The sequence below is a fragment of the Aegilops tauschii genome, chromosome 4 (assembly GCF_002575655.3).
Source record: "Aegilops tauschii subsp. strangulata cultivar AL8/78 chromosome 4, Aet v6.0, whole genome shotgun sequence".
Lineage (NCBI taxonomy): Eukaryota > Viridiplantae > Streptophyta > Magnoliopsida > Poales > Poaceae > Aegilops > Aegilops tauschii.
In genome coordinates this window covers 379398640-379470728 of record NC_053038.3, presented here as the reverse complement: position 1 = coordinate 379470728, position 72089 = coordinate 379398640, and the positions used below count along the sequence as shown (strand labels likewise).

At 47.2% G+C, this 72089-nt stretch overlaps 1 protein-coding gene across 50 annotated transcripts; it reads left to right on the top strand.

Annotated features, from left to right (window-relative positions):
• The first annotated feature begins 54326 nt into the window (after positions 1-54326).
• On the top strand, positions 54327-63638 carry LOC109779630 (probable phospholipase A2 homolog 2). Of its 50 annotated transcripts, none has more exons than XM_073496775.1 (12): positions 54352-55100; positions 56115-56223; positions 56358-56544; positions 56642-56733; positions 57190-57316; positions 57919-58006; positions 58477-58801; positions 59463-59513; positions 59978-61981; positions 62082-62127; positions 62435-62560; positions 63162-63638. In XM_073496775.1, exons 9-12 carry the CDS (start codon positions 61865-61867, stop codon positions 63344-63346), a joined length of 474 nt encoding a protein of 157 aa, XP_073352876.1. In that variant the 5' UTR covers positions 54352-55100; positions 56115-56223; positions 56358-56544; positions 56642-56733; positions 57190-57316; positions 57919-58006; positions 58477-58801; positions 59463-59513; positions 59978-61864; the 3' UTR covers positions 63347-63638. The 50 variants fall into 50 exon arrangements, 4 of the variants coding, with proteins under 4 accessions (XP_073352876.1, XP_073352878.1, XP_073352875.1 ...); XM_073496776.1 differs by having other exon boundaries at positions 54372-55100; positions 57190-57284; positions 58482-58801; XM_073496777.1 differs by having other exon boundaries at positions 54355-55100; positions 56115-56544; positions 58487-58793.
• Positions 63639-72089: the final 8451 nt, after the last annotated feature.

Here is a 72089-nt window from a genome sequence, read left to right as displayed (position 1 = left end):
TGGCCCCAGGCAGCATATTCAGTTGGGAGGAGCTTGCCCAAGTGTTTGTCAGAACTTTTGAGGGTACTTGCAAACGGCCAGCAGGATTGACAGAATTGCAACATTGTGTACAAAAACCGAATGAGACTCTGAGGGATTACATTCAGAGGTGGACCACTTTGCATCACACAGTGGAAAATGTATCCCAACATCAAGTAGTGTGTGCCTTCAAAGAAGGCATTCGGTATCGAGAGCTTAACCTGAAATTCGGTCGGACGGGAGATATGTCTCTGACTCGGATGATGGAAATAGCCACTTAGTATGCCAATGGAGAAGAAGAGGATCGACTCCGCGGTGGGAAGAGCAAACCAGTCGGTCAGGACACTGGTGGAGGCAATTCCAATCAGAAACAGAAACGTAAAGCTGAGCCTGCAGGACCTGGTGAAACTGCAGCAGTGATCCAAGGGAAATCTAAAGGAAAACCTAAGGGGCCCTGGACTCCCAAGAAAGTGAAAGATCAAGCAGGGAATGATGTGTTAGATTTGCCTTGTCACATTCACACCAAGAAAGACGAAGAGGGAAATCTAATTTATCCCAAGCATACTACTCGAGAGTGTCGAGTCCTTATCCAGTAATTCCGAGAGAAACAACCCAGTGAGAAGGAGAAGGAGTCTGATAAGGATGAGGACAAAGAGGAGGATGACGGTTTCCCCAATGTCAATTTCACACTGATGATTTTTGCTGATATTGAGAGTAAAAGTCGACTGAAAGTGATAAACAGAGAAGTTAACATGGTTGCCCCGGCAACGACGACATATTTGAAATGGTCGCAAACTGCGATCACATTCGACCAGCCTGATCACCCAGCACGCGTTGCCACTCCAGGGCCGCAAGCGCTGGTAGTTGACCCAGCGGTTGGAGGCACTCGATGACCAAAGTGTTGATGGATGGCGGCAGTGGTCTGAATATTCTTTACGCTGAAACATTGAAGGGGATGGGCATTCCGATGTCCAAGCTTAGTGAGAGCAACATGAGCTTTCACGGTGTTATCCCTGTAAAGAAGGCCGAATCACTCGGCCAGATAACTCTTGATGTGGTTTTCAGTGATTCAAAGAATTACCGTAAGGAAAAGTTGACATTTGAGGTGGTAGATTTTCAAAGTGCTTATCATGCAATTCTGGGCAGGCCTGCATATGCCCGTTTTATCGCTCGACCGTGTTACGTCTATCTTAAGTTGAAAATGCCTGGGCCCAGAGGCGTGATCACAGTTACTGGTAATCGGCAGAAAGCAGAAGAGTGCCTTCAGAAGGGCTCAAAATTGCTCATGAACAGATGGCAGCAGTTGAAATGCAAGAATACCAGAAGAATGCTGATCCGGGTGACTTGCTGCGGGCTAAGAAGCCTGCCTCAGAGTCTGCATTTTAGTCGTCTGGTGAAACAAAGTCGATTCATATTCACCCGACCGATCCTAATGCTGCTCCGACTCATATCTCAACGACGCTCGACAGCAAATAGGAAGAAGCGCTCATCCAGTTCCTCTGTGAGAACTGGGACATCTTCGCATGGAAACCTTCTGACATGCCAGGTGTGCCCAGGGGACTGGCTGAGCACCGTTTGCGAGTCGACCCAAAAGTAAAACCAGTCAAAGAACATCTTCGACGGTCTGCCGTACAGAAGAGAAAGGCAATTGGCGAGGAAGTGGCTCGGCTTCTGGCAGCTGAGTTCATCCGAGAGATTTACCACTCCGAATGGCTCGCCAATGTCGTCATGGTTCCTAAGCAAGACGATTCACTCTACATGTGTATCGACTTCAAGCATATCAATCGGGCCTGCCTGAAGGATCACTTCCCTCTTCCTCGCATCGATCAAATAGTCGACTCGACTACGGGATGTGAACGGTTATCTTTTTTGGACTCATATTCCGGGTACCACCAGATCCGACTGTATGGACCTGGTGAGATAAAGACAGCTTTCATCACCCCATTCGGGTGCTTTCGTTATGTCACTATGCCTTTTGGTCTCAAGAATGCTGGTGCCACATTCATGCGCATGATACAGAAGTGCCTGCTCACTCAAATCAATCGGAATGTGGAGGCATATATGGATGACATCGTGGTTAAGTCATGCAAAGGTTCCGACCTGCTGACTGATCTTGCTGAAACCTTTGCCAATCTGAGGAGATATGATATCAAGCTCAATCCATCAAAATGTACGTTTGGAGTTCCGGGTGGCAAGTTACTCGGTTTCCTCGTTTCTGAACATGGGATTGACGCAAACCCATAGAAAGTTGGTGCAATTCTCCGAATGAAACGCCCCGTGGACGTTCAGAAGCTTGCTGGTTGTTTGGCCGCTTTGAGTCGATTCATCTCTCGTCTCGGTGAAAAGGCACTGCCTCTTTACCGACTAATGAAGAAATCTGACAAGTTCGAGTGGACTCCTGAAGCTGACGCAGCGTTTGCAGAGCTCAAAACCCTGCTTTCCACCCAGCCGGTGCTTGCTGCCCCAATCAGCAGAGAGCCTTTACTGCTTTATATTGCAGCCACTGGACAAATTGCCAGTACAATACTCATGGTCGAGCGGGAAGAAGAAGGCAAGGCCTACAAGGTTCAATTACAGTCGTCAGCGACGCTCCATTGTCAGAAATATTGAATAACAGAGATCCAACTGGTCGAGTGGCTAAATGGGCGATTGAACTCCTTCCACTTGATATCAAGTTTGAGGCAAAGAAAACAATCAAATCCTAGGCAATAGCAGATTTTCTCGTCGAGTGGATTGAACAACAACTGCCGACTCAGATTCAGTCGAAACATTGGACCATGTTCTTCGACGGGTCCAAGATGTTGAATAGTTCAGGTGTTGGGGTAGTCCTGGTATTTCCGCGAGGTGACAAGCTCAGTTATGTTCTCAATATTCACTTTGACTCTTCCAACAATGAAGCTGAATATGAGGAACTTCTGTACGGGTTGCGTATGGCCATTTCACTCGGCATCCGGCGCCTAATGGTTTACGGCGACTCTGTTTTGGTAGTCAATCAAGTGATGAAGGAATGGGATGTAAGGAGTCCAGCTATGACTGGTTATTGCAATGCAGTGAGAAAATTGAAAAAGAAGTTTGAGGGGTTAGAGCTTCACCATATACCCCGACTGAAAAATCAAGCAGCCGATGATTTGGCAAAGATAGGTTCCAAGAGGGAGCCTATTCCCACCAATGTGTTTTTGGAGCATATTCACACACCTTCAGTTCAAGAAGATCCTTTCACCGAAGAACCCCCACAGCCTAAGAGCTCCACTGATCCGACTAAAGTTGAAATCCCAGCCGTGGTCAACTTGGTCATGGAGGTTTTGGTCGTCATTCTGATTGGACAGTGCCATACATTGCATATATTCTTAGGAAAGAACTCCTAGAGGACGAAGAAGAGGCTCGTCAGATCGTCCATCGATCCAAAGCCTTTACTGTGATGGGTGGACAGCTTTACAGAGAGAGTGTCACTGGAGTCAGTCAGAAATGCATCACGCCAGAAGAAGGCCGAATGATCCTCAATGATATCCACTCGGGGACCTGTGGTCACCATGCGTCCTCTCGGACCATCGTAGCCAAAGCATACTGAGCCGGATTTTACTGGCCACATGCCAATGAGATGGCGAAAGAAATAGTCGACAAGTGTGAGGGATGTCAGTTTTACTCCAACATGTCCCACAAACCTGCCTCAGCTTTGAAGACCATTCCACTCGTCTGGCCATTTGCAGTTTGGGGATTAGATATGGTCGGACCTTTGAGGACTGGCAGGAGTGGCTTCACCCATGTGCTCGTAGCAGTCAACAAGTTCACTAAATGGATTGAAGCTAAACCTATCAAAAACCTCGAAGCAAGTACTGTGGTCAGTTTCATCAGAGAGTTAACATTCAAATATGGAGTTCCGCACAGCATCATCACAGATAATGGGTCAAACTTTGATTCGGATGAGTTCAGAGCTTTCTGCGCTTCCTAAGGCACTCGGGTCGATCATGCTTCAGTTGCCCACCCACAGTCGAATGGGCAAGCAGAACGAGCAAACGGTTTGATCCTCAAAGGGCTGAAGCCCCGATTGATGTGTGATCTCAAGCATGCGGCAGGTGCTTGGGTTGATGACTTGCCATCAGTACTTTCGGGATTGAGAACAACTCCAAATCGGTCGACTGGTCACACTCCATTCTTCCTAGTCTACGGGGCTAAAGTTGTGCTTCCGAGTGACTTGCTTCACAATGCACCCCGAGTGGAACTTTTCTCAGAAGCCGAAGTAGAACAAGCTCGACAAGATGCAGTTGATCTTCTGGAAGAGGAAAGAGAGATGGCCCTGATCTGGTCGACCATTTATCAGCAAGACCTTCATCAATTCCATGCTAGAAACATGAGAGGTCGAGCATTTCAAGAGGGAGACCTGGTTCTCCGAATGGATCAGCAACAGCCGCACAAGCTTGCTCCCGCATGGGAAGGTCCCTTCATCATCACCAAGGTGCTCCACAATGGAGCGTATCACCTCTATAATGTGGAGCACAATAAAGACGAGCCACGCGCCTGGAATGCAGAGTTGCTCCGTCGTTTTTATACTTAAGCACTCAGACTATTGAGATGTAATAAGAAATACCTTTTTAGTTTGTTTATCAAAGACACAGTTTTACAATCTTCTAAATGATTGTTGTCGATTATTCATATGTTTGAAATCCCCCAGTGGGTGGCTTAGCTGTGAATCCGTTTCACCTAAGTTTAAAAAAGAAAATCCCACCGAGTGAAGAGCAAACCTCTCACTTGGGGGCTTAGCTATGAATCCGTTTCGCCTAAGTTTGAAAAATCCTACCAAGTGAAGAGCAACCCTCTCAGTCGGGGGCTTAGCTGCAGTCTAGTACTCGCCTAAGTTTGAAAAATCCCATCGAGTGAAGAGTAACCCTCTCACTCGGGGGCTTAGCTGTAGTCCAGTACTCGCCTAAGTTTGAAAAATCCTACCGAGTGAAGAGCAAACCTCTCACTCGGGGGCTTAGCTGCAGCCCAGTACTCGCCTAAGTTTGAAAAATCCTACCGAGTGAAGAGCAAACCTCTCACTCGGGGGCTTAGCTGCAGTCCAGTACTCGCCTAATTTTGAAAAATCCCACCAAGTGAAGAGCAACCCTAACACTCGAGGGCTTAGCTGCAGTCCATTACTCGCCTAAGTTTGAAAAATCCTACCGAATGAAGAGCAACCCTCTCTCTCGGGGGCTTAGCTGCAGTCCAGTACTCGCCTAAGTTTGAAAAATCCCATCGAGTGAAGAGTAACCCTCTCACTCGGGGGCTTAGCTGCAGTCCAGTACTCGCCTAAGTTCGAAAAATCCCATTGAGTGAAGAGTAACCCTCTCACTCGGGGGCTTAGCTGCAGTCTAGTACTCGCCTAAGTTTGAAAAATCCTACCGAGTGAAGAGCAACCCTCTCACTCGAGGGCTTAGCTGCAGTACAGTACTCGCCTAAGTTTGAAAAATCCTACCGAGTGAAGAGCAAACCTCTCACTCGAGGGCTTAGCTGCAGTCCAGTACTCGCCTAAGTTTGAAAAATCCCACCGAGTGAAGAGCAACCCTCTCACTCGGGGGCTTAGCTGCTGTCGGTGTGGAACGACACCTATGGGATCACAAGAATCCCTACTACGATTGCCGGGGCGTGGGGTTGCGAGAAGAGCATGGCTAGTAGACAGCACAAGGATCGTTTACCCAGGTTCGGGCCGCGAGGATGCGTAAAACCCTAGTCCTGCTTTGGTGGGTGTATTTCAGAGAGTTCTTGAGCTCTCGAAGTAGCTGTGGTCAGTGCGTGGTTCGAAAGAGCCGAATCCTTCTCCAGTATGCCATGGGCCTCCTTTTATAGTCGGAAGGGGCTGCCACAGTGGCACACAGGAGGTGGAAAGGCATACAGTGCCCTGAGCTTATCGCTCGTATTACAGGACAAGACGCATTTAATGCGTAGCTTAGGTGTCCCCTTGCTTTATTGGGGACGGGGGCGAGGCCCGTCCCGTCCGTCGCCGCTCCTCCTTGCTTTGGCACGCGCCCTGGCCAGTGAGGCGCGTTGTGCCATGTAGGTAGGCAGGCAGCTGAGGTGACGCAGTGGCGGGGCCTTCACGAAGATCTGCATGCCGCCACACAGGCGCTCGATGAGTTGGCCTGGGAGCTGCATGTTGCCACGCAGGTGCCCGCCCGGCTGGTTGGGCCGGCAGCTGATGTGAATGGCGGTGGAAGCTTGGTTGGCGTGGGCCTGGCGGTGGCCCTGCTGGCGTCCTTGGTAAGGGCCTTGCTGTGTGGCTGGGCAAGGGTCTTGCCGTGTGGCCTGGCAAGGGTCTTGCCGTGGCGCGCTGTCGTCCCCGGCAAGGGCCTTGCCGGGGGTCTGGTGGCCTTCCTCGGCAAGAATCTTGTCGAGGATCGTCGTCTTCCAATCCTCATCTGATCTTGAATATGTCTTCACAAAGATCTGCATGCCACCATAGAGGTGCCTCCCGAGCCTTGGCCCAACGTGATGTTGGAGACCGTGGGCTCAAGGGTGGCCCGCTCTGTTGGTGCGGGGCGAGCTGTCCTGGCAAGGATCTTGCCGGGGCTGCTGAGGCTGCCCCGGCAAGGGTCTTGCCGGGGGAACCTACTTCGTCCTTCTGCTCTTTGTGGTCTTGGCCTTGGCGTTGCTCTTATTATCTTGGGCTTTGGTCTTACCTTGGCTCACCTCCCTTGTTCTGCTTGGCGTGACCGTAGGCGCGGCTCCGACTGCCCGTGCACAGGTATAGGGGTACAAAAACGCACCCCTCTTTTTGTACACCGACAGGAGCCCCCGTGCCTTGGCCACACATAAGCGTGACACGTTGTTGGGCTAGGCCCAAAACTGTGCACGGGCAGGCGAGGCGGTTTTTACCGCGGTAAAACTTTTCGCGCATTGCGCTTCCCACAACCCACGCGCGCGGCGTGGAGGGGTGTGCGTGACGTGGGCGGCATGCATAGGGTGGTTTCCACACGCATGCGTCATATCACAGTAAAGAGGTGGCTCGCGCCTTCCCCATAAAAAGAGGGAGGCATGGAGGCGCGGCTCATTTACTGAACGGGGCTGGGGCGTGGTCTTCAAGGCGTCCACTCCCCACGATCACGGGGTGGGGAGAGGTCGCTTCGCCCATCCCCTCGATTCTGCACGTCCGCCACACGTCCTCCATGCACCTGGGGTGGCAAGCGGTGGAGGCGGGAAACCGGGCCGTCGCTGGTTGGGGCAGCGGGTCGGTCCTGATTTCCCGTGCCTTTGGTGGCTGGATTGGCTGAGCGGGGCGGCCGAGCCCTGTCCCTGCCTCCTTATAAAGAGGGGGAAGGGGGGATGGCGTCCCACACTCTTCCGTCATCTATCTCCTCTCGCTTCTGCTTCTTCCTTTCACTCGCCATGGAGAAAGGGAACCTGGGTCCCTCGACGGTGGCGGCGAGGGTCGCCGCTCGATAGCGCGTCCCTCCTCCTCCTGAGCCCGTGGTGGTGGAACTGGCCGCGAGGGGAAGGGGGAGGGGGCGAGGTCGTGGGCGAGGCTGGGGCGGAGGTCGTAGTGCTCGGGGAAGAGGAGGACGGGGCGGCGCGCCGGCTTCGCCCCCGCCAATGGTGCCTTTCCCGATGGAAGGCCATGTCGGAGACCAGCCCCGCGAGTTCTTCATTAGGCTGCGCCGGCCTCCGCGTCACCGTCTCCGTCTTCCCGCCCCATTTGCTCGGGAGATGGAGCGTGACTGGCCCAATCCCTCCGATTGCACATGAGGGGATGTGGGAATGGGGGCACGCGGGTCGACGTCGACTTCCCGGCTCCTGGGGTCATGTACCTCCGTCATGGGTGGAAGACGTTCGCTCGCATCCGTAGCCTGACGGCGGGGCTCGTCCTCTATTTCAAATTGATGGAGGACGGCCTGCTCTCCGTCAAGGTCTTCGGAGACTTCGGGACTCGCCTGAAGTGATGCGTTGAGAGCTCCTCCAATGGAGATTCCGACGATGGAAGCTCTTCCTCGAGCGGAAGTGATAAGGAGGACAGCGGGGCAGATGACGGGGATGAGTCCGCTTAGGCGTCGAACGCCCCGCGCCTGGGCGGGTGCGGCAGCAGCAGCATCTGCACCTGGCCGCTCCTCCGGCAGGGTTTTGCCGGGGGTGGGGCCAGCTCCTTGAACTTCTCGAAGCCGTCTCCTTGGGCGGCTGGCGTCGGGATGCTGCAGAAGAGGAAGAGGGCGGGCGGCAAGGCCGTCAACTCCGAGTATGCGGGCACCGACGCCTTCGTCGCGTACTGCCGGTCCTGCCGCCTCGTCTTCCAGCTCCTTTCCCGGCACCGTCATCACCGGCCTACCCGTGGGTGGCCACCGAGGTGTTCTCTTGGTGCTTTCTGCTGCTCGTAGCTCGCCTAGGCGCCCCTTTTGTCCTCTCGCCTCCTTGACCTGCCTCCTGAGGAGAGGGACAAGAAAGGGATCACGGGCACCTTATCTCTTTTTTAATCTGTAAGCCTTCGGACCTTGTTAAATTTAGAACTTGTAATCCCCTTGCTCATGTTTTTCATTCCGTACGAACTGTACCTGTATGGGATGTTTTTAATGAAAAAGGGATGCTTGCCGGGTTTTTCGTTCATGGGTAAATCCCGCGACAAGGAGAAAATCCTTGTTATTGTTTAAGATAAACATTTTTCGCCCGGCAACAGGCCTTGCCGTCCCCCCCACTCCACTTGACCGTTCTCGCGCTCTTGGCGGAGGCAAGGATGAAGTGGGCTTTAGGCTCCTCGTTCTACCTCCTTGCCGCCGCAGCTACAACCAAATCCAGACCCAGGAAATAATCCTTAGGTATAGGAAAAAGGGGAGCACGGTAGCCTAGAGATAAAAAACGAGGTTTCACATGCCCCAGTCCTGTTCCGAAATGCATGACAGAGGATAAAAGACTTATCTGGATCTGCAGCCCCCCGGCAATCTCATCTTGCCGCAGTTGGATCCTTGTGCTTGCAGCCCCCGGCAACTCTGGTTTGCCGGGGTCGGGACGCCGGGGCGTTTTCTTTCTTCCAAGTAGCTCGGCAGAAGTGCTCATGTGCCCTGCGAACCAAAAGAGGACAGAAGAGAAACAGATAGACGCGCACTCGACCTCTAAGCTGGGGGTTAGTCGCTGCTGAGCACTATCAACCCTAACCAAGGAAGAGACTCGACCTAGCATGCATGCTATAACTTAGGGCGCCAGCGCTTCATTTATTTATGCTCAGGGTCTGCGCCTGGCTTTGTACGAAGGGTTACATGCCTTGTCGGCAAAGCTTGTACAAAAGGTGGCTTGCCGGGAGGCCCGGCAAGCCGCGCCTTATGGGTAAAAGTTGCGAAGATGCTCGATGTTCCAGGAGTTGCTCACTGGGACGGCATCTTCGGTCTCCAGGCGGACTGCGCCGGGCCTGGTGACTCGTATTACCCGATAAGGGCCTTCCCACTTCGGCGTCAACTTGTTGGCATTCTTGGCCGACTGAACGCGCCGAAGAACAAGGTCGCCTTCCTCAAAGCTTCGGGCATGAACCTTGCGGCTATGGTAGCGGCGCAAGGCTTGCTGGTAGCGCGCTGCTCTCACAGCCGCCCGAAGACGATCTTCCTCAAGGAGTGTCGCGTCATCTTGGCGCAACTGCTCTTGCTCAAGCTCATCATAAGCGAGCACTCAAGGTGACCCGTGTATGAGTTCCGTGGGGAGAACTGCTTCTGCCCCGTAGACCAGGGAAAAAGGTGTCTGGCTGGTGGCTCGATTTGGCGTCGTCCTGATCGACCAAAGAACCGCCGGCAATTCATCAATCCAGCGCCTTCCGCTCTTGCGCAGCTTGTCAAAAGTCTTTGTCCTTAGGCCTCACAACACTTCAGCATTCTCCCTCTCCACTTGGCCATTGCTCCGTGGGTGTGCCACGGAAGCAAAACAGACCTTGCTAGCGAGGTCTTGAATGTATTGCATGAAGGTGTGGCTCGTGAACTGCGTGCCGTCGTCGGTGATGACTCTATTTGGCACACCAAAACGGCAGACCAGTCCTTTGAAAAACTTGACAGCTGACTGAGCAGCCACCTTTCTCACTGCTTCCACCTCCGGCCACTTTGTGAACTTGTCGATTGCAACGTACAAGTACTCGAAGCCCCTGACAGCGCGGGGGAAATGGCCCAGTATGTCGAGCCCCCAGACCGAGAATGGCCAGGAGAGAGGGATTGTTTGAAGGGCTTGGCTGGTTGATGAAGCTTCTTTGAATGGAACTGACACGCTTCACACCTGGGTACTAGTGTCGTCGCATCCTGGAGGGCGGTGGGCCAGAAAAAACCATGTCGGAACGCCTTCCCGGCAAGGCCCTTGACCCTATGTGGGAGCCACATATGCCTCCATGTATCTCCGCCAACAGCTCCAGTCCTTCCTCCTGGGGGATGCACTTCAATTTCAGCAGTTCGGCCTCCTCCTGTACAGGACGTCATCGACGAACTGGTACAGGGCAGACCGACGGGCTACTTTCTCCGCTTCTTCCTGCTCCTCAGGAAGCTCCCCTGTTTGGAGGAATCGGATTGTATGCTGCGCCCATGCCGGAGCCCCGGGCTCGACGGCAAGGACCAAAGGCATTTCTTCCACCGTGGGAGCGGCTGTCTCAATGGCTAGGGCTTGACGCCCTGCCGGAGGTAGCTGCTCTTGGGCAGGCTCAGCGTCCACGGCGGCACCCTTACCGGCAGCCCCAGAGGGCTCAGTAGGAAAGTACTTGCCGGGACCCGACTTCCTTCGCTTGTTCTGCCCCATTGATGGTTTGACGGATGGTTGAGTTAGCCGGAGCAAAAAGGTACCCAGTTCCATAGGTAGCTTGAATGCGGCACGCTTTGACAGGTAATCGGCGGTGTCGTTCTCCATTAGGGGGACGTGCTCCGCTTGGATACCGTCAAAGCGCTCTTCCAGCTTCCTCACTTCATCTACGTAGGCTTCCATCAATGGGCTTTGGTAATCCTTGTTGACCTGCCTGACAACAAGCTGCGAGTCACCCCTGACGATGAGCTTCTTAACCCCGAGGTCTGTCGTGATCCTGAGACCGGCAAGCAATCCCTCATACTCAGCAGTGTTGTTGGTGGGCATCTCTCGGGGAAAGTGCATCTGGATCACGTACTTGAGGTGCTCCCCAGTAGGTGCGACGAGTAGCACACCGGCACTGGCGCCTTGCAGCGAGAAAACCCCATCAAAGTACATGATCCAGTCGCGATCTTCCTCCTTGCCGGGGAGAGTGGTCTCCTGGATTTTGTCGTCAGGCGTTGAGGTCCATTCTGCAATGAACTCCGCCAAGACTCTACTCTGAATTGTCGAGGTACTTTCAAACCTTAAACCAAAGCTTGACAACTCCAAGGCCCATTCCACAATCCTTCCAGTCGCATCCGGGTTGTGCAGTATCCATTGCAGTGGGAGGCGGGTGACGAGAGTGATCTCGTGGGCTTGGAAGTAATGACGCAGCTTCCTCAAGGCCATAAGGAGGCCGAAGAGCAATTTCTGCACACCGGAGTACCTCGATCTAGCTCCCTGCAAGAGGGAGCTGACAAACTAAACCGGGTGCTGCATCATCTTCTTCTTCTGCACCACCTCACTTGACTGCGCGGGCACTGCCTTGGCGGCATCAGACTCTGCCGGGGGCCTCGCCTTGCCGGCACCAGGCCCTGCCAGGGGAATCTTGGGCTTGCCATCCGCTGGTTCTGCCGCTGTCATTGCCTCCTCGTTGACCTCCCTCTGTGCCACTAGCGCGGCACTGACCACTTGATTCGTCGCCGCCAGATACAGCAGCAACGGCTCTTGTGGTTTAGGCGCAACCAGTATTGGCGTGGAGGAAAGGTATTTCTTCAGATCCTGCAATGCTGCCTCGGCTTCTGGGGGACGAGCCACGCATGGGGGCAGATAGCTAGGTGGTGCTCAATCACCTCCCTGGGAACACCGGGGATGTCAGATGCTTGCCATGCAAACACGTCGACATTCGCCCACAGGAAGGTGACGAGCGCGCCTTCCTATTTGCTGCCGAGGGTGGAGCCTATGGTGAAGGCGCCTCCCGTGCCATCCTCCCTGGCGGACACCTTCTTGGTTTGCGGTGGCTCGGCTCTGGATCTCTTGCTCTTGTCGGTAGAGCTCTCTGGCATGTCCTCGACGGCAGCACAACACTCCGAAGAGGTGCGCTTGCCGGAGTGGGTGCGAGAGGTCTTGCCGAGCTTCTTCCTCCCTCCCGGGGCTTCAGCGGCAGGAGCAGGTGCCTTGGCGGCAGCTGCTGCAACTGCCTCCCAGTAGAGTTGGTCGGCGCAAATCAGCGCGTCCTTCTTGTCGGAGGGGACGGAGATGATGGTCAACGGCCCGGGCATCTTTAGCATGTTGTAGGGGTAGTGTGACGCCGCCATGAACTTGGCTAGTGCCGGGCGGCCGAGGATCCCGTTGTAGGGCAAGGGGATCTTGGCCACGTCAAAGACGATCCTCTCCTTCCTGTAGTTCAACTCTCCTCCAAACATCACGGGCAGTGTGACCTTTCCCTTCGGCTGGCTCCTCCCCGGATTGACCCCTTGAAACGTGCCCGTTTCCTCGAGGTCTCCATCAGGGATTTGCAACCTTTTGATCATGACAGGCGAGATCAGGTTCAGGCCGGCCCCGCCGTCAACCAACATCTTGCTCACCCTGAGGTTGCGTATCGTTGGTGAGACCAAAAATGGCAAACACCCGACCACGGTAGTGCGGTCAAGGTGGTCCTCGGCGTCAAAGATGAGGGGCGTGCTGGACCACTTCAGCAGCTTCTGAGCGTCGAACGACGGCTCTGCTGCTGTAATCTCACGTGCCCACTGCTTGAGCTGGCGGTGAGAGGTATGCAGCGAGGCGCCGCCATCGACGCACATGGCCCCCGTAGCCTTCTGGAACCCTTGCTCACTAGACTCGTCGTCCTCGTCATGATCATCGTCTTCTTGTTTCTTGTCGCGGCCCCGGGTGGGCCTCTCTTGCTGGTTGTCCTTGCTGGGGCGGCCTCCTTGGCCGCCACGCTTCTTGTCGGATCCCTCAGCACCGTCCTGGTCCTTCTCCTTGTCTCGCCTCTCGTACTCAGCCTTTTGCTTCTCAGCAAGCAGCTCGACTTGTCGGCAGTTCTGGAGGTCGTGGCCCTTGGTGCGGTGGATCTTGCAGTATTGCTTGCCGGAGCTCTAGCTTGTCGGTAGCCGCCAAGGCCCGGCAGGCGGCACACCCGGCAATCTCCTTGTCGGGAGCGCCTGCCTTGACCTTCTTGCTGGCACCGGTATCGTCAGATCCCTCAACGGCAAGTACGGCCTTGCCCTTGCGTTTCCTGTTGCGACACCGGCCCTTCTTCGTTGGGGTAGCGGCGTCCTCATCGGTAGAGTCGGTTTTCGCGCCAGCGTCTTCCCCGGGGTACTTCCTTCCCTCTTCAGCCCGGGCGCATCTATCGGCCAGAATGTAGAACTCGGCCACATCCTTAACCTTGGTCATCGCCAGCTCCTCGCGCATCTTGCGATTGCGCATGTTCTGGTGGAACGCGCTAATCACAGCGGCGGGATGAACGTCGGGGATGTTGTACTGCACCCAGCTGAATCTCTGGATGTACTTGCGCAGGGTCTCCCCTTCCTTCTAGGGAATGATATGCATATCACTGGCCTAGCCATGAGCTTGGTGGCTTCCTGTGAAGGCGCCAACAAACACATGGCACAGATCCAACCAAGAAGAAATGGAATCCACCGGCAAGTGCATCAACCAATACATCACATTGGGCTTGAGCGCCAGCGGGAAATACTTGGCAAGCACCTTGTCATCGCGAGCCCCAGCAGCCTGCATCGCGATGGTGTAGATGCTGAGGAACTCGGACGGATGGGTCTTGCCAGTGTACTTCTCGCCGACGTCGGGCTTGAACATGCGGTGGGACGGCCACTGGAACTGCCGCAGCTCACGGGTAAAGGCCGGGCAGCCCACCTCGTAAGGTAGGCCGCCGGAGCTCCCCGGTGCCGGGTGGTCCATAGCGGGTCCCGCCCGCATGTCCGACTGGCGGCGCGTTTCGCGCCGGCGCTCGACGGTGGTTGGAGCGTCTTCGTGAGCTCGTTCCTGAAGGACCTGGCACTGGTCGCGGAGGGTCCGCGGGTCGGACGACGCTATGGAGATGTTATCACAAGCGTCGTCACGACGGGCCGACGCCCACGGCGGCTGGCGAGGAGGAGGAGAGTGCACCGTGGCCGCAACTCCCCCGGTCCTCCCAGCGCCAGCATGCGGTGGCTCGGTGGAGCGCCGACCCGAGGGTCCCGCCGGTCGCGGATCGTCTTTGTTGGCGACGGCGACGAGGCTCCGGATGGTGGCCCTCCACTCGTCAAGCTTCTCCGCAGCAGGAGGGAAGTCGAGGAGCAGCTGCGCGTGCGCCAAAGCTTCTGCCGGCATGGGCGGCTGTGACAGCAGCGTGGATCGCGGCGCGCTTCGACTTCTAACTACGTTAGAAGGAGCTCCGTTACGACCCAGCGGCTGCATGCCATTTTCGCCAGCGCTTCGGCGGGCGTGCCGAACCGCTTCATCCTGCGAACGACGCACGGGGCTCTTCCCACGGCGGTGCCCAGGCTCACCAACGCGGTGACGCTGCTCGACGCGCACACCATGGGAAGAGCGCGCAGTGGTTGTCGGCGTGGGCATCCTGGAGGTCGCTGCGCCTCCCGGAGGTGGCACAATGACACCCCTGGAGGGCCCCGCGCCGCCTGCTGGGGGCCCAGCTCCGTCTTTGGATCCGGCAACGTGTAGCCGGTCGTCTGGTGCGCGAACGACACCGCTCGCCAGGCTCTGACTACCAAGGTGATGCTAGTGCTCGCGGACCGCGGCCCGGGTCCTGTCTGCGACCGGTCCACTGCCCGCCCGCAACGGCACGAGCCGACCGCCGTGGCCGTCTTCTTCTTAGGAGCCATGTCGAGGAAGAACTGCTAGGCTAACTACTAGACCAGATTCTCACAATTGCGCACCCCTGCCTGGCGCGCCAAAGTTGTCGGTGTGGATACGACACCTATCGGATCACAAGAATCCCTACTACGGTTGCCGGGGCACGGGGTTGTGAGAAGAGCAGGGCTAGTAGACAGCACAAGGATGGTTTACCCAGGTTCGGGCCGCGAGGATGCGTAAAACCCTAGTCCTGCTTTGGTGGGTGTATTTCAGAGAGTTCTTGAGCTCTCGAACTAGCTGTGGTCAGTGTGTGGTTCGAAAGAGCCGAATCCTTCTCCAGTATGCCATGGGCCTCCTTTTATAGTCGGAAGGGGCTGCCACAGTGGCACACAGGAGGTGGAAAGGCGTACAGTGCCCTGAGCTTATCGCTCGTATTACAGGACAAGACGCATTTAATGCGTAGCTTAGGTGTCCCCTTGCTTTATTGGGGACGGGGGCGAGGCCCGTCCCGTCCGTCACCGCTCCTCCTCGCTTTGACACGCACCCTGGCCAGTGAGGCGCATGGTGCCACGTAGGCAGGCAGGCAGCTGAGGTGGCGCAGTGGCGGAGCCTTCACGAAGATCTGCATACCGCCACACAGGCGCTCGATGAGTTGGCCTGGAAGCTGCATGTTGCCACGCAAGTGCCCACCCAGCTAGTTGGGCCGGCAGCTGCATGTGAACGGTGGTGGAAGCTTGGTTGACATGGGCCTGGCGGTGGCCCTGCTGGCGTCCTTGGTGAGGGTCTTGCCGGGTGGCTCGGCAAGGGTCTTGCCGTGTGGCCCGGCAAGGGTCTTGCCGTGGCGCGCTGTCGTCCCCGGCAAGGGCCTTGCCGGGGGTCTGGTGGCCTTCCTCGGCAAGGATCTTGCCGAGGATCGTCGTCTTCTAATCCTCATCTGATCTTGAATATGTCTTCACAAAGATCTGCATGCCACCACGGAGGTGCCTCCCGAGCCCTGGCCCAACGTGATGTTGGAGACCGTGGGCTCAAGGGTGGCCCGCTCTGTTGGTGCGGGGCGAGCTGTCCCGGCAAGGATCTTGCCAGGGCTGCTGAGGCTGCCCCGGCAAGGGTCTTGCCGGGGGAACCTGCTTCGTCCCTCTACTCTTTGTGGTCTTGGCCTTGGCGTTGCTCTTATTATCTTGGGCTTTGGTCTTACCTTGGCTCACCTCCCCTGTTCTGCTTGGCGTGACCATAGGCGCGGCTCCGACTGCCCGTGCACAGGTATAGGGGTACAAAAATGCACCCCTCTTTTTGTACACCGACAGCTGCAGTCCAGTACTCGCCTAAGTTTGAAAAATCCTACCGAGTGAAGAGCAACCCTCTCACTCGGGGGCTTAGCTGCAGTCAAGTACTCGCCTAAGTTTGAAAAATCCCACCGAGTGAAGAGCAACCCTCTCACTCGAGGGCTTAGCTGCAGTCCAGTACTCGCCTAAGTTTGAAAAATCCCACCGAGTGAAGAGCAACCCCCTCACTCGGGGGCTTAGCTGCAGTTCAGTACTCGCCTAAGTTTGAAAAATCCCACCGAGTGAAGAGCAACCCTCTCACTCGGGGGCTTAGCTGCAGTCCAGTACTCGCCTAAGTTTGAAAAATCCCAGCGAGTGAAGAGCAACCCTCTCAGTCGGGGGCTTAGCTGCAGTCCAGTACTCGCCTAAGTTTGAAAAATCCTACCGACTGAAGAGCAAACCTCTCTCTCGGGGGCTTAGCTGCAGTCCAGTACTCACCTAAGTTTGAAAAATCCCACCGAGTGAAGAGCAACCCTCTCACTCGCGGCCTTAGCTGCGGTCCAGTACTCACCTAAGTTTGAAAAATCCTACCGAGTGAAGAGCAAGCCTCTCACTCGGGGGCTTAGCTGCAGTCCAGTACTCGCCTATGTTCAAAACACATTTCGAGTGAAGAACGATCTTCTCACTCGGGGACTAGGCCACACGCTCCATCCTCATTCGCAAGGACGACGAGGTGCGGGTCGACTGTGACCTTCTCCTCAGAGCTGCGCCATAAATACAATGTGCGCTCCATCCTGATCCGCAAGGACGACGAGGTGCAGGTTGACTGCGACCTTCTCCTCAGAGTTGCGCCATAAATACAATGTGCGCTCCATCCTGATCCACAAGGACGACGAGGTGCAGGTCGACCACGACGTTCCCCTCAGAGCTGCATCACAAGTACAAAGACTATTCCGAGTGAAGAAACAAGTTCCACTCGAAGGCAAACACAAGCATATTCAGAGAAGGGCTAAGTTTAAGATAAATCCCACAAGGTTCCAGACCATGAATTAAATTACTTGGGCATCAGACCCGAAGGAGTTTAACGGTTACAAAAACCACTCGGCATACCGAGGCAAATTTAATCGGATCATAAGAGTTTCTTCACTCCACAGGAGGAGGACTGGCAGGCTCGACCAATTCGTCCGGTCGATTCCATCTGCAATTCTAGTGGCGGCAGCAATGAAAGTCTCCATGAAGGACTGGAAGTCAAGCCTCTTGGTGTTAGCAACCTTGATCGCTGCCAGCTTCTCTTCTTTGGCTTCCTTGTTGGAAATATGCCCTAGAGGCAATAATAAATGGTTATTATTGTATTTCTTTATTCATGGTAATTGTCTATTGTTCATGCTATAATTGTATTGTCCGGAAATCGTAATACATGTGTGAATACATAGACCACAACGTGTCCCTAGTAAAGCCTCTAGTTGAATAGCTCGTTGATCAACAGATAGTCATGGTTTCCTGACTATGGACATTGGATGTCATTGATAACGGGATCACATCATTAGGAGAATGATGTGATGGACAAGACCCAATCCAAGCATAGCATAAAAGATCGTGTAGTTTCGTTTGCTAGAGCTTTTCCAATGTCAAGTATCTTTTCCTTAGACCATGAGATCGTGCAACTCCCGGATACCGTAGGAGTGCTTTGGGTGTGCCAAACGTCACAATGTAACTGGGTGACTATAAAGGTGCACTACGGGTATCTCCGAAAGTGTCTGTTGGGTTGGCACGGATCGAGACTGGGATTTGTCACTCCGTGTGACGGAGAGGTAACTCTGGGCCCACTCGGTAATGCATCATCATAATGAGCTCAATGTGACTAAGGCGTTAGTCACGGGATCATGCATTGCGGTACGAGTAAAGAGACTTGCCGGTAACGAGATTGAACAAGGTATTGGGATACCGACGATCGAATCTCGGGCAAGTAACATACCGATTGACAAAGGGAATTGCATACAGGATTGATTGAATCCTCGACATCGTGGTTCATCCGATGAGATCATCGTGGAACATGTGGGAGCCAACATGGGTATCCAGATCCCGTTGTTGGTTATTGACCGGAGAGGCGTCTCGATCATGTCTGCATGTCTCCCGAACCCGTAGGGTCTACACACTTAAGGTTCTGTGACGCTAGGGTTGTAGAGATATGTGTATGCGGAAACCCGAAAGTTGTTCGGAGTCCCGGATGAGATCCCGGACGTCACGAGGAGTTCTGGAATGGTCCGGAGGTGAAGAATTATATATAGGAAGTCAAGTTTCGGCCACCGGGAAAGTTTCAGGGGTTATCGGTATTGTACCGGGACCACCGGAAGGGTCCCGGGGGTCCATCGGGTGGGGCCACCTATCTCGGAGGTCCCCGTGGGCTGAAGTGGGAAGGGAACCAGCCCCTAGTGGGCTGGGCGCCCCCCCATGGGCCTCCCCCCTGCGCCTAGGGTTGGAAACACTAGGGTGGGGGGGCGCCCCACTTGCCTTGGGGGGCAAGGCACCCCCCCTTGGCCGCCGCCCCCCCCCCCCTCTAGATGGGTTGTGGCCGGCGCCCCCCTCCCAGGGGGCCTGTATAAAGGGGGGAGGGAGGGAAGCAATATCTCAGCCTTGGGCGCCTCCCTCCTCCCCTGCTACACCTCTCTCTCTCGTAGAAGCTCGGCGAAGCCCTGCCGACATCCCGCTGCATCCACCACCACGCCGTCGTGCTGCTGGATCTCCATCAACCTTTCCTTCCCCCTTGCTGGATCAAGAAGGAGGAGACGTCGCTGCACCGTACGTGTGTTGAACGCGGAGGTGCCGTCCGTTCGACACTCGGTCATCGGTGATTTGAATCACGGCGAGTACGACTCCGTCATCCACGTTCATTGCAACGCTTCCGCTCGCGATCTACAAGGGTATGTAGATGCACTCCCTTCCCCTTGTTGCTAGTATACTCCATAGATGCATATTGGTGAGCGTAGGAAAATTTTAAAAATTATGCTACGATTCCCAACAGTGGCATCATGAGCCAGGCCTATGCGTAGTTACTATGCACGAGTAGAACACAAAGAAGTTGTGGGCGTTGATGTTGCCAATCATCTTGCCGCTACTAGTCGTTTCTTGTTTCGGCGGCATTGTAGGATGAAGCGGCCCAGACCGACCTTACACGTACGCTTACGTGAGACAGGTTCCACCGACTGACATGCACTAGTTGCATAAGGTGGCTAGCGGGTGTCTGTCTCTCCTACTTTAGTCAGAACGGATTCGATGAAAAGGGTCCTTATGAAGGGTAAATAGAAATTGGCAAATCACGTTGTGGTCATACGTAGGTAAGAAACGTTCTTGATAGAAACCTATACAAGCCACATAAAAACTTGCAACAACAATTAGAGGACGTCTAACTTGTTTTTGCAGCAAGTGATATGTGATGTGATATGGCCAGAAGATGTGATGAATGATATATGTGATGTATGAGATTGATCATATTCTTGTAATAGGAATCACGACTTGCATGTCGATGAGTATGACAACCGGCAGGAGCCATAGGAGTTGTCTTTATTATTTTGCATGACCTGCGTGTCATTGAATAATGCCATGTAAATTACTTTACTTTGTTGCTAAACGCGTTAGCCATAGAAGTAGAAGTAATCGTTGGCGTGACGACTTCATGAAGACACGATGATGGAGATCATGGTGTCATGCCGGTGACGAAGATGATCATGGTGCCCCGAAGATGGAGATCAAAGGAGCATGATGATATTGGCCATATCATGTCACTATTTGATTGCATGTGATGTTTATCATGTTTTTGCATCTTATTTGCTTAGAACGATGGTAGTAAGTAAGATGATCCCTTATGATAATTTCAAGAAAGTGTTCACCCTAACTGTGCACCGTTGCGAAGGTTCGTTGTTTCGAAGCACCACGTGATGATCGGGTGTGATAGATTCTAACGTTCGCATACAACAAGTGTTGACGAGCCTAGCATGTACAGACATGGCCTCGGAACACACGCAATACACTTAGGTTGACTTGACGAGCCTAGCATGTACAGACATGGCCTCGGAACACGGAGGACCGAAAGGTCGAGCATGAGTCGTATAGAAGATACGATCAACATGGAGATGTTCACCGATCTTAACTAGTCCGTCTCACGTGATGATCGGACACGGCCTAGTTAACTCGGATCATGTTTCACTTAGATGACTAGAGGGATGTCTATCTGAGTGGGAGTTCATTGAATAATTTGATTATATGAACTTAATTATCATGGAACTTAGTCTAAAATCTTTACACTATGTCTTGTAGATCTAATGGCCAACGTTGTCCTCAATTTCAACGCGTTCCTAGAGAAAACCAAGCTGAAAGATGATGGCAGCAACTATACGGACTGGGTCCGGAACCTGAGGATCATCCTCATAGTAGCCAAGAAAGATTATGTCTTAGAAGCACCGCTAGGTGATGCACCAATCCCAGAGAACCAAGACGTTATGAACGCTTGGCAGCAGCGTGCTGATGATTACTCCCTCGTTCAGTGCGGCATGCTTTCGGCTTAGAACCGGGTCTCCAAAAGCTTTTTGAGAAACATGGAGCATATGAGATGTTCGAGGAGCTGAAATTAGTTTTCCAAGCTCATGCCCGGGTCGAGAGATATGAAGTCTCCGACAAGTTCTTCAGCTGTAAAATGGAGGAAAATAGTTCTGTAAGTGAGCACATAATCAGAATGTCTGGGTTGCACAACCGCTTGACTCAGCTGGGAGTTAATCTCCCGGATGACGCGGTCATTGACAGAATCCTCCAGTCGCTTCCACCAAGCTACAAGAGCTTTGTGATGAACTTCAATATGCAGGGGATGGAAAAAACCATTCCTGAGATATATTCAATGCTGAAATCAGCGGAGGTGGAGATCAGAAAAGAACATCAAGTGTTGATGGTGAATAAAACCACTAAGTTCAAGAAGGGCAAGGGTAAGAAGAACTTCAAGAAGGACGGCAAGGGAGTTGCCGCGCCCGGTAAGCCAGTTGCTGGGAAGAAGCCAAGGAATGGACCCAAGCCCGAGACTGAGTGCTTTTATTGCAAGGGAAGTGGTCACTGGAAGCGGAACTGCCCCAAATACTTAGCGGACAAGAAGGCCAGCAACACCAAAGGTATATGTGATATACATGTAATTGATGTGTACCTTACCAGTACTCGTAGTAGCTCCTGGGTATTTGATACCGGTGCGGTTGCTCATATTTGTAACTCAAAACAGGAACTACGGAATAAACGGAGACTGGCGAAGGACGAGGTGACGATGCGCGTCGGGAATGGATCCAAGGTCGATGTGATCGCCGTCGGCACGCTACCTCTGCATCTACCCACGCGATTAGTTTTAAACCTCAATAATTGTTATTTAGTGCCAGCTTTGAGCATGAACATTGTATCTGGATCTCGTTTAATTCAAGATGACTACTCATTTAAATCCGAGAATAATGGTTGTTCTATTTATTTGAGAGATATGTTTTATGGTCATGCCCCGCTGGTCAATGGTTTATTTTTGATGAATCTCGAACGTGATGTTACACATATTCATAGTGTGAATACCAAAAGATGTAAAGTTGATAACGATAGTCCCACATACTTGTGGCACTGCCGCCTTGGTCACATTGGTGTCAAGCGCATGAAGAAGCTCCATGCAGATGGACTTTTAGAGTCTCTTGATTACGAATCATTTGACACGTGCGAACCATGCCTCATGGGTAAGATGACCAAGACTCCGTTCTCCGGAACAATGGAGCGAGCAACCAACTTATTGGAAATCATACATACCGATGTGTGCGGTCCAATGAGTGTTGAGGCTCGTGGAGGATATCGTTATGTTCTCACTCTCACTGATGACTTAAGTAGATATGGGTATGTCTACCTAATGAAACACAAGTCTGAAACCTTTGAAAAGTTCAAGGAATTTCAGAGTGAAGTTGAGAATCAACGTGACAGGAAAATAAAGTTCTTACGATCAGATCGTGGTGGAGAATATTGAAGTCACGAGTTTGGTGCACACTTAAGGAAATGTGGAATAGTTTCACAACTCACGCCGCCTGGAACACCTCAGAGAAATGGTGTGTCCGAACATCGTAATCGCACTCTATTGGATATGGTGCGATCTATGATGTCTCTTACCGATTTACCGCTTTCATTTTGGGGCTATGCTTTAGAGACTGCCGCATTCACTTTAAATAGGGCTCCGTCGAAATCCGTTGAGACGACACCGTATGAATTATGGTTTGGGAAGAAACCTAAGCTGTCGTTTCTAAAAGTTTGGGGATGCGATGCTTATGTCAAGAAACTTCAACCTGAAAAGCTCGAACCCAAGTCGAAAAAATGCGTCTTCATAGGATACCCTAAGGAAACCATTGGGTATACCTTCTACCTCAGATCCGAAGGCAAGATCTTTGTTGCCAAGAATGGGTCCTTTCTGGAGAAAGAGTTTCTCTCGAAAGAAGTGAGTGGGAGGAAAGTGGAACTTGATGAGGTGATAGTCACCCCTTCCGAACCGGAAAGTAGCGCAGCGCGGGAAGATGTTCCTGTGGTGCCTACACCGACTGGGGAGGAAGTTAATGATGATGATCATGAAGCTTTGGATCAAGTTACTGCTGAACTTCGTAGGTCCACAAGGACACGTTCCGCACCAGAGTGGTACGGCAACCCTGTCCTGGAAATCATGTTGTTAGACAACGGTGAACCTTCGAACTATGAAGAAGCGATGGCGGGCCCGGATTCCGACAAATGGCTAGAAGCCATGAAATCCGAGATAGGATCCATGTATGAAAACGAAGTATGGACTTTGACTGACTTGCCCGATGATCGGCGAGCCATAGAAAATAAATGGATCTTTAAGAAGAAGACAGACGCGGATGGTAATGTGACCATCTACAAGGCTCGACTTGTCGCTAAGGGTTATCGACAAGTTCAAGGGGTTGACTACGATGAGACTTTCTCACCCGTAGCAAAGCTGAAGTCCGTCCGAATCATGTTAGCAATTGCCGCATTCTATGATTATGAGATATGGCAAATGGACGTGAAAACGGCATTCCTTAACGGCTTTCTTAAGGAAGAATTGTATATGATGACGCCGGAAGGTTTTGTCGATCCTAAGAATGCTAACAAGGTATGCAAGCTCCAGCGCTCCATCTATGGGCTGGTGCAAGCATCTCGGAGTTGGAACATTCACTTTGATGAGATGATCAAAGCGTTTGGGTTTACACAGACTTATGGAGAAGCCTGTGTTTACAAGAAAGTGAGTGGGAGCTCTATAGCATTTCTCTTATTATATGTGGATGACATACTATTGATGGGAAATGATATAGAATTCTTGGAAAGTATAAAGGCCTATTTGAATAAGTGTTTTTCAATGAAGGACCTTGGAGAAGCTGCTTATATATTAGGCATCAAGATCTATAGAGATAGATCAAGACGCCTCATTGGTCTTTCACAGAGTACGTACCTTGACAAGATATTGAAGAAGTTCAATATGGATCAGTCCAAGAAGGGGTTCTTGCCTGTATTGCAAGGTGTGCAATTGAGCACGGCTCAATGCCCGACCACGGCAGAAGATAGAGAAAAGATGAGTGTCATCCCCTATGCCTCGGCCATAGGGTCTATTATGTATGCCATGCTGTGTACCAGACCTGATGTAAACCTTGCCGTAAGTTTGGTAGGAAGGTACCAAAGTAATCCCGGCATGGAACACTGGACAGCGGTCAAGAATATCCTGAAGTACCTGAAGAGGACTAAGGATATGTTTCTCGTTTATGGAGGTGACGAAGAGCTCGTCGTAAAGGGTTACGTCGACGCTAGCTTCGACACAGATCTGGATGACTCGAAGTCACAAACCGGATACGTGTATATTTTGAATGGAGGAGTAGTAAGCTGGTGTAGTTGCAAGCAAAGCGTCGTGGCGGGATCTACATGTGAAGCGGAGTACATGGCAGCCTCGGAGGCAGCGCAGGAAGCAGTCTGGATGAAGGAGTTCATTACCGACCTAGGGGTGATTCCCAATGCGTCGGGCCCGATGACTCTCTTCTGTGACAACACTGGAGCTATTGCACTTGCGAAGGAGCCCAGGTTTCACAGGAAGACCAGGCATATCAAGCGTCGCTTCAACTCCATTCGTGAAAGTGTTCAAAATGGAGACATAGATATTTGTAAAGTACATACAGACCTGAATGTAGCAGATCCGTTGACTAAACCTCTCCCTAGAGCAAAACATGATCAACACCAGGACGCAATGGGTGTTCGATTCATCACAATGTAACTAGATTATTGACTCTAGTGCAAGTGGGAGACTGTTGGAAATATGCCCTAGAGGCAATAATAAATGGTTATTATTGTATTTCTTTATTCATGGTAATTGTCTATTGTTCATGCTATAATTGTATTGTCCGGAAATCGTAATACATGTGTGAATACATAGACCACAACGTGTCCCTAGTAAAGCCTCTAGTTGACTAGCTCGTTGATCAACAGATAGTCATGGTTTCCTGACTATGGACATTGGATGTCATTGATAACGGGATCACATCATTAGGAGAATGATGTGATGGACAAGACCCAATCCTAAGCATAGCATAAAAGATCGTGTAGTTTCGTTTGCTAGAGCTTTTCCAATGTCAAGTATCTTTTCCTTAGACCATGAGATCGTGCAACTCCCGGATACCGTAGGAGTGCTTTGGGTGTGCCAAACGTCACAACGTAACTGGGTGACTATAAAGGTGCACTACGGGTATCTCCGAAAGTGTCTGTTGGGTTGGCACGGATCGAGACTGGGATTTGTCACTCCGTGTGACGGAGAGGTAACTCTGGGCCCACTCGGTAATGCATCATCATAATGAGCTCAATGTGACTAAGGCGTTAGTCACGGGATCATGCATTGCGGTACGTGTAAAGAGACTTGCTGGTAACGAGATTGAACAAGGTATTGGGATACCGACGATCAAATCTCGGGCAAGTAACATACCGATTGACAAAGGGAATTGCATACGGGATTGATTGAATCCTCGACATCGTGGTTCATCCGATGAGATCATCGTGGAACATGTGGGAGCCAACATGGGTATCCAGATCCCGCTGTTGGTTATTGACCGGAGAGGCGTCTCGGTCATGTCTGCATGTCTCCCGAACCCGTAGGGTCTACACACTTAAGGTTCGGTAACGCTAGGGTTGTAGAGATATGTGTATGCGGAAACCCGAAAGTTGTTCAGAGTCCCGGATGAGATCCCGGACGTCACGAGGAGTTCTGGAATGGTCCGGAGGTGAAGAATTATATATAGGAAGTCAAGTTTCGGCCACCGGGAAAGTTTCGGGGGTTATCGGTATTGTACCGGGACCACCGGAAGGGTCCCGGGGGTCCACCGGGTGGGGCCACCTATCCCGGAGGGCCCCATGGGCTGAAGTGGGAAGGGAACCAGCCCCTAGTGGGCTGGGCGCCCCCCCATGGGCCTCCCCACTTGCCTTGGGGGGCGCCCCACTTGCCTTGGGGGGCAAGGCACCCCCCCTTGGCCGCCCCCCCCTCTAGATGGGTTGTGGCCGGCGCCCCCCCTCCCAGGGGTCCTATATAAAGGGGGGAGGGAGGGCAGCAATATCTCAGCCTTGGGCGCCTCCCTCCTCCCCTGCTACACCTCTCTCTCTCGTAGAAGCTCGGCGAAGCCCTGCCGACATCCCGCTGCATCCACCACCACGCCGTCGTGCTACTGGATCTCCATCAACCTCTCCTTCCCCCTTGCTGGATCAAGAAGGAGGAGACGTCGTTGCACCGTACGTGTGTTGAACGCGGAGGTGCCGTCCGTTCGGTACTCGGTCATCGGTGATTTGAATCACGGCGAGTACGACTCCGTCATCCACGTTCATTGGAACGCTTCCGCTCGCGATCTACAAGGGTATGTAGATGCACTCCCTTCCCCTCGTTGCTAGTATACTCCATAGATGCATATTGGTGAGCGTAGGAAAATTTTAAAATTATGCTACGATTCCCAACATTCCTTGCAGTGGACTCGAACCAGAGACAGAGCCACATCAGCACCACACCGAGCAGAAGACTTCTTCCATTCCCGCACTCGGCCGAGGACTTCATTGAGTTGAGTCATCAGAGAGTCCAGGTCGTTCTGTAGCGTCGCCCTTGGCCAAAGTGCTATGACGGTTCGCGACACCGCGACCTTCAGCCGAGCAAGGTAGTCAACAACACCAGCGACACGAGATTCCAGTCGGAGCACGTTCATGGCAGCTTCGTCCTTAACAGGAGAGAGGATGGGGTCCAAGCTTGTCTCAATTCGCCCAGTCTCTTCCTCGAAGTTCTGGCAGAATTCTGCATGCGCAATACAACGATGAGTCAACAGCTATATATCGAGTCGACAGCAACAAGTCAATCGGACAAAGTACCTTCAAGCATGACGAATAGCTTCTTGGCAAGCCCTCCCAGATAATTCTCCAGTTCATCCCTCTTGCGGGCGATGTCTTCCACTTTGTCGGTCAGAGTCCTCTTGTCCTTCTTCAGACGAGTCGCCTCCTTGTTGGCTTCATCAAGGGCAGTCTTCAGCTTGGCGTTCTCTTCCTCCAGTTTACCGACTGAAGCCAGCTTCTGGTTGGCGAGTGCAGTTTTCTCTTCTGCTGCTTTCTGTGCGGCTGCAAGGTCCAGGTCCTTCTTCACCAGAGCCTGGTTCATTGTTTCTGAAAGAAATAATGCTTGGTTCGGAAGAAGTAAATAACACTCGGTTCAGGAATGAATTAGTCGACAAGTTTTTCATACCAGCGGCTTCATCCTTGGCCTTCTGCAAGTTTTTCTTGGCTAGCTCCAGATCGAGATTGAGCTGAATCTGCTTCTGCTCCAGGTCAGCAAAACGAGCTCCAAGTTCAGAAGATTTCTATGGTCAGAGGATGGTCAGTCAACAGATGCGATGATTGGTTACTTCAGAGCAATAGAGTCACAAATTCAACAAGTTCTAAGACTACTGCCGAATCAAACATCCAATAGTAGTCTCGGGGACTACACCCAGTGGATGCACTTAGTGTGCCCCCACTGGTCCAGTTTCCACTCGACATGGTCCGTCCAGGCCGAGTGTATAAAAAAGAGAGAAGAAGAAGGAAGAAAGTTGTTCTCAGACCACAGTCGACTGCACACAGTCGACTACGGTCTCGGGGACTACACCCAGTGGGTGCACTTAGCGTGCCCCCACTGGTCCAGTTTCCACTCGACCTGGTCCGTCCAGGCCGAGTGAGAAAGTTCTGACTCTCAGACCATAGCCGGCTGCACACAGTCATCTATGGTTTTGGGGACTATACCCAGTGGGTGCACTTAGCGTGCCCCCACTGGTCCAGTTTCCACTCGACCTGGTCCGTCCAGGCCGAGTGAGAAAGTTCTGACTCTCAGACCATAGCCGACTGCACACAATCATCTATGGTCTCGGGGACTACACCCAGTGGGTGCACTCAACGTGCCCCCACTGGTTCAAAGACTCAATCGACACAACCTAGTCGACTCAAGAAGCAAAACTATTCAGCAGAAATTTAAACACCACTGGGTGTACAGATGCAAAATGCAGACTGACAAAAAGATGCGTAAGAAAAGTTTTCATGTAGCATATCCTAACAGAACAAGCGACAAGCTAAAGGATCTGTCGGAAATCAACCAACCTGGACGTTGCTCTGGAGAGTTGAGCTGGCGTCATAAGCAGCTTGACTGGCCTCCCGAACCACCTTCATCTGCTCCATCATGATGCCTGCCTGGCATATAGCTTCCTTGGCAGCATCCACTTGGTCCTCTGGGACGTGATGCGCAGTGAAGAGTGAAGATGGTGGATCGGCTAGAATCTGTCCAGTCGACGCTGAAGGCTGGGCACTCGACAATGGTACGGCAAAAGTCACAGAAGCCCGGTTGGCATCGCCGGTCTCCTGGATCACCGGCTCCGTCACTGGCATCGACTGTGGCGTCTTGCCAGTTGATGTTTTCCTGCTTCTCCTTCCCATGGGCCTCAGCGGCACATTCTCGTCGTCGTCTGGAAGATCAATGACATTGGGAGGAGCTGCAAAAGAATCAATCGCCAGACTTCAGTCGACCAGCAAAATGGCTGAGAAAGCAATGACAAAATTGCAAAAGTCATACCCGGGTTAGAAGTGACCGCGTCTTCCATTTCCTCGTCACCATCTCTGTAAGCAGAAGTCCCAGAAGTAGCAGCACTGCAAATCTCAAATTTTAGTCGGTCAGATCTTCCAAAGTGAGTCGACCAAAGATCAGTTCATGCCAAACTAAGAAATCGAGTCCAAATATTACCCGGAAGCAATGGGAACAGCCACTTTGATCTTGGGCAAGGCCTTCCGAGGTTTTGACGGTGTAACTTTAGATTGCTTCGGAGCCTTCTCAGTCGGTACAGGAGAGGACGTCCGAGGGCGCTTCGAAGACTGACTAATCCGCGCAGTCGCTTTGCCACGGATACTTGCTGGGTCATGGTCATGCTTGGTTTGCCTTTCGGTGCAAGGTCGTGAGTCGACTTCTTCACCGTCACCTGAGTCGTCACTTTCATCGTCTTCTCCTCCGTCAAAGTGCCACTCGCCGCTTTCGCCTCCGCTTGCCTCCCCTTCGGGCTCTTGCTCCTGCTCTCCGTTGGGCATCGAGTACATCTCGGTGAAGACCTGCAAGGCAACAAGTTGAACAAATGGCAGTCGGTTGACAAGAACAGTTACACGATAGATCAAGAAGACACTCGGAAATTTGGAGTAGGACCTTGTCTGGTTCATAAGAGTTGTCGAGTGGAGAAATCCTCCTGGACCCTCTGGGTTATCCTTGTTTCCGATGATGCCCTGCAGCCATTGTGCCACCGTATCCTCGTCAACTTCCTCCGGGTGGATCCGAGTGGTGTCGTCAATGCCCGAATACAGCCACATTGGATGATCACGAGCTTGAAGCGGCTGAATGCGTCGCCTGAGAAAGACCTCTAGCAGATCCATGCCCGTCACGCCGTCGCGGACAAGCTGGACCACTCGCTCGACCAACGCCTTCAACTCCGCTTTCTCCGCCGGAGTCACTTTCAAGGTTGAGGGCTTTTCGACTCGAGCCATGGAAAAGGGGGGAAGTCCAGTCGACTAGCCCGGAGTCGGCTGGTCTTTGCAGTAGAACCAGGTCGACTGCCACCCTCTGACAGACTCGGGAAGAATCATGGCTGGGAAGGTACTCTTACTCCTCATTTGGATCCCAAGACCCCCGCACATCTGGATCACGTGTGTCCTCTCATCACTCGGGTTAGCCTTTTTGGCCTAGTGAGAATGACAGGTGAAACTGTGTTTGAAGAGACCCCAGTGCGGTCGACACCCCAGAAAATTCTCACACATGGACACAAATGCGGCGAGGTACGTGATGGTGTTGGGAGAAAAGTGGTGAAGTTGAGCTCCAAAGAAGTTCAGAAAGCCTCGGAAGAAAGGATGGGGAGGCAGAGAAAAACCACGGTCAACATGAGTAGCGAGAAGGACGCACTCACCCTCCTGCGGCCGCGGCTCAGTTTCGTCCTCCGGAAGCCGCCAAGATCTGTGGGGAATCAGTCCCCCCTCGGCCAAATCATCCACGTCCTCCTGCTGGATCATCGACCGAATCCAGTCGCCCTGGATCCAGCCAGGCAGCAGATCGGATCTTGACGAGGACCCTCCCCGGCTCGCCTTCTTCCCCTTCGCCTTCGCTGTCGCCTTCTTCGCGCGCTCCAGAGCCACCGTCTTCTCCTTCCCCATTGTGGAGGGTGGAGCTGGGGCAGAGCGGCGGCGCCGAGGGAGGAGGTGGATGCGATGGAGAAACAGAGGAGGAAGGGAGAAAATAGGGCGCACTGTGCAGAAAACCCCAGTCGCGACGCTTTATATAAGACCTCCTCCCGAGTGGCTGACCCATGGGCCCAGGTAATCCTGTCAAATCCCGGAACAGTCGTGCATGCAGTACATGGCGAAAAAGGTGGCACGGAGATCAAGGCGCCCCTGCCTAATCTACTCCGATTACTGCAGCCTCCTCCGCCCCGCGCGCTTCCCAAAATTTCTAATCCCGCATGATCCGGGGGCGGCAGATCAATCTGTCAGGCCGGAGATTTTATACCATATCGAAACACTCGAAGCTTATCAACGAAAGTTCACTCGACAACTTCTGAATGGCTCTAGGCGACTGAAAGTGAAGTTGCAACTTTTCACTTGGTTCACCAATTTAAGTGAAGTACTCCTGAATCAGGAAAGTTGAATCGGAACCACCTTCAACTTCAAATTCCACTCGGACCCAGAACCATTCGGGGGCTAATGATGATGACATGTACCTAGGGTAGGACAATACACCTGATCTAAGTACCCTACCCAAGGTTACTGCGCTACAGTCAAAGACATCCAAAGGATAGCAGATTCCGCCGACTGGAATCTCCACAGGACTCGACCCACTCGACTGAGTGTTCACTCGGATACCCCAATTCCATTCGACCATACCAGAATCCACTCGGAGAACAGAAGATCTAAGGTCACTCTGAATGACAACGGTCGGACGTTCACTCCGTAGTCTTAATGATCATTTATGTAACTTTAATGCTAGCATTACCCGTAACGTTCCTATCTTTATGTACACTGAACCCTGTGTAACTGAGGGCCGGAGGGGTCTGGCGAACTCTATATAAACCACCCCCTCCTCAGGCACAAGGGTTTGCACCCCCTGTAACTACACACTCATAATCCAATCGACCGAGCTCCCGAGCACCGAGACGTAGGGCTGTTACTTCCACTATGAAGGGCATGAACTCGTAAATCTTGTGTACAACTTCACCATAGCTAGGATCTTGCCTCCTCATACCTACCCCCATTCTACTGTCAGACTTAGAACCACGACAGGCCCCTCGCAGCTCCACCGACCTACTTCTTTCGCCTATATATACTCTTATACCCTGAAAACATCCAGGGGAGCCACGAAACACTTTTTCCACCGCCGCAATCTTCTGTTCCCGTGAGATCCCATCTTGGGGCCTTTTCCGGCACTCCGCCGGAGGGGAATCGATCACGGAGGGCTTCTACATCAACACCATAGCCTCTCCGATGATGTGTGAGTAGTTTACCACAGACCTTCGGGTCCATAGTTATTAGCTAGGTGGCTTCTTATATCTCTTTGGATCTCAATACAAAGTTCTCCTCGATGTTCTTGGAGACTATTCGATGTAATATTTTTTGCGGTGTGTTTGTCGAGATCTGATGAATTGTGGGTTTATGATCAAGATTATCTATGAACAATATTTGATTCTTCTCTGAATTCTTATATGCATGATTTGATATCTTTGCAAGTCTCTTCGAATTATCAGTTTGGTTTGGCCTACTAGATTGATCTTTCTTGCAATGGGAGAAGTGCTTAGCTTTGGGTTCAATCTTGCGGTGCTCGATCCCAGTGACAGAAAGGGAACCGACATGTATTGTATTGTTGCCATCGAGGATAAAAAGATGGGGTTTATATCATATTGCTTGAGTTTATCCCTCTACATCATGTCATCTTCCCTAATGCGTTACTCTGTTCTTATGAACTTAATACTCTAGATGCATGCTCGATAGCGGTCGATGTGTGGAGTAATAGTAGTAGATGCAGAATCGTTTCAGTCTACTTGACACGGACGTGATGCCTATGTTCATGATCATGCCTGGATATTCTCATAACTATGCACTTTTATATCAATTGCTCGACAGTAACTTGTTCACCCACCGTAATATATGCTATCTTGAGAGAAGCCTCTAGTGAAACCTATGGCCCCCGGGTCTACTTTACATCATATAAGTTTCCGATCTATAATTCTAGTTTACTATTTATTTTGCAATATTTACTTTTCAATCTATACAACAAAAATATACCAAAAATATTTATCTTATTATCTTTATCAGATCTCACTTTTGCAAGTGGCCGTGAAGGGATTGACAACCCCTTTATCGCGTTGGTTGCAAGGTTCTTGATTGTTTGTGCAGGTACTAGGCGATTTGCGTGTAGTCTCCTACTGGATTGATACCTTGGTTCTCAAAAACTAAGGGATATACTTACGCTACTTTGCTGCATCACCCTTTCCTCTTCAAGGGAAAACCAACGCATGCTCAAGAGGTAGCAAGAAGGATTTCTGGCGTCGTTGCCGGGGAGATCTACGCACAAGTGAAGACATACCAAGTACCTTTCACAAACTCTTCTCCCTCGCATTACATTATTTGCCATTTGCCTCTCGTTTTCCTCTCCCCCACTTCACCTTTGCCGTTTTATTCACCCTTTTTCCGTTCATCTCTTTTCGCTTTCTTCTTGTTTGCTTGTGTGTTGGATTGATAGTTTGTCACCATGGCTCAATATAATACTAAATTGTGTGACTTTTCCAATACCAACAATAATGATTTTATTGGCACTCCGATTGATCCTATTACCAATGTTGAATCTTGTGAAATTAATGCTGATTTGTTGAATCTTGTCATGAAAGATCAATTCTCTCGCCTTCCTAGTGAAGATGCCGCTACCCATCTAAACAACCCTGTTGATTTCTGTGATATGCAAAAGAAGAAAGATGTGGATAATGATATTGTCAAATTGAAGCTATTTCCGTTTTTGCTTAGAGATCGTGCTAAAACTTGGTTCTCTTCTTTGCCTAAAAATAGTATTGATTCATGGAATAAGTGCAAAGATGCTTTTATCTCTAAGTATTTTCCTCCCGCTAAGATCATCTCTCTTAGAAATGATATTATGAATTTCAAGCAACTTGGTCATGAGCATGTTGCACAAGCTTGGGAGAGGATGAAATTAATGATATGTAATTGCCCTACACATGGTTTGAATTTATGGATGATTATACAAAAAATTTATGCCGGATTGAATTTTGCTTCTAGAAATCTTTTAGATTCGGCTGCGGGAGGCACTTTTATGGAAATCACTTTAGGAGAAGCTACTAAACTCCTAGATAATATTATGGTTAATTATTCTCAATGGCACACCGAAAGATCTACTAGTAAAAAGGTTCATGCGATTAAAGAGATTAATGTTTTGAGTGGAAAGATGGATGAACTTATGAAATTGTTTGCTAATAAGAGTGTTTCTTCTGATCCTAATGATATGCCTTTGTCCACTTTGATTGAGAATAATAATGAATCTATGGATGTGAATTTTGTTGGTAGGAACAATTTTGGTAACAACGCGTATAGAGTAAATTTTAATTCTAGGTCGTTCCCTAGTAATTCCTCTAATAATTATGGTAATTCCTACAACAACTCTTATGAAAATTTTAATAAAATGCCCTCTGATTTTGAGACTAGTGTTAAAGAATTTATGAATTCGCAAAAGAATTTCAATGCTTTGCTTGAAGAAAAATTGCCTAAGATTGATGAGTTGGCTAGGAACGCGGATAGAAAATTTCTCTTGATGTTGATTCCTTGAAACTTAGATCTATTCCACCTAAGCATGATATCAATGAGTCTCTCAAAGCCATGAGAATTTCCATTGATGAGTGCAAAGAAAGAACCGCTAGGATGCGTGCAAAAAAGGATTTCTTTGTGAAAGCGTGTTCTTCTAGTTATCATGATAATAATGATGAAGATCTAAAAGTGATTGATGTGTCTCCTATTAAATCTTTGTTTTCCAATATGAATCTTGATAAAGATGGGACCGGAGATGAGTCAACTTTAGTTAAAAGGCGTCCCAATGATTCAGAGTTTTTAGATCTTGATGCAAAAATTAATAAAAGTGGGATTGAAGAGGTCAAAACTTTACATATCAATGAACCCACTATTTTGGATTTCAAGGAATTTAATTATGATAATTGTTCTTTGATATATTGTATTTCCTTGTTGCAATCCGTGTTAAATTCTCATCATGCTTATAGTCAAAATAAACTTTCACTAAACATATCGTTGATGCTTTAATGCAATCTTATGAAGAAAAGCTTGAATTAGAAGTTTCTATCCCTAGAAAACTTTATGATGAGTGGGAACCTACTATTAAAATTAAGATTAAAAATCACGAATGCTATGCTTTATATGATTTGGGTGCTAGTGTTTCCAAGATTCCAAAAACTTTGTGTGATGTGTTAGGTTTCCGTGAATTTGATGATTGTTCTTTAAATTTGCACCTTGTGGATTCCACCATAAAAAACCTATGGGAAGGATTAATGATGTTCTTATTGTTGCAAATAGGAATTATGTGCCCGTAGATTTCATTGTTCTTGATATAGATTGCAATCCTACATGTCCTATTATTCTTGGTAGACCTTTCCTTAGAACGATTGGTGAAATTATTGATATGAAAGAAGGAAATATTAGATTCCAATTTCCATTAAGGAAAGGCATGGAACACTTTCCTAGGAAGAAAATTAAATTACCTTATGAATCTATTATGAGAGCCACTTATGGATTGCATACCAAAGATGACAATACCTAGATCTATTCTTGTTTTTATGCCTAGCTAGGGGCGTTAAACGATATCGCTTGTTGGGAGGCAACCCAATTTTTGTTCCTTACTTTTTGTTCCTGTTTAGTAATAAATAATTCATCTAGATGAGGTTTTATGTTTTAATTAGTGTTTGTGCCAAGTAAAACCTATAGGATCTTCTTGGATGATAATTATTTGATCTTGCTGAAAAAGACAGAAACTTTTTGCTCACGAAAAAATTGTTAAAATTTACCAGAAATTGATAAAATACTGATTCCAATTGCAGTAGATCAATAAACAAATTATCTAGGTCGTCCTATTTTTGCAGAATTTTTGGAGTTACAGAAGTACGTGTTTGATACAGATTACTACAGACTGTTCTGTTTTTGTGTGTTGTTTGCTTATTTTGATGAATCTATGGCTAGTATCGGGGGGGGTATGAACCATACAGAAGTTGGAATACAGTAGGTTTAACACCAATATAAATAAAGAATGAGTTCATTACAGTATCTTAAAGTGGTGATTTGTTTTCTTATACTAACGGAGCTCATGAGATTTTCTGTTGAGTTTTGTGTTGTGAAGTTTTCAAGTTTTGGGTAAAGATTTGATGGATTATGGAATAAGGAGTGGCAAGAGCCTAAGCTTGGGGATGCCCAAGGCACCACAAGGTAAAATTCAAGGACAACCAAAATCATAAGCTTGGGGATGCCCCGGAAGGCATCCCCTCTTTCGTCTTCGTCTATCGGTAACTTTACTTGAGGCTATATTTTTATTCACCACATGATATGTGTTTTGCTTGGAGCGTCTTGTATGATTTGAGTCTTTGCTTTTTAGTTTACCACAATCATCTTTGCTGTACACACCTTTTGGAGAGAGACACATGAATCGGAATTTATTAGAATACTCTATGTGCTTCACTTATATCTTTTGAGCTAGATCATTTTGCTCTAGTGCTTCACTTATATCTTTTAGAGCGGCGGTGGTTTTATTTTCTAGAAATTATTGATCTCTCATGCTTCACTTATATTATTTTGAGAGTCTTTTAGAACAGCATGGTAATTTGCTTTGGCTATAAAATTAGTCCTAATATGATAGGCATCCAAGATGGGTATAATAAAAACTTCCATATAGAGTGCATTGAATACTATGAGAAGTTTGATACTTGATGATTGTTTTGAGATATGAAGATGGTAATATTAGAGTCGTGCTAGTTGAGTAATTGTGAATTTGAGAAATACTTGTGTTGAAGTTTGCAAGTCCCGTAGCATGCACGTATGGTAAACGTTGTGTGACAAATTTGAAGCATGAGGTGTTTCTTTGATTGTCCTCCTTATGAGTGGCGGTCGGGGACGAGCGATGGTCTTTTCCTACTAATATATCCCCCTAGGAGCATGCGCGTAGTGCTTGGTTTTTGATGACTTGTAGATTTTTGCAATAAGTATGTGAGTTCTTTATGACTAATGTTGAGTCCATGGATTATACGCACTCTCACCTTCCATCATTGCTAGCCTCTTCGGTACCGTGCATTGCCCTTTCTCACCTTGAGAGTTGGTGCAAACTTTGTCGGTACATCCAAACCCCGTGATATGATACGCTCTATCACACATAAACCTCCTTATATCTTCCTCAAAACAACCACCATACCTACCTATTATGGCATTTCCATAGTCATTCCGAGATATATTGCCATGCAACTTTCCACCGTTCCGTTTATTATGACACGCTTCATCATTGTCATATTGCCTTGCATGATCATGTAGTTGACATCGTATTTGTGGCAAGGCCACCATGCATAATTTTTCATACATGCCACTCTTGATTCATTGCCCATCCCGGTACACCGCCGGAGGCATTCATATAGAGTCATATTTGTTCTAGTATCGAGTTGTAATCATTGAGTTGTAAATAAATAGAAGTGTGATGATCAACATTATTAGAGCATTGTCCCGTGAAAAAAAAAAGAGAAAGGCCAAATAAAAAAAGGAAAGGCCAAAAAAAGAAAATAAAAAGAGAAAGGCCAAAAAAAAGAAGGGACAATGCTACTATCCTTTTTCCACACTTGTGCTTCAAAGTAGCACCATGATCTTTATGATAGAGAGTCTCTTATTTTGTCACTTTCACTTGGCTTGTATATTGCAACAATGGGCTTCCTCAAATGCCCTAGGTCTTCGTGAGCAAGAAAGTTGGATGCACACCCACTTAGTTTCTTTTTGTTGAGCTTTCATACATTTATAGTTCTAGTGCATCCGTTGCATGGCAATCCCTACTCCTCACATTGACATCAATTGATGGGCATCTCCCTAGCCCGTTGATTAGCCGCGTCGATGTGAGACTTTCTCTTTTTTTGTCTTCTCCACATAACCCCCATCATCATATTCTATTCCACCCATAGTGCTATGTCCATGGCTCACGCTCATGTATTGCGTGAAAGTTGAAAAAGTTTGAGAATACTAAAGTATGAAACAATTGCTTGGCTTGTCATCGGGGTTGTGCAAGATGAGAGCATTTTGTGTGACGAAAATGAAACATGGCTTAACTATATGATTTTGTAGGGATGAGCTTTCTTTGGCCATGTTATTTTGAGAAGACATAATTGCTTAGTTAGTATGCTTGAAGTATTATTATTTTTATGTCAATATTAAACTTTTGTCTTGAATCTTTCGGATCTGAACATTCATGCCACAATAAAGAAAATTACATTGAAAATTATGTTAGGTAGCATTCCACAACAAAAGTTCTGTTTTTATCATTTACCTACTCGAGGACGAGCATGAATTAAGCTTGGGGATGCTTGACACGTCTCCAACGTATCTATAATTTTTGATTGTTCCATGCTATTATATTATCTGTTTTGGATGTTTAATGGGCTTTAATATGCTCTTTTATATTATTTTTGGGACTAACTTATTAACCGAAGGCCCAGTGCAAATTGCTATGTTTTTGCCTATTCCAGTGTTTCGCAGAAAAGGAATATCAAACGGAATCCAAACGGAACGAAACCTTCGTGAGGATCTTTCTTGGAACAAACGCAACCCAGGAGACTTGGAGTGGAAGTCGGGGAAGCAACGAGGAAGCCACGAGGCAGGAGGGCGCGCCCAGGGGGTAGGCGCCCCCCCCCACCCTCGTGGGCCCCTTGCAGCTCCACCGACCTACTTCTTTCGCCTATATATACTCTTATACCCTGAAAACATCCAGGGGAGCCACGAAACACTTTTTCCACTGCCGCAACCTTCTGTACCCGTGAGATCCCATCTTGAGGCCTTTTCCGGTGCTCCACCGGAGGGGGAATCGATCATGGAGGGCTTCTACATCAACACCATAGCCTCTCCGATTATGTGTGAGTAGTTTACCACAGAACTTCAGGTCCATAGTTATTAGCTAGATGGCTTCTTCTCTCTCTTTGGATCTCAATACAAAGTTCTCCTCGATGTTCTTGGAGATCTATTCGATGTAATACTTTTTGCGGTGTGTTTATCGAGATCCGATGAATTGTGGGTTTATGATCAAGATTATCTATGAACAATATTTGATTCTTCTCTGAATTCTTATATGCATGATTTGATATCTTTGAAAGTCTCTTCGAATTATCAGTTTGGGTTGGCCTACTAGATGGATCTTTCTTGCAATGGGAGAAGTGCTTAGCTTTGGGTTCAATTTTGCGGTGCTCGATCCCAGTGACAGAAAGGGAACCGACACGTATTGTATTGTTGCCATCAAGGATAAAAAGATGGGGTTTATATCATATTGCTTGAGTTTATCCCTCTACATCATGTCATCTTGCCTAATGTGTTACTCTTTTCTTATGAACTTAATACTCTAGATGCATGCTGGATAGTGGTCGATGTGTTGAGCAATAGTAGTAGATGCAGAATCATTTCGGTCTACTTGACACGGACTTGATGCCTATGTTCATGATCATGCCTAGATATTCTCATAACTACTATGCGCTTTTCTATCAATTGCTCGACAGTAATTTGTTCACCCACCGTAATATATGCTATCTTGAGAGAAGCCTCTAGTGAAACCTATGGCCCCCGGGTCTACTTTACATCATATAAGTTTCCGATCTATAATTCTAGTTTACTATTTATTTTGCAATCTTTACTTTTCAATCTATACAACAAAAATACCAAAAATATTTATCTTATTATCTTTATCAGATCTCACTTTTGCAAGTGGTCGTGAAGGGATTGACAACCCCTTTATCGCGTTGGTTGCAAGGTTCTTGATTGTTTGTGCAGGTACTAGGCGATTTGTGTGTAGTCTCCTACTGGATTGATACCTTGGTTCTCAAAAACTGAGGGAAATACTTACGCTACTTTGCTGCATCACCCTTTCCTCTTCAAGGGAAAACCAACACATGCTCAAGAGGTCGCACCAAGTTTCATGATTTTCAGGCGTGTTTTGGATTTACATGAATTAAAAAACCAAGTTTCTCAATCTTTCCGGTCGAGCCACGATTCCCAGATGTTTGAATTTCATTCCCATTTCTTGCATGGGACCTAGAAATTCACCCAAGGACACACGTGTGATTTTTCAACCAACTTTGGTGCACTGGAGCATGTGCTTGTAGTTCAAATTTGAATTATGCACATTAAATGACCAGAAACTCAATTAATGTATAAGAAAGTCCAAATGAACCCGGAATAATTCCAAATTTTAACACGGCACTCATATAATTCTATGTTGCCCCTGTAAAAAATAAGGGGGTGGGGGTAGTGTATATCATTTCGAACACAAGGGTGACACGTCCCCCCTCGGGAACCACGAGTCTTCTCGAGAGAAGCTCCGGTTTGCAAGAAGCTTATACCAAAAACTTGTCCAAATGTGGCCAATTTTTTCACGACAGCATGTTGGTGCCATGAAATGACACCATGCCAAGTTTCATTATTTTCAGGCGAGTTTTGAATTTCCAGGAATTTAAAAAACAAGTTTCTCAATGTTCTCGGTTGAGCCACGACGCCCAGATGTTTGAATTTCATTCCCATTTCTTGCATGGGACCTATAAATTCACCCAAAGACACATGTGATTTTTCAACAAACTTTGGTGCACTGGAGCATGTGCTTGTAGTTCAAATTTGAATTATGCACATTAAATGCCGAGAAACTCAATTAATGCATAAAAATGCCAAACGAACCCGAAATAGTTCAAAATTTAAACACGACACTCATGTACTTGCATGTTCGTTGTACATAAATGTTCTAGCAATTAAAACACCATCCTTTCCCTCCGTAACACCATTTTGTCTTTCAAAACATAATGAAAAAATCAGGTATACCACAAATAGTTTACTAGAAAGAATCGTGTGGGATGCGATATAAAATATCTTGGCACACCGTCTTGTCTGGCTTACGCACGAAGCTTCGTCATCTACAGTCCACCACCCCCGCTTGAACCACACTTGCGCGCCAGTTTCTCGCGGCACCGAGCAAAAAAAATTTGCCACCGTGGAAATATCTATCTCCCCGCCCCCTCCCTCCCACCAAAAGTCACATTTCCATTGTTCCTCCTTGCTTTCCAAGTTCAAACCTTCACTACTTCTTACTGGCAGCTCAGACTCCTCACCGGCGACCCTTCTTCTTACAGCGCCGCCTCCTAGCCGGCTACCCTTCTTCTTGCAGCGCCGCCTCCTCGCCGGCGACCCTTCTTCTTGCAGCGCCGCCTCCTCACCGGTGACCCTTCTTCCTGTTGCGCGACCTCCTCGCCGCCGACCCTTCTTCTTGTTGCGCGGCCTCGTCGATATGGTCAGGTAATCCACACCCCACCCACACCATCCTCCTCCTTTCCCATCCCACATGCCCCGACTGACGGCGCGACACCTTCCGCCGAAATCATTGTCCCCCTCCTCCAATTAAGCGCCGCCCACAACCATTTTGCACGCAGTATAACATGGAGCTCGGTAGCATGCGGCCACATGCACGCACGAGGTCGCTATGGCTGCCATGCGTGTCGACCGCCAGATCTTGGAGGAGCGCCTCGTCTTCGAGGCCACCGTCGACACCACAACGCGGTTGTCTACTTTAAAATACAGTTCATGATGTTTTCTCGAGGCCACCGCCAGTGCCTTCTAGTGATTTGTCCTCTGTAATGTTAATATGCAATCTGATGTTCAGTTAACAGTTTGGTCCTCTGAAATGTAATGTTCAGTTAACACTTTGGTCCTTTGAAATGTAATGTTCAGTTAACAGTTTGGTCCAACATTGCTACATTTCGTAGTACTATTCTCAAGCATTCTTTGTTTTGTTAACTGTCTTATCTTCTAGTACATGTTTTTATTCTGCAATGTCGTGCTCAGTTAACTATTTTGGTTCATTTGGTCTGTTGTCCATTTAACTGTTTGGTTCAGTTCTGCAATTTGATTTTCATTTGCCGTGGGTACAATTTTGTATTGTTATGCGTGTGAAATAAATCGAATTTGGTTGTACTCAATACATATTCTACTGATAGTATGGCAACTCTCAGTTAACCTGATCAAGATCTTCCTTATGTGTGTTGCAGGGAAACAATGGGAGACACTGCGGTTTACCATCGAGGTTTGTTCAAGCATGGTCCTTTGGCTAATAGCACATTATTGTGCAGTTGCAGGAATCATTCTAATATTTAGGTTTCTTACAATTTGGTCTTGCACATGTAGGTCCTGCTGTCAGAGGCTTAGACCCACTGTTTGACCCATTTTGCATATGGGGAAATGAGATGTCCATGAATATCAGTCAAGTCAAAAAACTCAAAAAGATTGTTAGGATGAGGAAACTTGCGACGAATAACAGCAAGATCTTTGTTTGCACAATGAAGAAGAAATCAGTCAACTATAGGATGGTACTAACTCTTTTACCTTGTTTTTACCCCTTGCGCCATTTCAAAATTTATAACAGCGATTTATGCATATCTTTGTTTTCAATACTTTTCAAAGCAGTTCACCGATGATTACCTCTCAAACCACCTGCATGGTCAAGAGGCGAGGAAGGTATTCATTCAACACCCATGGTACAATATTGAAGTCTTGCTGAAGAGGACGAAGGTTGGGCGGGAAATTATCCATAGCCACTGGCCTAAAGTTGCAAGGACATTCAACATCACTGAAGGCTCAATATTTGCCTTCCGCTTCTGCAATTTCCCATATGAGATTCATCTGTCTATTTACCGTGTATGATGCTACTTTCCAAACGTTTTTGGTGTTGCATGTGAAACTTGGTGCTCTTGTGTAATGGCGTAATTGAGTGCCGAAGCTATCTGATGTAATTCGATTATGAAATCCTGGTTGCTGTTATACGGATATGAAATATCTGGTGTGTTTTATAAGAAATATCAATTTGATTATTACATGGATTATCAATAATAGGCTAATTACCCTGCTTGTTGGGGTTTTCTATTGCAGACGGTTACTCAGACAGCACCGTGGGTGATGAACTCAAACAACCCGCACGATTTCTAGAAAGTAGGCATGTTCGATCAACTAACAATCACACACGGCTTCCGGTAGAGAACTGTTTGTGTTAGGCCACCTTACACAAAGGTTTCCACACAAAAAACTGTGTGTGATATACATACGAACGGAAATGATTTTCTCGGATTCACCATGTGGGATGTACATACGAACAGAAACAATTGGGTTTCTATGCCCCGCCAGATCGCACACGAGCTCATTTTGCCCCAGCCTGTGTGCCAGGCGGGCCTATCCCCGACGGTTCTGGGTCGTGTGGGAAGGACCCCCCCCCCTATCACCCACACTCACTTGGCGATGGTTCCAAACGCCATCGCGAAAAGGGGTTAAAAACCGTTTGTATAACACGTCGCTGTAACAGTGCACGGCAAACCTATGAACTATGAAGAAGCTACGATGAGCCCAGGTTCCTACAGATGGCTTCAGGCCATGAAATCTAAGATAGGATCCATGTATGAGAACAAAGTGTAGACTTTGGTGGACTTGCCCGATTATCGGCAAGCCATTGAGAATAAATGGATCTTCAAGAAGAAGACTGACGCTGATGGTAATGTTATTGTCTACAAAGCTCGACTTGTCGCAAAAGGTTTTTGTCAAGTTCAAGGGGTTGACTATGATTAGACTTTCTCACCCATACCGATGCTTAAGTCTGTCTGAATCATGTTAGTAATTGCCACATTTTATGATCATGAAGTCTGGCAAATGGACGTCAAAACTGCATACCTTAATGGATATCTTAAAGAAGAGTTGTATATGATGCAACCAGAAGGTTTTGTCGATCCTAAAGGTGTTGACAAAGTGTGCAAGCTCCAGCGGTCCATCTATGGGCTGGTGTAAGCATCTCGGAGTTGGAATATACGCTTTGATGAGGTGATCAAAGTATATGGTTTTATACAGACTTACGGTGAAGCCTGTATTTACAAGAAAGTGAGTGGGAGCTCTGTAGCATTTCTGATACTATATGTGGATGACATATTGTTGATTGCAAATTATATAGAATTTCTGGATAGCATAAAAGGATACTTGAATAAGAATTTTTCGATGAAAGACCTCAGTGAAGCTACTTATACATTGGGCAACAAGATCTGTAGGGATAGATCGAGACGCTTAATAGGACTTTCACAAAGCACATACCTTGACAAGATTTTGAGGAAGTTCAAAATGGATCAATCAAAGAAAGGGTTCTTGCCTGTGTTACAAGGTGTGAAGTTGAGTAAGACTCAAAACCCGACCACGGCAGAAGATAGAGAGAGAATGAAAGTCATTCCCTATGCCTCACACATAGGTTCTATAAAGTATGCCACGTTGTTGTGTACCTTGCCATGAGTTTGGCAAGGGGGTACAATAGTGATCCAGGAGTAGATCACTAGACAGCGGTCAAAATTATCCTTAGTTACCTAAAAGGACTAAGGAAATATTTCTTGGTTATGGAGGTGATAAAGAGTTTGTCGTAAAGGGTTACGTCGACGCAAGCTTTAACACCGATTCAGATGACACTGAGTCTCAATCTAGATACATATTGAAAGTGAAAGCAATTAGCTAGAGTAGCTCCATGAAGAGCATTGTAGACATAGAAACTTGCAAAATACGTACGGATCTGAATGTGGCAGACCCATTGGCTAAACTTCTCTCACAAGCAAAACATGATCACACCTTAGTACTCTTTGGGTGTTAATCACATGGCGATGTGAACTGGATTATTGACTCTAGTAAACTCTTTGGGTATTGATCACATGGCGATGTGAACTATGGGTGTTAATCACATGGTGATGTGAACTAGATTATTGACTCTAGTAAACTCTTTGGATGTTAATCACATGACGATGTGAACTAGATTATTGACTCTAGTGCAAGTGGGAGACTAAAGGAAATATGCCCTAGAGGCAATAATATAGTTGTTATTTTATATTTCTTTATTCATGATAAAGGTTTATTATTCATTCTAGAATTGTATTGATCGGAAACTTAAATACATGTGTGAATACATAAACAAACACCGTGTCCCTAGTGAGCCTCTACTAGACTAGCTCGTTGTTCAAAGATGTTTATGGTTTCCTAACCATTGACATGAGTTGTCATTTGATAGCGGGATCACATCATTAGGAGAATGATGTGATGGACAAGACCCATCGTTAGCTTAGCATAATGATCGTTCAGTTTTATTGCTAGTGTTTCTTCATGTCAAATACATATTCCTTCGACTATGAGATTATGCAACTCTCGGATACCGGAGGAATGCCTTGTGTGCTATCAAACGTCACAATGTAACTGAGTGATTATAAAGATGCTCTACATGTATCTTTGAAGGTGTTTGTTGAGTTGGCATAGATCGAGATTAGGATTTGTCACTCCGAGTATCGGAGAGGTATCTCTGGGCCCTCTCGGTAATACACATCATAAGCTTGTAAGCAAATGTATAAGGAGTTAGTCACGAGGTGATGTATTACGGAAAGAGTACAGAGACTTGCCGGTAACGAGATTGAACTAGGTATAAAGATACCGACGATCGAATCTCGGGCAAGTAACATACCGATGGACAAAGGGAATTACGAATGTTGTCATAATGGTTTGACCGATAAAGATCTTTGTATGTAGGATCCAATATGGGCATCCAGGTTCCGCTATTGGTTATTAACCGAAGAGGTGTCTCGGTCATGTCTACATAGTTCTCGACCCCGTAGGGTCCGCACGCTTAACGTTCGATGACGATATAGTATTATATGAGTTGTATGATTTGGTGACCGAATGTTGTTCGGAGTCCCGGATGAGATCACGGACATGACGAGGAGTCTCGAAATGGTCGAGAGGTAAAGATTGATATATATGAGGATGATATTCGGACATCGAAAGTGTTTCGGGGGGGTACCGGGTACTTATCGGGTCACCGGAAGGGGTTCCGGGCACCCCCGGCAAAAGATATGGGCCTTATGGGCCAAGAGGGGAAACGCACCAGCCACAAGGGGCTGGTGCGCCCCCCATATGGGCCGGCCTGAGGAGGAGAAGGAAAGGGGAGAAGGGAAAGGAAAGTGTGGATTAGGATTCCCACTTCCTTCCCTCTCCCCCGCTCTTTCCTTCCCCCTCTGACAAACATGGCAGGGGGGCGCGGCCAAGGGCAGGAGCCCAAGTAGGATTCAGACCTACTTGGGGCGCCCCTTGGCCTCTCCCCTCTTCCTCCCACCTATATATATATATGAGGAGGGGGCGCCTAGCACACACCAGACAATTGCCTAGCCGTGTGCGGTGCCTCCTCCACCGTTTACACCCCCAGTCATATTTTCATAGTGCTTAGGCGAAGCCCTGCGGAGATCACGTCACCACGCCGTCGTGCCTACGGAACTCATCTACTACCTCGACGTCTTGCTGGATCAAGAAGGCGAGGGACGTCACCGAGCTGAACGTGTGCAGAACACGGAGGTGTCGTGCGTTCAGTACTGATCGGTTGAAGCGCGAAGAATTACGACTACATCAACCGCGTTGTGAAACGCTTCTGCTTACGGTCTACGAGGGTATGTAGACACACTCTCCTCCTCGTTGCTGTGCATCTTCATGGAAAGATCATTGCGTGTGCGTAGAAATTTTTTGTTTTCCATGCAACGATTCCCTACAATAGTCAGAATTCCTCAAACTTGAAGGAGGGCCTATGCCTCATCCGATTCACCTTGGAGGAGAAGGGGCGTAGTCTGAGCGGGCAGAGGTGGTGGCTTGAAGGTGCACATTGGGAAACAACAAGCCCCACTGATCGGAGTGGAAGAAGTGGTCAATCTTCGTGAACACACGGGTTTCTTCGGCGTTGGACCAAGTGAACTTTCTTCCAGCAAGTCGTAGCTCTTTCAGTTGAAAGTGGTTGAGGGCTTTGTGGAAACTCCCAATAAGGCGCCTATTGATGTTGCGGTTATTCTTGTCAGCCGCTTTGGTTATTAGATTGAAGTCCCCAAGGATAAGCCAGCTCGGCTTCACAAGAGGGTTAAGGCTTCCGAGCTCATCGATGAAATCATCTTTTCCGGTCCCCCATGCGCCCCGTAAGTGTCCAGACAAGTCCCTCGCTAAGCATGGTGATAGTGGCCGAGATTGTTCTGGAAGTGGCATGAAAATCAAAAGTCTTGAAGTAGTTGTCAGAGACCTCCATGGTCATAGCCGCCCATAATCTCGATACAATTTACGAGTAGTCTACATGATCATTGGTGTAATAACAAGGAGAGGAAATGTACCACTCTCCTCCATTATACCAGTTTAAACTAATCTACCGGTTAAGTTGCTTATGTTCTCCCTGCAAATAAAAACAACCCCGTATGTTCATAGAACTCCATTTGTGCAATTACTTTAACACGTATTATTTGGAATGTCAAATTTCTTTCTAGCCTTTTTACTCATCCATTTCCCTGCAAAGAATACGTCCGATGCTACACGTCACCCGGCTGATCTTTTGTAGAAATCAACCGGGTCGACAACCGTTCGATCTATCCAAAACAGTCGTAGGGAAATGGATGTTGCGAGTACCCATTGCAACATGGACCATGCCGCGGTCAACTTTGGCATACGTGACATTGCAATACGTGGGCCTTTTGTCATCCAATGCAACATGAGCCATGTTGTGGTGACCCATTGCAAGGACGATGTTGCGAACCCTGCAGGCCCACCGTCCCATCGTCGGAGCCTCTCCTCACCGCAACATCATCCATGCAGCAGTTGTTGCTGCCGCTACCTCATCCATGTTGCAGTCTCCGGCATCCCATGATCACAAACATCCCGCCATTAGTTGGCATCTATGTTCGTAGGTGCGCTGCCCGGGGCTCATAGCATGACCTCTGGCAATAGGGCCATGGCGATTTACAGAGATCCAGCCATGGGGTGCACATGGACGTCGTCGATTTGGGTGTGTCAACGGGAGGCACGCCCATGGTCGAATCAGGAGGGGTTTATTTTCTCGAAAAGGAGGATCATCCTCATAGGAGGCGCCCGGCGTGTGAGATGTTTTCCGTCGGTTGATTCCGAGTGTTTTCCAAGAAAATATGGAGTACGGTGCCGCGTGAGAAGTAGTAGTCCAGGAAAAGGACGGGACAAAACGTAATGGTCGGATGGACTGCATGCTTTTTCCCTGCAAAGCGAGTGATACGATATCTAGCCGGACAGGTGAACCACTGAACCAGTGAGCCATAAATACAGATCTTGGAAAGATACAGATTCGAACTGCAGGCAGCAGGACAGTTCATAGAAGGAAGGAGTAAATATATCGAAATTGGGTCATGATGCGTTTCATTTGTCGCTTCCTCTGCGTTTCTTGTTTCTGAAACCCAAGACTGCACTGCGCTGCGCTGTTTTTGGGCGTTGCATGACGCCAAGACGTACGTGCCCACCCAAGCAATGGCATGCACGCAGACGGTTATATGTTTATATGGGACAGTCGACGTCTCAGTGGGCTGCTTATACTATACATATATCACCATCTCCGATTCTCCATATCTTGATCCAAGATCTGCCGGTGCTGACTCTGGCCCGGCGTTTCTGACGGCCTCCTCCGCTGGATCAAAAACCAATCTTTACTCCTGGTGTGCTGTGTGCACCCTCAACCTGACTGTCAACTCCAGCTTCGTCCCCTTCCTGCCTGAATCGCTGATGGTTGCGTCGACGCAGCTCCGCAAAAGTTCTCGAATTAAAATCAACTAAAACAGTGCAACATATCAACAACTCAAGCAATTAAGCATATGTTCGATCACTGAAACAGGCAAAATAGTCAGAAAATGGCAACCGCTGCTACATGACGTTCTTCAAGAGTTTTTCTTTTTTCCTTTCTACTCTCTGTTCCTAAATATAATTTTTGTAGAGATTTCACTATGGACTACATACGGAGCAAAATGAGTGAATCTACGCTCTAAAATGCATCTACATACATTTGTATGTGGTCCATAGTGAAATCTCTACAAAGACGTATATTTAGAAATGGAGAGAGTACATTCTATGATGATGCCAGATTACTATGGAACTAGAGGATAACACGTGCTTCGCCGCGCCATTTTTCGGTTTTGGAATTAACTTATTTTCTCCCAAATCTTATTATGGTAATACATATAATGTCCGTACCACGGAGGCCGTCGAGCAACCGTGGACTGCGCACGTTATTGGATCGGCCATGTAGGCCGATTCTTCTGGTTTTGGGAAGGATTCGTTTGGATTTTTCTTTTCTTTTTGCTCTAATGTTTTTTCTTGTTCATTTTAATATTTGTTTTATTTTTTTATTCATGAGTATTTTTCAAATTTATAAATATTCTCTGAAATTTGGGAACATATTAAATTCCTGAATAATTGGATCGGCCATGTAGGCCGATTCTTCTGGTTTTGGGAAGGATTCGTTTGGATTTTTCTTTTCTTTTTGCTCTAATGTTTTTTCTTGTTCATTTTAATATTTGTTTTATTTTTTTATTCATGAGTATTTTTCAAATTTATAAATATTCTCTGAAATTTGGGTACATATTAAATTCCTGAATAATTGGATCGGCCATGTAGGCCGATTCTTCTGGTTTTGGGAAGGATTCGTTTGGATTTTTCTTTTCTTTTTGCTCTAATGTTTTTTCTTGTTCATTTTAATATTTGTTTTATTTTTTTATTCATGAGTATTTTTCAAATTTATAAATATTCTCTGAAATTTGGGAACATATATTAAATTCCTGAATAATTTTTCAGATTTAAATATTTTTTCAAAATTTTGAACTTTTTAAAAAATGAATATAGCTTTTTCATAGCGTGAACATCTTTATATTTACAATTTTTCTTCAATTTGTGACCTCTTAAAAAATCATGAACATTTATAAAACTCCTGAACATATTTTAGACTTCATGAATGTTTTTCATATTCCTGAAGAATTTGAAAATTTAAGAATATCGTTTAAATTCAAGAATGTTTTAAAAATGCATGAACATTTTTGTAAATTTTTAGAAAATATCTGAATGTTCTAAAAAAATTAAAAAGTATTTTAACGGAATGTCAAGTCTGATACTGTTATTTTTCTATAAAAGACATATGTATTAACTCAAAATATAGTATCAAGCGAATACAAAATGTGATGAGCAACATCCGGCCCCTGCCTAACTAAGATGCACACAGCCAAACGCTAACAAACTGACGTAAGATATAAAAAGCTGACATATCGACAACAGTAGAGTCATATAAGACCGGCACTATGCCTACGTCGAAGGACGTGGTGGACCGATCCGAAGATTATTCTAACATTCATGTTGGGTAAAAACCTATCTAGTCACTTGCTCCACCTATTTTGGGTCAGGTACTGTGATGAGGGACCCACGATCGGACCAGACCCCAGGGTCCACTTTGACAAAAAAAACATTGAAGGTCTCCTAGGGTACTTAGTAACTGCAAGGACTCGTATGGTACATTGAATATAACTAAATGTTTGTCATCAGAACTGCAAATTGGGGTTAGAGATGCATGTCTAGAAGAAAAGTGTACGCGTACTATACAACAGTAAGATTTTTTCAACAGATGATGGATTTTATTTGCTCAAAATGAAGCATTAAGAGGATACAATAATTAGATGGCTAGTTCAATTTGCACACATAAACTAACATCTACCTGCAGCTATGTCAATAGCCAAGCCATCTACTGTAGTATACTCTTCCGCAGAACCTGACTGGTTCAGCTACTGTCCCTGGAACTGGGATTTTTCTGTCATGTCAGGATGATGGACCGATGATCTTGCCCTCAAGCTGCGGAGGGTGGTCATGAAACTGATCCTACCAGGCTCAGTATGTGCTGCTGTTCTAACCAGATGTCTGCTCGTGCCTCACGCAAACAAGATACTCTGTCATCTAGCTTGTCCCGTCCATATTGTACAGAGATACGCCGCCCATTTGGTCATGGTGTTCCTGATCTTCAGTGGCTCTCAAATGGAAGCAACAACCACTAGCTATAGTTTGGATTCCTAGTCTCACTCGTATCTGAATTTCCTGAATCCTGACGCTGGCACGTAATCTGGTTCAACTGTTCCCCGTACCTTGCAATTGCTAAATGCCCCCAAATCATCTGCTTGGCCAGTTTCATGCTTTTTTAAACGGATAGCTGCAGCATGTGCTCTTATGATCTCTCTTCCTTGCTCAATACATCTGACCGACCTTCCATCCTTTGTACTTCCATCCAGGAACGAATCTGAATTACCAGATGTGGCTCTGGCCCGTCTGCCTTGTCAGTCGGCGAGGAAGGCGGTGGATCTGTGCGGCGATGGCGCATTCGCGGCAGTGGAGGTGTGCGGGCCAGTGGAGTCCTGCGCGGGGGTGTTGGTCGTGCTTCTCGGGCTTAAGCCTTGCCGGCACTTGCCGGCTGGCGGCGGCGGCAGTCATGGGCGTCGCTGTTCCTTCTTGAAGACGCTGTCGTGGAGGTTACGACGTCCTCAACTTTCGGGCTATGACCTTCGGATGAAAGTCGTCGGGCGGCGACTATGTGTTCTAATGTTGTTTTCCCCCTTGGGGCGCCGTCTTGAAGATCTTAGTCCCATTTGGGCTTCTTGTAGGCTGGACGTGCACGACATGGTGGTCGGCAGGTGCCCGATCGGCGGTGTGGAAGGTTGTGGTGTCGCGTCTTGTGTGGCGACGATGATGGTGGCAAGATGTGCAGGGTCGCGAATTGTCTTTGTCCTCGATGGTCGGCCTGTTCCTGAGCGTGAAGTCGGAGCTGTGGCGTTGCGGGGCGACACGGCGACAACAATGTCAGACGATGGGCAGTTCAGAGTCCGTCGTCACCAGATGGGTTCCTTTTCTCCTGCGAGGCTCGTCATCGAAGTCGGAGCTGCCTGGTCCTCGACGTCACCGGTCGATTGTTTGGCTTTGGCCAGCAGGGCCCTCGTGTCTCGTTCATTCGGAGGGGTCTTGACGGGTCGCCCGCACCGAAGTCGGAGTCGCTTGCTCGTGGAGAGGTGATGACGATGACATCACATGCAATCTTGACGGTGTCCTCTCCTCGACGGTGTGTGTGGGCCTTTGTGGGTACTAGGTCGGCTGGGTGCGGTTCTTTCTGGGCGTGCTGTAACGGTTTTCAGCAAATTACCGGGCAATTATCTTCTGCTTTCTTAATAAATCGAGATCCTGGGGGCCGAGTTTCAAATTACCTGCATACAGGTTACAACCATTTAACTGCCGTATAACAAGTTTCTGGCAGAACTAGTAGAGCAACATATAAAGTCGGCATTTCTTATTATGTGGATGTAATATGGATTATATGTCTATGGTTCGTTGTGAATTATTCTCAGAGCCCAATATGATCAGTTCTCAACTGGAAACTACATGCTGTGATATTCTCAATGTTTAAGCAATCCCTCATGACTCATTGGTCCAACAGACCCCCGCATCGTCTCCCTGGCGGCTTGGGGGGAGAAACAGCCCAGCCACCGCGACTCCTCCGCCGCCCCTCCTAGTCTCGCCACCGCCAGAAGGGACTCCCTGGCAAAGGCCGGGCTGGCCCTGAGGAACGTGGCGGCGGGGCACCTGTCCCCTGTGGTGGTGCGGGCGTGCAGGCACTCGGCGCTGCAGAGGATCTGCGGACGGCGGCGGCCACCGCCGCGGGTTGGACCAAGCACGCTCCGGAGGGCCTGGCGTTGCGGGCGCTGTGGTGCCGGTGTGGCCTGGGCGGTCCCTGCTCGGCGGCATATGGGGATCCTTCCCCGATCTAGGGCCCTGGGTCGGGCATCCAGGTAGGGCTTGGCCCATCCGGCGGTGTGACGGAGGCGGTCGCCTCCTGCTGCCCACTTGCGTGTTGGTGGTGGCCGGCCAGGAGACGGCGGAAGATCTGTCTTCAGATCTGTCCGGTAGCAAGTTTGCAGCGACAAGATTACCGGTAAAGACCGAGCCTCGACTACGGTCACGGCGGACGATGGTGACGTCTTTAGGCGTCGTTTCCTTGTCGAAGGCATCGTTATAGCAAGTCGTGTCGCTTTTTTCGGCCTGCTTCGGAGGAAACCCTAGTTTTGTATCCCGGATCAGACGGTTGCAACGTCTAGCGCCACGCTCCTTGCTGGAGGCATCGTTTTGGAGCAGGTACCGACTCGAGTAGACAGGCGGTGGAGTGGCGTGGTTCCTACCGCGTCATCGACGACGGGTCTCAGTGCATGGTGCAATAGGGTCTCGGTGGTGGACGCGTGTTGATGCGCGAGCGCAGGATGGTGGCTTTGTCTGGCGGTGGTGGCGTCGACGACGATCAGGCCTGGCAAGGTTGATGCATTAGTACCTGCTCTGAAGATAGATCGGTGGAAGACGCTGGTAGCGGCCTCCACAGCGTGCGCGTGTGGTGACCACTGAGAGTGCGCTGAACCGGTGTGTGCCCCAGACCCGGCAATGCAGCTTGGTTGGGGCCTCCGGCTTTAGTGTGAGCTCTGTTTGGTATTCGGCTTGGATTTTCGGCACCGCTTCATCAGGTGGATAGGAGTAGCAACAGATGTTGCCAAGATCCATGCAAATGATCTTACTAATGTATTATTTTGTAAGATATTTGTGAATAATTAACAAATTGGATGCTTGCATCTTTCAGATGTAGAGTCCGAAAGTCATCCTCTTTTTCTAAAAAATGGGCCGAACTCAACTTGAAGGCGGAATCCGGATTACATTAGCCCTTTAGTATTGCTGCCATGTTTTGAGCAGCACCCCTAACAGCCAACTAAGTTCGTTTCCAGCCCAACATATTTTTCATATTTCTGCAGATGAAAAAAGGGTAACATCATTACAAATCATTGTGCATCAATTATAGAAGAACTGAACTTGTCAGTTTGCGGAATAGAGGTATAGGACTATATGACACTTACAAAAACAACACAAGCTAATAGAAAGACAAGGGACTGAGACAGACAATTGACGAGTAGTAGTTTAATTTGAAGGAAGAGCTCATGGGGCATTCCATATGACTATAACAACATACCAAAGTGATTACATTAACAACAGGTGACTCACTGTCTCTTTTTTTTTTCCTAAAAGGAAGGTGCCTCGTAATCTTGGAACATGGCATCATGCCCATCAATCTTTCATAAAAAAAATTGCTTTTAAGAGATCTCCCGAGTTACCACCAACTGCACATGTCGCAAGGAAGCAGAACACTATGAAGCTCTTCAAATAGAGTACAAAACTGTAGCATTTTTCTATTTTAGTTACATTTCAGTCAGCTGAAATTTCACTTTTGGATCAGTCAATTTTGTGGCCATTGGATTTTTCTCTGAGATTTGTGCTGCGTTTTTTTTCCTAACCTGTGTTGTTTGTTGTGTGGGCTTGTTTTTTTTTTGACTGACCCCTTATTTGGGTAAGTCGATTACCTTCTGGGCCGAAGCCCATTACTGTGCGATCCAGCCCTCCTGTCTCTCCCTTCGTTTTTGATATTTTCTTTTTGTTTTTATGCACTTTTGCTTTTGTTTTTCTGTTTCTCTTTGTTAGTTGGTTTTATTTTTTACTTTGTGGATATTTTTGGGATGTTAGATGAGTGTAATGTACAGACATAAATAATTTGCAATATGTGTGAAAATTACACTACTATATAATTATTTTTTGTGTGCTAAAAAAATTTAATTTAAGAGCGAAGTTGTGTGCAAGTTTTGCAAACTCTTTTTTGTCATTTTTAAATGGGTACTAATAATGCTACTAATTCATTCTTCCTTATTTTTATTTATTTATTTATTTATGTTTCTTCTTAAAGGGTAAGACTAATGACACTAATTTATTTTTTCTTAAAAAACTTATTATTTTGATTTTGTTTTAGTTTCTAGTTTAATTTCTCTTCTTAAAGGGTAATACCAATGTTAATAATTCATTCTTCCTTAAAAAACCTCATTATTTTGATTGTGTTCTAGTTTTATTTCATTTTATTTATTTCTTAAAGAGTAATACATATGCCACTACTTCAGCCTATCACGAAGGAAAGTTTGTAGGTGGAGTATGAGTACTGTGTTGTATTACTCTTTGAGTTTGACTGCTAACCAAAGACGATCTAACGATGAAGCAGGAAGCGGGATTCGCACGAAATAAGACACCGACGCCCGCCCAAGTAATCTTCACCTGAACTGGGCTCGTAAACTGCCTTCAATCTTAACCCTCAGAAACTACCTTCAACCTTAACTCTCATCCTGATATAAGTATCTAGGAGAACATGAGCTCTCTTAGAGCTTAGCCACTGTCGGTCGTCGGATCGAGTCGCTTGATGTGTTTCCGGGCGTCGGATCGAGCGGTGGGAGGAGCTGGGCCGTCGGATCGACCAAGAGTTACTGCTACAATGAACAGTTTCACCCCCCGCCGTAAAGATCTCGTACCACCGCCGTTATTCCCGTGCCCCGCCGAGGGTATTTTCATCATTTCACGTTTTGACCTGTGACGTGTTGGTCCCTGGTTGGATGAGACGAGGGATGGCGCCTGCCTCGCCTCTTCGTCCTCCCATTCGCCACCCCGTCTTCCCCGCACTCGCCGCCGCCGCCACCCTTCGTCCCGTGTGCTCTGCTTCCTCCCCCCTCCCGTCCCCTCGCTCTCGTGCAGCCGCCGCGGCGCTCCCACATCTCCTCCCCTTCCTCTCGACCAGGCCGCGCTGGCGCTCGGGGCGCTCGCCGCCGTGCTCCCCGGCGACGACGACGCCCCCGCAGCGGACGGCGCTTGGGAGGCCGACCTCCACGCAAGCCCTAGCACAGCTTAAGGCGAAGCTCGTGGCGCTGGGGCCCGGGCGCGTGGGTGGCGCGGTGCTCGCGGAGCCGCTGCAGATCCCCGCCGACCAGGCCGCTGTGGCGCTCGGGGCGCTCGCCGCCGTGCTCCCCGGCGATGACGACGACCCCACAGCGGACGGCGCGTGGGAGGCCGACCTCCACGACGTGCTCCTCTTCCTCTACATCCAGTCCTACAAGCGCCTTGTGCCAAGGCTTCGATTCCATCCATTTGCTCCCGTGTAGCACGCTGGCTCGCCACGGTTTATCTGGGAGCAAAGCACCCCGGCCATCTCTCTCCCCCCCTCCCCCCCCCCCCCCCCCCCCCCCCCCCCCCCCCCCCCCCCCCCTCTCTCTGATGTCAACCTCGGTTGCCTTTTATTTTCAGATCTGCAATGGCCTGAAGAATGAGGCAATCCTTGGAAGCAGCACGTACATGTGATCCCCCTCTCACTCTGATTCCAAGGTTGTTTCTCTCCATATTCCATTCCTCTCACAATTTGTTTCTTTTCCTGGGCTTTTACTTTATCATGTGCGTGCTATGCTTCTCACAAAATATCTAATTCTGTTGCTTTTCATGTCTATGTAAGCATTATGTTCTCCTTTGTTTAATTTCATTATTGCTATGCAAAGAGAAATCAAGGATTACTTTTCTTGGTACATATGCAGTGTATTTATGTTTCGTGTGGTAACAGTTCAGTTAGAGGTGAGATGCATCGACATAGATGGTCGAAGGCTATACATTAGTTGGATAGATAGATTGAGCAATACACTTGTTGCGCCATCATCGATGAATTAAGAGAAGAATAGATGGTGCGTTTGGCAAAATATCCAATAGTCAGCGTTGGTGTTTAGTGGGTTTTAAGCATTTCTGGCAGCTCTCTTCCTACCTTATTCTTTCATTTATATCTTGTATTTTAATAGGTCAAGCTTGTGCTTAGTTTGCTTGAATGTAACTTGCTTCCTTTCTGTTGAGGAAGACAATGGCTCTCAGTTGCCATGTTCAGACTTAATCGCTTGAATCAGTTGGATAATGGACATGTTGTCGGAGAAAGGCAGGGTTTGAGAAATCTGAAAGAGCTTGAGAATTTATATGGCCAGAAGAAGGCCAAGAGTGCATAAGGGGTTATTTGTACCATAGAAAAAGTAATATGCCTTGGTTCAGTTTACACATTTGAACTCACGCCTTTTAAAGAATAACATTTGTGGTTGAAAATTGATTACTTGAGAAGTTGAGAACCTGAAAATGTTTGTCTGTAAGCATCTATTTGTGTGTCAGACACTTCTCCTTTTCTCACAGAACACAACCTTGTATGTTTTTGGCACATATTTTCAAATGCTCACGCTAGATCCGATAGTATGTATCCATAATTTGTTTTCAGTTTTTGTTCTAATTTATTCCCATAAAGAGTATCAACGTGCTCTAATTTATAGCGAGATTTAGTCCAGTATTACTAATCATAGGTGTGCTTTTATGCAGGTTATGTTGCTGTTGGTAGGTGTCACTCTGGATTGCAGAAAACATGATAAGAGCATGGAGATGGATTGCTGCATATATATGCTACCCACACTACCATTTTCTTGATCATGTTTGTAGAGTTGAACTACTCGTTTGATATATCCTTAATTCTTATTCCTTTTAATCTCCATATGACATAGAAGGTTCTGGTTGCTCTATTAACATGATCGGATTTTTTGTGTGTTTTGCATACAACATGATAAGAGCATGGATGGATTGCTGCAAATTCATGTTGTTGTTGCGGGATCATGCCGGCCCTCCCTTGTGCTAGCCAGCCATCAGGACCGACTGCGGTTGGTTCATGCCGACGCGGCTGTGGCTCCCTGTGGTGCTCCTCTCATGTTGCATCTTCTTCCTTGCGGGCTTCTTTGGCTCCCTCCTCTTCACCCAGGTAACATGGTGGGCCCACGTTACCCCCGTCTTGCAAGTTCGTTTCGTCGCGCGCGGGCTTCTGATCTGGGGTCGCTCTGTCGGTTGTTCCATGGCAGGATATGCAGGGGGAGGAGGACATGGAGCGGCCACTGCCAAGGGAACGGCCGCTCTATTTACCCTTATTGTCGGTTTCACTTGCCTAGCCTAGGTATGCTGAGATAATCATTATGTGAGGTGATCTATCCATTTTCAGAGTTCCCTCATTAGTATCCCTCATTGTTAATTGCTATGCTTAATTGGATACTCTGTGTTGTGTTGTTTGCCTTATTTTGACCCAAATAAACCACCCCATTACCATATTTTACACTAATGCCATATTTAATCATTGACATAACTTTGGAGGTTTAGTTCAATTAAAAAGATGATGCCATGTGACTGGAAAGTATATATGTTCAGATTATAATTTAAATGGATACGGTGATTGGTAATAGATAAATCATATTAGCCTTGCACTGCACATTATTTCCTTTTTGTGGTTGGCATGAATGGCTTTTGTACTCAATGGTTTAAGCAGTTGCTCTTTGAAATATAATTTTTCTATGTAAGATCTTACCGGCTGTTCTATTATTTAAAATTATTTGCCATGTTTGTACTCTTGCTGAAGTTTGAAGAGTTTCCCGGGGGTGGCGAGGAGTACCGGCATATCGAGTCCCTGGTGTTTTCCTCTACGAGCTGGGGAGGGCGTGTGGTTCTCTCCTCGTCGGTCTCACTTCTCCCCTTCCTCCTCCATGGTGCTCAAAAATATCACTGGCTGCGTGAATTTAAAAAATTTGTAGTCTTATACAAATAGAAACAATATATGATCTGACCTCATTTCTTGATCCAACGGTATCCTACTGCATTAGTGTACCAGCTGTTACACACAAACATGGCTTGAAGTTTTCGGATAAATGGGACAAACATAGGGTTGCAGATTGTAAATCCAAGTTTTTTTCGCAAATCAATTTGACACTAATCCTTAGAAAAAAGATATTTCTGTTGCATAGATTGCGTTGTATAGGTTGTTGACTTGATTTACATCACTCCAGTTTTACGATGGCACAAAAATTAATTTAATTCTGTTAATTGCAACTGCAACTCTTTCTCATCACACATAATGTTAACCTTATAGAGCTAAGGTGGTTATAGTTAGAAACCTCTACAATATCATGGATTGATTTAGGGTTTCAAAATATTGTGAACTGTAAAATGTCTTATATTATAGGACAGTGGTAGTAGTTAACATGATTGTTTCAGATTCTGCCATGGAAGCATTTTACCCCTTTTGCAACTTTCGTTACACTAAATTAGTACTGAATTGTAATATTTCTTCTCTGAATATTTTACGTTACAGGATTGGAACGAAAAGAAGAAACTACAGCGTCACATAACTGCAGCAAAGAAGGTACTGCATGAGATGTAACAGGGTCGTATTATGGAAGGTTAGCTCTGAATTAATGTTCATCATATGTGCTCTGTACTAATGATTGTCTTCAGGATTATTCCATTCATATTGCTCTGAATTAATCGTACTCTCATGCTACCTCATTACCTTATTATGTTACAACTTTGCTGAAAAAGCCATTGTTGGTATCTGGAGTACAAACTGTAGAATTAGGATCCTCTGACATCTATTTACTACTCTGAATTAATTATTATTCGATGACCATATAAATACACATTTCCAAATAATCTATATTAGTTTGTCTATTCAATGGTGTCATTTTCCATTTTTATAGGCATTCAGACCTCCCTGTTATTTTTGTTCTAAGGATGCACTTCAGTATTATGTAACTATACTGATTTTACTGTCAGCATAAATAATAGATGAGTTAAGATTTCTGCTACATAACTTTACACCGTAACAAATCTGGAGACTTCTAACTGGAAGACACAATTTTCATTTTTGAAGCGAAGAACAGAATCCCTGCTGTTCCACGGAGTGAGTACAGTTAAAGGTAAAAAAAGGAAAAAGAAAGTCTGGAGCTCTCTCGGCTGTACAACAAAGAGGGGTTACTTCACGTACTCATCAGCAGTGAGGCTAATATCATCTCCAATCAAGTGAAAAAGCAAGGGCGCAACCTTAGTTTTCTGTTGGAAGACTTCTATTTCTCTCATTCCAGAGGTGCTAGCCTGTGCAAGCAGTGACAGTGTACTTTTTATTGATCTGAATCTTCAGGCTTCATTTTGAAATTTTGGGCCACGAACGCTTGATCGCAAAAGTAACAGGTATCATGGTGAGGCCAGTTTCTGTTTTGCATGTTGCCTTATTTCTCTTCTATCTGCAGTTTGCTTCCACGTTCTATATGTTTGCGAGGAAATTTCAAATCGTTTTGTATGCTCATCAATTGGTGCATCTAGAATATGTATGTGAACTGTGTACCTTACGGATTCCTTAAGGGCCTCATGATTGTTGGTGTTTTTTTTTCATATGAAAGCACCAAGGTTATTATCCTAACTATCATAGTTTGTACCAGCAGGATTATCATAACAATTATGCAATTTTTTCCAGGTGATTACATAGTTAAAGGTAGTGACTTTTTTAGTCCTATGTGATTTCTTATCAACTGAGCTATCAAATTGTGCATTATGTACTTGGTCACAACGTTGTAACCGGCACCCTCGCGCCAAGGCGCGTTTCCGATCTCATTGGATACTTTTGTACTTTAGTTAGAAGCATAATTGTCAGAAGCAAGCATAATGGCCATATGATGAAGCCGATAAGTGTTTAGTAGAGACTCCAATCAATTCGATCTCTCCATGATCTTTACCGCATATGATATTTTCCTTCTGGGTATTTAACTTTGTCAAGTGCATGCTATGGTTCAGAGCAAAATTCAGTTTCCAGTTATAATTCAGTGATTTTCTTACCTTGTATTTTATTTTGCATAATTGTAGAAATTGCGGTGGCCATCCGCGGATCTACAGTCCCTGGTTTGCTTTGTCGAGGTATGATCTTTCATAATGTGTTGTATCTTGCAATATTATTTGATTTGTTCTTGCCATCATTTTTCAATCTCTTGCAATATTATTTGATTTATTTCTCTCATAAACAGAGCACAAGTTGCCCCTTCTAATTGATCTATCTTGTATCTATATGGTGCAGTGGTGTGTTAGAATATGTACAGTCCCATGTTTTGTTTTCTGCATTACTTTGTTGTTCTCTAAGCTCTACAAATAGTGAGACCAAATTATGTTCAGTATATTCCTTACATGGTAGATCCACGGATTTCCACCCCAATTTCTATAATTTTTTAATACAACAAACTACCATTTTTTAATCATACACTACCTCCTCTGACAGAGATGGTCGTTGTCCCATCTTTGTGGTTTAGGAATATGCTCTTTTATTTTGCAAGCAGAAAATTGATTAAGGTTTGTATGATCAAGTTTATGTGTTGCCTGCTATGCAGTGTCCTGGGCAAGAGGACCAAGTGTGGGCGGGTAGGTATCGGCAAGGCGGGCTGTCAGCATGGTGTTGGAGTTAGTCGGTAGTGGTGCACCTACGCCACATTTCAGAGCCACTGTTATTCATCAAGAACATAATTTAACTAAAGCTCGTTAAAAAATTGCCCATAGAAATAATCACTTTGGATTGGTAGTGTCAAAAGGATGCAGAACATTTGTAACATTTCTTCCCATATTCATGAGACTTTCACTCTGCTGTTGCATTAGTCAAGTTTAATTTCATTACATATGTGTGCATGTATCAATTTTCATATTTAAAGTGATATATTTAAGAATTATCAGAAATTTTGCCAAATTTGCTGGGCACAAAACAGAGATCTGGAAGCAGGACAAACGTCACTGATATTTTGTTGGTCATTTTTGGTGTCGCATCTCAAATGGAATGGCACTCATGGAGGCAATTGAACCAAGCTATGGCATCGTAGTTTTATCTCTCTATTGCCACTGTTGGCTTTTGCTCTCTTATGTTCCTGCTCATATTACTGAACTTAATGTTAGCTAATTAGCTTTTGTAATTATACAACCGTGCTGAATTGGATGTTGCCTTGCTTCTGAGACGGGTTAGCTTTTATAATCTCATGACCATTGAATTTGATGATGTTACACTTCTGGTACAGTGTGGATGTTTCTTCTTACCATTGAACTCGAAATTGGTTGTCCTGTTACATCTGCTAAATTTGCCTTCATACTAATGCATCATGCCGCTTGATCTTCCATGGCTTGACCATATCGTTAGGACCGGCACCCTCGCGTCAAGGCGCGTTGCCGATCTAGTAAATACTATTGTTTGATGTGTTCTTATCATTCTAGAGGAGGGCAAAAATACATAGACAATGCGCAGCGGTTGCATGGGCGTTCTAGGGTTACCAGGTCATTTCTTTGCTTCAGGAAGACACTCAACCAGACTCAGTTTGATCTGGGTTCTATACCATTAAACTAACCAAGCCTGGTGCAGGCGGACTTCCCATGCATGCAGGTGGTCAAATGTCAGTTCTCTATCCGTTTGTTTGGTACGCCCTTCCACAATAAAAGAAGAGAAGATACCTAATCTTGGATGAGAAGGTAATGTGATCATGTTAACACTGCATGCCAATAAGACGTAGGTCAGAGGCCACAACAAAACTGCACCCACTTGTCCTCCGGCCTCCTCCGGTGATGGCAACTTGTGAGCTGTAATGTAAGTGTGACGTCCTTTGTCAAGACTGCAATAATAGTATATGCATGCTCCCTGTGATCTGCATGCATCATGCCCACACCAACCAAAGGTTATATGTTCGGAAAACAAGATGAAATTGCACACCTTTTAGTTGTTTGGAGTTTTCTTTAATAATCTTTGTCAACCGAAGTTATAACCTTGAAACTGCGCAGTTTTATCATAACATTACTGCAATGACTAGTTCGTACCATAAATGTGGAGTGAGGTGGGGATGAATACAGTTGAATTTTAGTCCAAAAGTAGACAACTTAGCAATAGCCGGCCTCTAGTACATACTTCCTCCATCCCATAATATAAGATCGTTTTGCAAGCTACGGCGGCTAAAGTTAGTGATTATAAACGTCAGGATAAGAGCGACCACTACCCAAAATATGGGGATAGGAAACGGCTAATTGCACATGCCATGGCACCTCTCGTCACCAGTGGCATGCCCAGTGCTCACTTCACCTGTGCTAGTTGCTGCACCACGCCACCACATCCAGACCCCAAACCCCAGAGCTCATATAAGTAACACACGCGGTGCCTTGCGAAAATAGATCACGTATACTTCACAGCCCACTTCGCTCCTCGCAAAAGCTTCTCTGTGTTTCCCTTCCGCGACTTGGACACAGCAGCAATGAGATCGGCGCTCGGTCTCTCCCATTGGTGTTCCTTGCTGCTTCTCCTCTCGCTGGTGACGGCTCCGCGGGGGCTCGAGGTCGGCGACCTCTTCAGCCAAGGGAAACCACCGGCGGTACGTGCATGGGAGAGCGTGTGGCTTACTAGCAAATCGATATGGATTCGTTTGTTTGCGAGTGCTCTTGGAGCTGATCGATTTCGTGGTGGTCTTGCAGGTGAAGCAGGACTGCAGCCGGACATGCGAGTCCAAGTTTTGCACGGGTAAGCACTTGCCTCAACTCTGATCAGTCTCAGCAATCTTGCGGTTTTAGCTCTCTTTCTCTCCCGCTGGTCGATGCATGCAGTCTGTTTCTATTCCTGAAAAGAACAGAGCAGTCGATCCTAATCAGATTGAACTGCAAGTTAGATTGTTAGATTGAGCTTCGTTTCAGTTGAATAATGGCCTGGACTGAAGTAGATAGGGTAGCAGATTTCCTGTTTATTTTTCAGTTGAATAATGGGCTGGACTGAAGTAACTGACGCTCGTTTGGCCTTGGTTTCCGGCACGCCACCGGCCTCCCTCCGGAAGTCCCGCCTGTGCTGAGGTACGGGAAATACTGCGGAATCCTCTACAGCGGCTGCCCCGGCGAGAAGCCCTGCGACGCCCTGGACGCCTGCTGCATGGTCCACGACCACTGCGTCGCCGCCAACAACAGTACGATATCTTCTCCCAGCTCCACACATTTTTCTTCTTCTATCTATCTGAACCGAAAAGACCGGACAGGAGGAAAACACGTGCGATTTCCCTTTTGTTTGCTTCATTTGACGTCTCCACCAAAATGCCCCACAGACCCAGAGCTCTCGGCCTCATGCCAGTTGTTTACGAGATGACACGCCACCTACAGCAAGCAGATCGTATCTCCAGTGGTACCAGCATGCATGATTAGGAATGATTAGATTAACAAGTGCATGGGCAGATGGCTCCCTGATTGGCCCAACACGCTCCAGATAAGCCGCATGCAATTCGTATCAGCACACGCTCCTCCAAACAAGCACGCATTTCGTATAGAGATAGATAATCTGACGCGTGCGACGCAACCGACACGTACGCCGCTGCGCCACTAGCTCGTCAACGTCGTCCTGTCGCCTCCATTTTCACCGCGGCAGCACCGGTCGCTTGCGCGCGTTGATGAGGCGCGCACGCATGATTGCAGGGAAGAAAGCACCTCCGTCGCACTCAACCGGCCGCGCGCACTGATCCTGCCACTGTGTCTGAATGATTTGTGGTGCACTCACTCCATGTGTCGTGTGTGCAGATGACTACCTGAACACCAGGTGCAACGAGAACCTGCTGGGCTGCCTCGACGGGGTGAACCCGGCGGGGCCGACGTTCCCGGGGAACAAGTGCAGCGTCGGCGAGACGGCGTTCGTCATAAAGGGTGTCATCGAGGCGGCCGTGCTCGCAGGGAAGATCCTTCACAAGCGCGACATCGGGCAGTAGCCATCTGGCCTGGCCTGGACCCGGAGCGTACTTAGGAAATAATGTGGTAGGCGTGCCGTGGCGTGGTGGTGCGGCAAAGCCGCGATATCCTGGGCACTGTGTACTTGTGACCAGTTTGGTGGTATAGTGGTACGCGGCATATTGCTGTACTGCACACCGGTGCGAAATGGCATGCATGGGTTGCAACATTGTTTCTGTAGTCAAAGGACATACTGGAACGCCCAGTGGTTACTGATGGACATGGCAAATCTGATAATTTTGATCTGTGGATGAAATCATTTCACAAAATAAACTGCCCTTTTTAGTGGCGCCCGACACAAAGGCGCCACACTACACTGTGCAACGCCTCACAGATAGGCGCTACACGTCTGGCCAACGTCGCACCCCAGACTGCCTAAAAATTACTAGTCAATGTGCAGCGCCTAAGAGCTAGGCGCCACACTATACAGTGTAGCGCCTAGCCTCTAGGCGTTGCACTAGTGGTTGCTTCATTTGGTAGGCAACCACTAGTGCAACGCCTAGAGGCTAGACGCTACACTGTATAATGTGGCGCCTAACTCTCAGGCGCTGCACACTGACTTAGTAATTTTCGTATCACACGGATGCAACGCTGGGCAGGCGTGTAGCGCCTATCTGTGAGGCGTTGCACAGTGTAGTGTGGCGCCTTCCTGTCGGGCGCCACTTAAAAAGGTCAGCTGGGTGAAATATTTTTAGAGGCAGTTCATTTTGTAAAATGATTTCATTCATAGATTAAAATTGTATTCATAGGTTAAAATTGTTAAATTTGCCGATGGACATAGTCTGATATTCCTGTTGTCCCGTGTCCAGTACTTCCTTCGTTTCTAGAAGTACTTCGGTTCTGGCATTTCGAGTTAAGCCTGTCTCTTTTTGAGTGACCAGCGGTTTGCCAGAGGGTCACCAGCGGTTTGCCACACCTTCATTCAGTCATGAGTTAAGCCTGTCTCTTTTTGAGTTGTTATAGTAGAGCATCTCCGGCCCTATTTTTAGGAATGAAACGTTTTTAAGGCACGGGAGGGCAAAAATCATCCGCTAACACCTGCCCAATACTAAAACTCAAATGCTCTAAAGTGCAGCTGCACTTTTTGGTCGATCTGAGCGCACACTTACAGACCAAAATTTCCAACAGATTGATCCCAAATTTGGAAAACTATCCACCCACCCATTCTATATATGAAAAGATTTTTCAATATAGTACATTGATTTTTCTCCACCTCGTCTGTATATATGAACCCAGCGATGACGTGAATTAATTCCGGTACAAGAAAATTTAAAAAGCTATACCTTTCAAACCGTGTGTCGAAATTATGATCCGTTTTCACAGCTGGGTTCCTCATGACAAGCTCTTTAAAATTAGATTCCATATGAATATGTTTTGATGATTTTTGTTTGAAAAGCAACTTTGATGCTAGATGAGGCAAGTTTAGTGTTAAACAGGAGCAACTTTGAAGCTAGAAGAATTGCACCATGTGTATAAGTGAATTCACCTAGTAGCCTCCTACTTAGTTGTGTGCAATAATGTAATAGATGGTTACCATGGTTGCTAAGTTGCATACATCGGAAACTAAGTTGTACATAGTTTAGTTGTCTACCATAGAATGAAAGTTGCTTACCGTAAAGTGAGAAGTTGTCTGCCTCAGAAATCAAGTTGCCTACATTGCTACAAAGTAGCCTACGGATGATCCCTAATTGCCTAAAATACTATGTAAGTTGTCCATCAGGGGACCTCAGTTGGCAACGCTACTGAGTGCGCGGTTGCTGGCTAGCCAGATCGCGGGTATTAGATGAGAAGTTGCATAGGTGGTAATGAGAAGTTTCATAGGGGGGCGATCAGACAATTGCCCACAAACCTACGCAAGTTCTTAATTTTCGGTCGGGTTGCCTACCAAAATCATTGTAACCTTCAAATATAATGATGGAAAACACATGAGGGCTAGCCAGGTTGCGACAAGCTCTTCAAAACTAAACCCACATGGATATGTTTGTTTGATTTTTTAAAGCAACTTTGATGCTAGATGAGGCAACTTTAGCGCTAAACAGAGGCAACTTCTCTCCATTAAAAATAACTAATTAGCAACAATAAGCAACTAACTAATAATACAGAACAAGTTCAAAAGAGAGGTAGATAAAATCACATCACCTTCATAAGCAACTTTCCTACTACAAAAGGCAACTTTAGTTCTAAAAGCAGACAACTTCACTACATTTTGTGTCCTGGTTAATTCTGTCTAACATTGTCCTAACTTCCTCATCGGTACTTCTAAGTTGCGTATTGTTCATGCTTGTATGCCATTATTTCTTAGTTGCCTATAATACTATGATGTCGTCTAGCGGCGATGCTCTTGTGTCTGTTATTGCTAGTTATGGTAGGCAACATGATGATGAATCTAGGCCACTTCAGAGTGTTTGTAGGCAACTTAGAAAAACAATGATAAACAACTTCATAATATTCTAGACAACTATTTTTGCAAAGTTAGGCAACTAAGCAGCAATTGTAGGCAACTAATTACAAATAGTAGGCAACTAGGCATCAATGATAGGCAACTTCTAGCATTTATAGGCAATTGAACATCAATCATAGGCAACTGACCATCAACATTAGGAAATTGGGCAGCCATGATACGTGAATTGGGAAACTGTTAGTAAAATTCACATATACACATAGTGCAGTGAAGTTTCTTTGTATGTAGCACTAAAGATGCCTTTGTTTTGTGTGTTTTTTTCTTGTTTTTACGCAAACCAACCTAATAGTCGGTCCTACTAGGCCAAAAACAAGAAGTTGCTTCACTATAGCACTATAGTTGCCTCCATTGCACCCAAAGTTTCCCTCGATTTTTTACGAAACCTACTCATATGGGATCTAGTTTTGAAGAACTCATCATGATAAACCTGATGGTGAAAACGGAACTTGATTTTGATGCTTGAATCAAAAGTTATGGCTTTTACAACTTTTTATACCCTAAATAAATACACGTAAGGACAAGATCTAGGCTAATTCCAACGGTAGCCATGTGCGACACACGATATGGCCAAACAATTTCCTTTCTAGTGTAGACAGCTGGACGCAAGGACATATACTTGCTATATATGGTGATGCGCTTCAAACAACGAACAAGCGTAGAGGCGCTCCCTAGCCAGGCCCATACGAAAATTGGGCAGCCCGAAATGCTACAAATATATAGCATTTCGCCTGCTGCCGCAAAAATGCAAGGCTACATCCGGACGCTCGCGTGCGACCCTTTCTTTCCTGCCCGCAACCGGAAACCCTTGGACCTGCTGCCAGCCGGCCACCGTGCGCCATGGCCAACTCCTTTCACCCCGCCTCCCCGATACGCTGCCGCCTTCCTCTTGATGGCCAGTGGAGGCCCTGTCGGCTCCGCCCATGGTCGCCATGGTGGTTTTGTGGCCCCGCGACCGGCTACCGTCGCCAGAAAGGAAGGAAGCCCACTGCAGCCGCCAAGCCTAAAGGAGGCGACGTGAAGTGGCTGCCGCACGACACGGCAGTTGCAGCCGCAGCGAATAAGACCAAGGCGACAAGGGCCAAGAAGGTTATTGTTGTGCCACGGAGGCTACCCCGCCGCCACCACCACCGCCTCCTCCTCCACCACCACCTTCCACGCCAACGGCCATGGAGAAAGAGCCGTTGACACCCACGACCACGATCACCGGCACCCATGAAAGGATCGATACGGTCTACTAGAGGGGGTGAATAGGAGACTACAAATTATAATCTTTCTTGTCAATTTTAAGGTTTAGTGGATAAATAGGGTTCACTAGATAAGCAACTAGGTGAACACAACCTATATGACAAGCAAGCTTAGAGCCAAGAATGCTAGGCAATAATCTAATTAGCAAGCCAACAAGCATACAAGACAAAGTAAAGTGCGGGGAAGGATTAACCACAAGTGAGGCGAGGACGCGGATTTTATCCCGAAGTTCACTCTTCCTTGGGGAAGAGCTACTCTCCGTTTAGAGCGGTGCCGGAGCCAAGGCTCGCGGAATGCCATGAAGGCTCACTGTATTCTCTTTTGAGTCACCCCCAACACATGAGCCTCGAATCACTCGGGGTTGGTCTTGAAGGCGACCACCACACCTTTACAAACTTCTCCGGAGCACACCACAAGCAAGGAAGCTTTCAGAGGAAACTCTAACCACCTAGGAGCCCAAGCTCCAAGAGTAACAAGTCAATGGGAAAAAAATGTTGCGGGGAACGCAATTTGGTTTGGTCAAGATATAGATCGGGTCTTGCGCTCCCAATCCCCAAAGTTTCAACAAGTTTGGGTGGAGGGATTGAGAGTATTGAGCAAAATGGAGTGTAGCAATGGTGGAGCTCAGTAAGACATTAGGGTTAGGGATGGAGGTGGAAGAAGGGGGGCTTTATAGTGTTCTTGCTCGGGTGACCATTTCTGCCCATTGGACCCCGTGCGCACGGGCTAAGTCAGCCCCCTGCGCACGGGGTACTCAGAGACTTTCACACCACCCCGTGCGCACGGGGGTCAAAAGACCGCGTGTGCACAGGGTACTCAGAGAGTTACGCAGTACCCCGTGCGCACGGGGTACCCCGTACGCACGGGGGTCAACCCAGAAACTTCCTGTTGCTAGCTTTCTGAGTACCTCATGCAAACACACTATGGATTTAAGTGGTAGGAATGGGTAGGCTGGTGTTAATGTTCTGCAAATGGCATTCCCACATAGCACATATCCACACCGACCCCTCTTAATAGTATGGTCTTTCCTACGACTCAAAAGAACCAAAACTAAGACCTTTGAATTGTCGGTCGACCACGCCTTTGATCTTTTTGAATTGGGGGTCGCACATCTCCCTCAAGAAACACTTGGAACCAATATCCCGAGATAAACTTTAGCAACCAATATTAGTCCACTAACCACATTGTCATCACACCAAAATATAGTTTAAGTGCCAAATGCACTTTCAGCCCACAATGTGCTCGACAATATGTCCGAAAGGTAAAAAAAATCCATCTTTTTTGTTATGATTGTGCTTGTAGTTGATGAATGCAATGATAGGAGCATGTATTGATGTGTTTCTATGTTCAATTGTACGTGTGTAGTGTCGACGATGATGCATTTTTGAGACATACAAATATTGCAAACAAATAATTTGTTCTCAAGAATTTGAAGAAACCCAATATGATGATGAGGAGCTTGAGTTGGACCATGAGGAGCTTGAGGAAGAGAAGAGGGGTTTCAAGGTTCTATTCCAAAGGGGAGAACCACAAACTACACAACTTGTGAAGACAAATTGATATGCATGGTGTGGAAGAAAATTTCTCTAGATGTGTCCGTTGGAACCAATCAACCAGGCTTCACCTATTGGAAGAGTATCAAGGAGTTTTTCGATGAGCGACACACAAGTGATATGACCGCTTGGTTGGGTCTCTTTGCCACCGGTGGTCCACCATATTCGCAGATTGTTTCAACTGGTCATGTTGCTTGAAGAATATTGATCGCATAAAACCCAAGTAGTTGCAACACGACGACGACAAGGTGAATATCCTTCTCTTTCTCAATGGTACTTGCTCCCACTGTAGTATAGATTTATTGCTATCAATTGTGACTAACTTTGTTCTCAATGGTCTCTTGTAGCTCAACCTCACTCAAGGGATGTACCAGAGTAGAGGGAAGAAAGGAGAGAAGAAAAATAAAGGGAAGGCCTTCACTTTGCATCATTGTTGGACCGAACATAAACATGATGAAAAATGGAAGACCGGTGAGACATTTGAAATTTCAAACAAGAAGAAGAGCTAGGTTGGGCATGATGGTGATGCATCAAGTGGGGGCGAAGAGAAAAGGAGTGGCACTCCCAACTTGATGGCGGCTAAGTCCAAATGGCCTGACGGAAGGAAAAAAGACAAGGATACAAAGACCGACGACAATGATATCAAAGAATCACTTGAAGCAATCATGAATGCAAGGAAGATGTATGCCGGGGAGAAGAAACTTTTGAAGATAAAAGAGATGGAGGAGAAGGCAGTGGTTGAACTCTGGAAGGCGGCGACCAAGGAGAAAAGGGCGGCGACTAAGAAGATGTTGGCAACGGCTAAGGGGAAGAAGGTGGAGGATGAGCACCATAGGGTGCAACTAGAGGAGAGGAAGGCGGCGGCCGAGGAGGGTGTATTACCTCACCATGAGGGCCCGGACTAAGGGTAAGCCCCTTGTGTGAACTCCCTTTTGATACTTATGACCACGTTTGCCACCATACTAAGGGCACCGACGGCTTCCCGTACTGTCAAAGGGGAGGGATGGAATCAAGAGATCAAAACCCATCGCCGCGGGGATTTCAAACCCAAGGATGGCAACCTTTGCCCATGCACAAATAACATGTACTAGCTTACTAAACTTCTTCTTACATCTAGCAATCAAACATGGCCTTAGTTATCTCATAATGCTCAAATCTTGGCTGCTACTCGAAAAACGCGTTCAGCTGCACGATCATATCGTAGATGGTACGGCTCTCAAAATGTTTTTGTGGCTCTGGTTCCATGCAAGAAACCATCACACACTACACTGATATGGAGTCATAAATTTTGGTCTGATAGACATGTCTATCATCCTTTATGGCATTGTCGTCGGGAGCATCTAGAAGAGCTGCTTCTGGAACATATTCTTTCCTAGCAGTCCTGATGACATTCCTCACGCTACAGACCTAGTCTGTATAGTTACTGCGAGATGGATTTAACTTCTCTTTCTCAAACACCGGCACTAAGTTAAAGGTGGATATACGTGCCATTATATCTACAACGAAAATATGCAAATTCACTTAGACATTGTTCATAATTAATGTTGATTTGTGCTAATCTTCTTTGAACAAGAATTTTGTGATGCTGTAGCGACCAGACCTCAAACAGTCTAGTCTATGTGCATCAGTGTCATCCCTGGATCGGTAATGCTGGCACACACAGTACTTTGAAGGATTTATAACAGAGTAGCAATCACACACTTATTACATCGAATAGTTCAAGAGAACTCAATACAATAAATATGGCTTAAGGCCATCTAAAATACGATAACAGCGGAAGGCTTGGAAGATAAAGTGAGTCCATCAACTCCAACGGCATCACTGAGTATAAGACCACGACCTAAGGCTCCTTACTCGTCGTCTGAAAAGTCTGCAACATGATACGTTGCAGCCCGAAAACGGGTCAGCACATGGAATATGCTGGCAAAGTAACACATAGAGAGTAATGAAAAGAATAATGCTATCACTACATGCATATTTGGCTGGTGGAAAGCTCTATGGTTACAGTTTTGCGAAAAGCCAATTTTTCCCTACCACAAAGGAATAAATTTTATTTAACTATCATGGTGGTTGTTAAACATTGAGAAGGTACCTCCAACTCAATCCCAATTAAGAACGTGATTAACCCAATCAAATAAAATTAAGTAACATGATGATGAGATTCACATGATAATCCAAGAACTAGATACTCAAGATGTCCATAACCAGGGACACGGCTAATCATGATTAGTTTGTACACTCTGCAGAGTTTTGTGCACTTTTCCCCACAAGACTCGATCGCCTCCGCTTGATTTCTCGCACTACATGGTGTTTGAGAAATGGATGACCGAGACACAGTCTTTCAGAAACACTACTCTTTACTCCGGGTGGACAGTTACACCTACTTTCCCCTACATCTGCTAGCCCACCTCTTCAAGAGGTCATGTAACCTACTCAACTATGCTAGAGCCCATAATAGCTTGTGGCTGCACACGGAAGTTTCTAGCATGAATAATCTCATGATCCCTTTGAGTCTGGGTGGCGGTCCATAGGATGATCATACGGGTACACCGGGATATCCAAAAATACAGGCAACACTGGTTTCTCCAGGTGCCTCAATCCACCCAGATGTAAATTAAAGTAGCCACCTTAAGTTGAACCATAAATTAATAATCTACATCTGTCATGACGAATTCACTCAAACCCAATCCACGTATACGAGCATAGCATAGCAATATAAGCAAACGTAGAAGTAACTCCCAAAGGTTTGATAGTAAACAGGACAATAGGTACTACCTCATCTACTTCCCAAAACCCACATATTAATCAGATCCTAATCATGCAACTATTTGAGGATTGATCTAATGCAATAAAACTGGGTGATGAAAAGTATGATCAAAGTGTTACTTGCCTTGCCGATGATCCGTGAAACCTAGAGACTCGTAGTAGCACGCTTCGCACTCCGGGTACTCTATCGCAAACAAACAATACACACATAAGCAATCAAGCAAGGGTGCACGAAATAAAACTCAAAATAAGAGATCTAACCAGAAAGTTCAACTTAAGAACTCCGGTTTGCAAAAAGAATCAATTCAAACGAAGCAACGAAGGTCAAACGGCGAAAGAAACAAGCTTCGTTTACTAATCTGGATCTAAGTCAATTTTTACAGTAGCAAAAACTTGTTTCAGTTAGTTAAACGGAAAGAGAATTTCGAGACGAAACTCTAGGCGCTTGAATCGCCTGATTCCGATAAACAAGCGAAAAGTTATACTAAAATGAAAAACAGATCGGAAATCGCGATCAGGAATAATCGCGGAAAATCCGAGAAAAGAAAAACTGACGAACAGGCTAAAGATCAAACGTTCGCTGTCTGTAAAAAAAAACCGTTCGTTAAAACGAACGAACGGGCGTTCGCTATTTAACTAAACCGAAAAAAATAAACCGATCTAATATAAAAAACGCATCTCGGTTTCAAAATAAAACCG

Coding starts and splice junctions, on each gene's coding strand:
- LOC109779630 (XM_073496775.1), top strand. CDS start 61,865: ATGAGATCGGCGCTCGGTCTCTCCCATTGGTGTTCCTTGCTGCTTCTC. Junction 62,128..62,434: donor CGAGTCCAAGTTTTGCACGG/GTAAGCACTTGC, acceptor TCCCTCCGGAAG/TCCCGCCTGTGCTGAGGTAC. Junction 62,561..63,161: donor CTGCGTCGCCGCCAACAACA/GTACGATATCTT, acceptor TCGTGTGTGCAG/ATGACTACCTGAACACCAGG.